Here is a 72,089-nt window from a genome sequence, read left to right on the forward strand (position 1 = left end):
TCCAGATAAAAGTCAATGAGCTCCCTGTCAAGCTCATCGTTCGGATGCGGGACTTCGAAAATGTTGGAGAAGGCGTGGAAGATGAACGCCTTTCGAGTCAGCGGCATATCAAATTGCGAATCGACCGAGTTGATGCAGTCGAATGATATCACCGGCTCGAGCCATAGTATACTTGGAGTCTCTATGGCCTTTTTTATCAGTCGATCCCTGGTCCAGGCAGGGAAGAGCAGCTTTCGGCTCTCAAGGAGATCGTTGGCTTCTTTTTGTTTACGTTCGGCTTCTTCAGCTTCACGTGCCACACGACTGACATCGTCATCAGTATTGCGACTGTTCTTTCTCTTTAACATGTCCGCAATAGTCTCCTTGTCCTCATCTTCATCTTCATCTTCATCTCCTCCCTCTGCAATGTTTTTGCCCTTGTCCTTCACACCCGAACCCGAGGCATGACCAGTTGGGGGTGGTTCGGTTGTGTGAGTTGCTTTTGAGGAAGGAGGTGGTTTCGATCCTTTCTTCTCATCTCCCCCTTGTTTCGGAATGGACACGAAACTGGGTAGGCCTTCAATTTTACTCAATAGAGCCATGGCCGGAGAGAGTTTCTCAGCGAGGGTACGCCTCACCGAGTGGTTCAGAATGGGGTCGTGTGCTTCCAGGATGTTGGATAGAGCGGCGTGGACATCCGAAACACACGTCTTGATGATTTCCCTTTCGGATCGAAGAGCCTCCAATTGTTGTTCGGAGTTGGAAAGTTGGGTGCTCTTGACCTTGAGGGCAGTAGTCTTACTCGCCAGGACGTCCATCAGTTTATTTTCAGCCGCAAGATCCTCTTGTAGCTTTGCCAAGCGGGCTTCAATGGAGGCATGGAGTGCCGAGTTGTCGTCGCTAAGGTTTTGTCTGAGGGTAGCGAACGAGGATAACTCCGTCTTTACAAACTGGGCCAATTGATTAACAAGTGGTTCCAGAGTTGTTTTGGTGGCTTCGGCGCTTTCCTGCATAGAATGCATTAGGATTGTAGCGTCATGGAATAGTTTATCGACTTTTTCGGTCGCTGCCTCACAAGCTCGGGTGGAGGCGTCTATTGCAGCATTAGCAGAGGCTACTGAGTCATGTTGAGCCGTAGAGAAGGCATCAACTATCCTCTGAAGGGCAGCTTCAGATAATGATGACTGCTGATTGGAAGAGGAGGCGAGAAGTTGATCAACCTTCTCGTTCAGTTCGCGGAGATGCTTCTTGGTTACAGGAGCATCATCCTCCTCATCACTTTGAACTTGAAACGGACTATAGTAGACCGAATCAAAGTTCAGATGGTCACCACCGAGGTATTGATCATCGCCATCGGAGGCGTCTTCTGGAGATGGAGGTGGTGGGGAAGTTGGGGGTGTTATTGGTTTGGTTGGTGCAGGTTGAGTGGGTGGGGGGTTAGTTTCGGGTGGTGATTGTGTATGGGTTTCGGTTTGTGGAGGTTCAGTTACAGGTGGGGTTTCGGTTGATGTGGTGAATATGGGTGGTGGTATAGGGAATGAGGTTGGTGGTATAGTAGGGGTTATGGTGGGAATGGAAATAGGAATAGGGGGTGGAGGGGAAGGAACTGGGGATTGGTGAAGTTCCATCTCCGGGGTTGGGGACCGAGGGGGTGTGTTGCCTCTTTGTGGAGATTCGTCTCCTTGTGACCCCTCAGAGTCCGAACTCCTACCTTCGGATTCACTGGAGGTTGAGGAAAGGACGAGCGTCCGTTTCGGTTGGGTCTTTCTCCTTTTCGGTTTTGGAGAGGAAGCAGCCTTCGGTTGTTTGCGTTTCTTGGGAGTGGGTTTTGGAGCTTTTGATGGTTTCTTCCCCTTGTCTGCCTTCTTACCCCTTGCCACCGGTTTGTCAGCATCATGAATTGATCGCAGCATGTCCGGTGTGAGTTCCCTCGGACCAGATGGCCCTAACTCCTTGATCGTCTTGATCATACTGCTGTCTGATGGCACACTACCATACATCGACTCCGGGATAGAGCCAATGAAGGAGAATTTCGCTGCAGCGGATACGATGATCTTCGTGGTGTGGAACGTACCAATCGAAGACATCGGTGCACCGTCAGCAGTTTGGACGTCAAACCTGTCCATGGCCCATCTTGTGATCAAGATCCAGAACCGGGCCAGCGACACTTCAGAGTGTCGAGAAGTGGAAGAAAGGCTCTGAATCAGCTGTTGCCAAAGGACAAATCCGTAGTCCAGATTGATCCCGTTGTACACCGCATACATAATCGACAGGAAAAGACGACTGGCCCCGTCCGATCCTGAGCTTCGTTCTGACAGTCCCTTGAAGAGAACTGTAAATAACCCATTCCATTGGGGCGGTAGGCATGACTTCTTGAATCTGGCAACGGAGGTGAGAACTTCCGTGTAACCCATGTTGTAGAACATGCTGTAGAGCATACCAACCGGAATTGTCTCCGGGTGAACACGCGATGGGTCAGCAGCAAACCCAAGCATAGAGCAGAAGCGGGAACGAGAAATCGACGTCTTGTGTTCCGCCACTTCGAAAAAGATCCTGTCGACGCCCTTGTCGTAGTAGGCCGTCGCATAGACCTGAGATAGAGCCACCATTGGCACCGTTTCAATCCTGGACAATGCCGGAGCAAGTTGGGAGTACTTGAGGCATTCAATAATCGGCGACATGTAGGGATCATAGGCTAGTGGGTTCAGATCAATGACAAGGCATTGTTGAGGACGGATTGGAAGAATCTGAGAAGTAGCATGGACGGAAGAGGATTCAACCATTGTTGCAGGTTGGAGAAGAAGATAACCGGGAGAGAGTTTGGAAGTATTTTTGCTTTGGAAATTATGGGGCAGTAAAGAGGTAAAAGGTGGTCTGGATGGGTTTTTATAGTAGTTGATAGGAGAGAGAAAGATCGATTCAAATCTTTTATGGAAATATGGAAGGGTATTTGAGTGACTGATTGGTGACAGTTGGGACGTGCGATGATCACGTAGGAGAGAGAGTGTCAGATTCCTAGGATTACGCCGCCCAATAAGCGCCGGTTCAGAGAGAAGAACCGTTTCCATTTCCACACGCGCCATTAATGCCAGATGGATGACGCTTCAATACTGCACACGCGTCCAATAGTGTCAGAAAAAGCGCGGCCTCTTCAAATTCACGCGCCCGCCTTTTTACCGTCGTTTGAATTTCTATCCTTTGAACTTCCGCCGCGTCAGCATCTTTTGTCTCTTCCCCTTTTTAACCTGCTGTCTTTTGAATAAAACGCCCACGTGGATTATTGGTAACCACAACTTCATTATGAACCATCCATTAATTATCCAGCCTGTAAAATAATTAGTAACGGAATTTTTGAAAATCTAGGATTTTCGTGCTAAGAGTGTAAAAGATAAGGAAATAAAGCAACTCTTTTTGGAATAATCTGTGATGTCAATTATGACACGAAACTGATGATCCCGGGCACGAATCTCTTCCTTCAAGATCAAGAGAGACCTTAAATTGTTAGTGTGGAATCCCGTTGAATTACGATCAAACATTTATTAATAAATGTTGAAAGGCTTCTTTTAATAAGATAAAATAAGGGTGGTTTCGCTTTGATTCATCAATTCAATTCTTGATATAAGAACGAATGTGAACAAAGTACTTGTGAGACCAGTGTAGTCTGTTGAACAAGTAGGTTGGAGTTGATTTTTAAGTGACTTGGATAAGTATAAAATCTCAGATAAAAATTATAACAGGATCCCATGGGAAGAAATGTTATGGTGTGTAACAATTTCATTGGAATCGAGAAAAAAATTGAGATTTCATGAAGGTACATTCGTCAATTCATTGTTGAAAACTTGATCAAATAAATTTGTCACCGTCAATTCTTTGGTGTTGAATTTTGGGTTTCACTCAGCTCGTAGTGGCACGAAACTAAGATCATAAACACAGATGTTGCGTAACCATAAACCTCAGTGGTAGTTTCTGAGAGTCTCTAGGGTTACAGTGATGAAACGAATGTTATGGAGAAGTGTAATGGGGATGGTGAAAGAAGACATAGTACCTCTGCTGTGAAAGAAAGGACCAAGCAGGAGACTCTTAACTCATGTGAGAAGAGTGTGAGGTAGCTCACGATTAGAATAAATAAGTTAGCCTTATTGGGAAGACAAGGTTTGTGTATACCAAGTCGTGAAGGCAATTATTCAAAATCTTATGAGGCTTGGGACACATACAGCAGCATGCTTCTAGGGACACTTAAGTAATTCAGCAAATATATCCCCATAAGTAAACGAACATAAAAAAAATTAAAAACATATTTTTGTAGTGTTTGAAATTTATATATAAAAAAAATAAAAATAGAATTCAAAAAAAATTGAAAAGATAAAAAAAATAAGACAAGAAAAAAAAAACTTTTGATTAAAAAAAAATTGGAAAACCGAACCCGAACGTTCGGTTGTTTTCGGTTGGAAAAAGTTGAAAAACCGAACCCGAACCTTTGGTTGGTTTCGGTTCAGGAAAATTTTGAAAAACCGAACCCGAACCTTCGGTTGGTTTCGGTTCTTGAAAATTTTGAAAAACCGAACCCGAACCTTCGGTTGGTTTCGGTTCTTGAAAATTTTGAAAAACCGAACCCGAACCTTCGGTTGGTTTCGGTTCTTGAAAATTTTGAATAACCGAACCCGAACCTTCTGGAGGTTTCGGTTTTTGGAAAATTTTAAGAAACCAAGGAGTTTAGATATGCAATAAAAAAAATCTTTTTACATAAAGAAAAACAAATTTTGCACAAGAAATATACAACCTAGAAAAACTACCTTTGAAGTAATGAGCGAGTGAAATGGTTGAACCGAACCCGAACGTTCGGTTGGTTTCGCTTCTTACGTTTGAGATTGAGAGGTAGTGTGAGGTACTGACTCTGATTCCATCATACCTAGTCCTTGCAAAATTTTATTGAATGAGGCTTCTGGAAGAGCTTTGGTGAAGACGTCAGCCAGTTGATCAGTGGTTCTTACGAAGTGAACTTCGACATTTCCATCTTCCACATGATCTTTGATGAAGTGATACCTCAGTGCTATGTGTTTGGTTTTAGAGTGTTGCACCGGGTTATGACAGATCCTAATTGCACTTTCAGAGTCGCAATATAGAGGGATCTTCTTCATATTGAGTCCATAGTCTCGAAGTTGACTCTGGATCCAAATCACTTGTGATGTGCAGGATGCAGCGGCAATGTATTCCGCTTCAGCAGTAGACAGCGACACACATGTTTGTTTCTTGGACTGCCAGCTGACCAACTTCCCATCAAGAAATTGACAGCCACCAGTTGTGCTTTTGCGGTCGAGTCCACATCCTCCAAGGTCTGCATCAGAATAGGCTTGAACGAAGAAGCCAGAGTTGGATGGATACCATAGACCCAAGGAGGCGGTTCGCTTGAGATAGCGTAGGATGTTCTTCACTGCCAGCATGTGAGGTTCGCGTGGGTTAGCCTGAAATCGAGCACAATAACATACAGAAAACATGATATCAGGCCTGCTAGCAGTTAGATACATCAGTGAGCCTATCATTTGACGATAGAGCGTGATGTCGACAGCCGGTTTATCCAGTGAAGGGGTAAGTTTGGTGCCGAATGCCATAGGGACTTTGACTTTTGAGTCTCCCATCATGCCAAACTTTGCTAGGAGAGTCTTTGTGTAAGCTTCCTGATTGATAAAGATGCCTTCGGGTCCCTGTCTTATATTTAAACCAAGGTAAAAATTAATAGGACCCATTGAGCTCATTTCAAACTTAGTCTCCATCAACTTTCTGAATTCAGCTGTTAAGCTGGGATTCGTAGAGCCAAAGATGATGTCATCGACATAAATTTGAACTATCATAAGGTGGTTACCTTCCTTTTTGCGAAAGAAGGTTGGGTCAACCGAACCTTGTTTGAATTTGGACATCTTTAAAAATTTTGTAAGCGTTTCATACCAGGCTCTCGGAGCTTGTTTGAGGCCGTACACAGCTTTATCCAGAATGTAGCAATGATTTGGATATTTTTCATTCACGAACCCAGGAGGTTGCTCCACATACACCGTTTCTTCAAGTTCTCCATTGAGAAATGCGCACTTGACGTCCATTTGGAAGACCTCAAAGTTTTTGTGAGCAGCATAGGCCGGAAATATTCTAACCGATTCTAGCCTAGCTACTGGAGCGAACGTTTCTTCGTAATCTATCCCTTCCTCCTGACAGTATCCCTTGACAACCAGGCGAGCCTTGTTCCTTATGACATTACCTTCCTTGTCCATTTTGTTTCTAAAGACCCATTTAAGACCAACAACCGAAGCATCTGGAGGAGTTGGAATGAGGCGCCAGACTTTGTTCCTTTCAAACTCATTCAGTTCGTCTTGCATCGCTTGAACCCAATCAGAGTGATCGAGGGCAGTGTTCACTGTCTTCGGTTCGACTTTTGATACAAATGAGTTAAACATACAAAACTCAACTTTTGAGAATAAGGATGTCTGTTTTGCCTTCAGTTGAGATCGGGTCAGAACCTTTTCAGATACATCACCAACTACTTGAGAGATAGGATGATCTCTGGTCCATTTTGTAAGAGGAGGGTAATTCGGATCAAAGGATGGATCTAGTTCAGCGTTGATCATCTCTTCAGGCTCGGATTGGCTATCAAAATCAAGAGTCATATCATCATGCTCCCCCTCAATTGATGAGTCTTGACAAACGTGAGGTTCAGGGGTTTCTTGTGGTGCTGGATTTTCAGACATTGAAGGACCTTCGTGAGGAGGTGCATCTTCGGTTGATGAAGGACCTTCGGTTGAAGTAGTAGAGCTTGGCTCCCCCTGGACTTGTGAGCTAGGCTCCCCCTCGACAAGAGAATTTGGCTCCCCCTCGACTGAAGCATTGTTGGTTGGAGATTCATCAGTAGGCGATTCTCCTTCATGCATTCTTCTTGCAGCATCTTCGACAATCTTCTTCATATGATCTATTTTGTTGTCGGCTGCCCCTGCTTCTGAGAGAGAAGCTTTTTCCGGTTCATCAAAGAGATCCAGAAAATTCTCGTACATATTGGCGATTGAGATTGTGACTTGACCAGTTTGAGGGAAGATTTCCCTGGCAGTGTCATCTATGGCCTGTAGCTTCTTGACATAGCTATCGTCGAAGGTCACATAGTATGTTTCTTCAATCCTTCTTGATCGTTTGTTTAGGACCCTGTACGCCTTTGAAGTGAGTGAGTATCCCAGAAAGATTCCCTCGTCGGCTTTGACATCAAACTTGTTGCGGTGTTCTTTAGAGTTAAAGATGAAACACCTTGAGCCAAAAACGTGGAAAAATTTCACATTGGGCTTCCTGTTGTTTAGTATCTCATATGGTGTGAGCGTGAATCGCTTGTTGAGATAGGACCTGTTTTGTGTATAACAAGCAGCAGAAATAGCATCAGCCCAAAAATATAGAGGTAAGGAAGCGAAACTTAACATAGTTCGGGCAGCTTCACACAGAGATCGGTTTCGTCTTTCGACTATTCCATTCTGCTGTGGTGCGTAGGGAGCTGAGAAATTATGGCTAATTCCCTTTTCTGCAAAAACTCTTCAAACTCCCTGTTTTTGAATTCGAGACCATTGTCGCTCCTGATGTTGCGAACGACCTTCTTGAGCTGGACTTCAATTTGCTTGATAAACATTTTCAGCCTTTGAGTCGCTTCAGATTTGAGCTTTAGAAAGAACACCCATGTAAATCTAGAGAAGTCATCAACGACAACAAGAATGTACTTGCTACCACCGATGCTTTCAATAGATGAAGGACCACATAAATCGATATGAAGCAATTCGAGTGGTTCAACAACTTTTGTGTTAACAATGGATGGGTGACTTTGACGACTCTGCTTTCCCATTTCACATGCAGCACATAAATGCTCTCTGTCAAACTTGAGCAATGGAAGACCCCTAACATGACCTCCAGTGACAAGTCGGTTGATATCTTTGAAATTGAGATGAGAGAGTCTTCTGTGCCACAACCAGCTTTCTTCGTATTGAGCTTTTGATAGCAGACAAATTGCTGGGTTTCCTTTGATGGGTTTCATGTTCAGCGGAAACATTTCACCCTTTCGCTCTGACTTCAGAATCACTTTCTTTGTTGTTTTCTCTATGATTTCAGAACCTTCATCATCGAATGAAACTTTGAGACCTGTACCTCCAACAAGCTGAGATACACTGATGAGGTTGTGTTGAAGTCCTTCCACATAAGCCACCTTTCTTATGGTAAATTCACCATTCGTTATCATCCCATATCCCTTTATGGTGCCGTAAGAGTTATTTCCAAACTTAACGTTGCCACCATTTGCAAGAGATCTGTATTCCCTGAGTTCCTCCTTCCTTCCTGTCATGTGACGCGAGCAGCCACTGTCGATGTACCATTCTTCGTCAAACTGCTCGTCACTTATAACCTGCAAAAATTAAGCAGATTTAGGAACCCAAAGTTTCTTGGGTCCATGTGAGGTTTTCATGGGAACAGGAATAGTTAGAGAGATATCAACAAGATATGTTCGTTTAATTAAAGTTGTTTCATCTTTCTTTTTAATGGTGAAAACTTTTATTTTGTTAGGATTGGATTTGTTCGCTTTAGACTCAGGTTTGAATTCACCGACTTTCTGCTTTTCCTTCTGTTCAGCAGATGGACGTGGTTTTTGAGAACCCATGGAATTAGTGTTAGAGCAAGATGGAGATGAACAAGAAGAATTAGGAAGAGAGGATTTGGATTTGGATGGAGGTGTCTTCCTTGCTGATGACTGTAGGTGACCCTTTTGCTTTTGATCGTTGGTGGGTTTAACTTTTGAGTCTTGTTCTCTTCTGACTTCAGAACTGAACCTCTGAGTTCGGTTGGAGTTGTTCTTGGAATCGAACCTTTGGTTTCGGTTGAAATCCTTTTCAGAACCGAAACTTTGCTTTCGGTTAGAATTTTCTTGCGAACCGAACCTTGGCTTTCGGTTGGTATCTTCTTGCGGACCGAACCTTGGCTTTCGGTTGGTATCTTCTTGCGAACCGAACCTTGGCTTTCGGTTGTTGGAATTATCGTGCTTTCTTACGAGATTATTTTCATACTTCAGATTCTTGTCCTTGTGTGAATAGTATGCATTCTGGGAGTGCCAGAATTGTTTCCTTTCAGAAAGGTTTTTCCTGTATCTTAGGTTCCTTTCTATCTTTTTATCCCTCATCTGTTTAGGTTGATGATGAACGTTCGCTTTCGCTTTTGATGTAACCTTTGCTGATTCCTTTTGAACTTTAGGAGTTTTTCTTTGAAACGAGGCGGCAGAGGGAATATCTGAAGAAGATTCAGTTTGTCCTGAGGAAGTGGAAGGAGTATCTGATGAAGTTTCACTTCGAGCTGTTGGCGTTGAAGGAATGTCTTCTTTTACAGAATGATCAACCTCCTGAGGAGTGTCTTTTGTACCACTTGTGCTTGGTTCACTGAAATTATCAGGCTTGTTCAAGGGTTCAGGTATGTATCTCCCTTTCTTCATCCAAGAAGTTCTTTCAGATAGGCCAACGGTTTCGTTTCCATTGTCAATAGGAGCTTCCCAGAAGAACTCATCACAGCCATCAACATTGTCTTCGTTAACAATAGCCGTGAGTTCAGCTGTCTGATGTTCGGTTACTCCAGTCACTTTGTATACCTGATTCGGAGTGGTTCTGACCTTTTGATAGACAACATCCTTTTCTACTAATTTCGGGGACTTTTGTTGGGACAATCTAGCGAATTCCACAGAATTTTCAGAAACAAGATTTTTGTGGTTTTCAGTTTCGCTTTTCACAAATTCTGAGCAGTCAACCGTATCCTCTACAGAAATTTCACTCATGTTTTCGTCCTCGTTAAGCTCAGATGCATTTACAACATCAATTTTATTTTCTGAGCTTACTTTGGCATTTAGAGAGTCAAACTTTTGTATGGTTTCGGTTCTCAGTTTAAGTCTATCATTTTCGTCCAACAGATTTTTGAGCATGTCCTTATGGTCTTTGGATTTAATGAAGGACTCAATTTTGTCCAGTCCAATGTGATAAGTTGGGTTGACATCATCAGACGAAATCACACTCTCACAATTGTAAGCTTCAGCATCGATTTCATCCTCCTTAAATTCTAGGAATGGTAAAATCATACGGTGGATCTTTTTGCCTATCTCACAGTCCAAGTGCAGCTGAGTAATATTGGAATATAAACGTTTAACTATTAAACAAAAAACATTTCGTTGTTTTAACAATTTCAAATTGTCTCTCTGCAAATAAATGTTTTCGTCTTTGACTTTAATTAATTCCGACTCTTTTAACTCAATCCACATACGCCGCTCCTCACTCTTCGACGCCACCCTGCTTAATTGATCAGTCAAGTTAGAATTGGTGACTCTGGTTTGAGTTAAGCTACTGTCTAAATGAGAAATTCTTGTGTTAACGTTTTTTAGTTCTTTCTCATATGAGGATGATGGTACTTTAGATGAAATAAAAACAGATTGTACCTTCTTTATCAGTTCATCAAGCTCATTGAACTGTTGGCTGAGTGGTTTGGCTGTGAAGCACATATCTTCCTGCACTTTCGGTCCATTGCTTCCTCCATCGGTATTGTATCCCCTCATTTGAGATGCGCTTGACACCATGAAGCATTTTCCACCACTGCTTTCCTCCTTAGCCATATAAGCCTTTCCATGAGAAGGCTTCCTCACTTCTTCGTCTTCTGAGTCAGTAGACCAAACTTCGGTGCTACCGAACTCATCGTTATTAACCGAACCCTGCACAATAAGAGCATTAATAGAAGGGTTAGCGGTAGACTTTTTCTTCCTCAACTCATCCAACCTCTTCTGCAGTACGGCTTCCTCATCCTTTCCGTCATCCTTTTCAGCCATCTTTTTAAGAACACAGTCCTTAGCATAGTGGTTCTTGCCACCACAGTAAAAACAGCTTACTCCGGAATCGCCATCTGCCTTCGGTTCCTTCTTGGACTCCTCAGCCTTCGGTTCATTGTTTGCCTTTTCAGAGCTATAACTCCCCTGCCAGTTTCGGTTTTTGTTGCTGGGGAATCTCTTCTTTATGAACCTCTTAGGATTGGATACCATCATGGCATAATCCTCAGTTGTGAGGTCATATTCTTCCAAGTTGAGCTCTTCATCCTCCATCACGGCTTTACTTTTAGATAGGAGGGCCAACGAACCAAGACTAGACACAACGTTCTTCTCTTGAACAACAATCTTCTCTTGGGACTTTAGAATACCCACCAGTTTCGCCAAAGAGTATGATTTAAACTGTTCATGGGCTTTGACTGTGGAAACTACTGCTCTCCATTCCGATCTCAGTCTGTTCAAGAAAGTAACCTTTTGTTCGATGAGCTTCCTTTCAATGTCGTGTTTGATCATCTTGCTGAGAAGATGATTGAAGCGATCAAACGTCTGGGTCACGGTTTCTTCGGCCCCTTGCCTGAATTCTCCAAACTCAGATAGAAGCAAGGTTTGGATGGAGTGTTCAAGATCTTCGTCTGTTGAATACAGTTCGCGAAGTCTATCCCACACTTCCTTCGCCGTAGTGCATGAGCTGACTAGTCTGAATGTGTCGGACTGAAGGGCGAATCTGATCAACCTTAGTGCCTTAATATTGCACTGGAATTTATCTTTCTCATCCTGGGCAATATTCGTCACGTCCTTGAGCAAATCGTTGTATTCTTTTTGCGTCTTAATAACTCTGGATGTCGCGGAATGAGAAAATGGTCCATTGATAATGGCTTCCCATATGAGAAAACCATTGTCCTCCGATCCAATCACGTAATCTTCAAAATGATGTGCCCATACTTCATAGTCATGGGTGTATAAGATTGGAATCTTTGTCGTCGAACCAATGCTGTTGGAAATATTAATAGGGTTTGATTGCGTTGCGTCCATAATGATCGTAATAACCTGTTCAAAGATCAGACTTGTAATAAAGCAGATTAGGGCAAAACAATAAATACTAAGATACGTCAATTAAGATGACGGCTCAATAAATATCGATGATTGCGGAAAACCCTAATGGAAATCTTTTTCACAGAAAAGAAGTGTATCGATTACACAGCCTCCTGCTCTGATACCAATTGATGCGATTAAAACAATAACTTTTAATCTATAAAGATCGATTAGATCGTAAACAAGTATATGAATATGAAACAGCAAGAACACAATATAAATAACAATGCAGAACGAAATAATAAGAACAAACAGCTTGAATCAAACGTGTCGAATGATTAAACAAAATCCTTAGAAGAGCTCGATTAAGAACATCAACTGTAAAGGATTGGAAGATTACAAGAGAGCAATATCGTAAACTCTGGAACGCTCAAACAGAAATCTTGAATCTTAACCTAATATGCATGCAAGCGATAACTTATATACAATACATAAAAGGCTCACGGTAGGACAGGCCCAAACCGGAGAATACAAGGCTAATCTACGAGCCCAAAAGACGCAATACAAAACAGAACTTCAGCCCAACAATGCCGTAATCATAATCGAATTTTAGAACGCAAATAATGGACTCATATACAGAATTTCCTTATGTTGAGCCATTCCAACATGAAATTCATATATATCCTTGACTAAGTGATTAAAACCTCACGATCTAAGCTTATAGATTTGAGATGAAGTATAATTTCCTCTCCCTTAATTATAGCAAAACAACTTTTTCAACCCCTGCAACCTCACGAATTGAAACTTTTGTTTTCTATAATTAACATTGCTAACTTGCAATAGTCATCATAATTATCATGCTCCCACTAACATGATGATTATTAGCATAACACTTATGCTCCCACTAGCTTTGACATGTACTCAGAAATCAGTTGGACTTCTAGAAATCAATACTTCATTGACTTTCTTACCAAAGTTCAGATTTCTGATACTAGATTGTTTTGATAAAATTTTATCAAAAAATCATACACCTTCCCTTAGATAGCACACTTGTGTGTCTAAACAATTATGAAGAGGTATGTCGTAATCATAATGGTTAGACCTTTTTGCCACTTCTCACAAGTCCAGGTTAGTGTGCCGGTAAACCACACATGCTCCACTAACGACTTTGAGAATGCAAATATCACAATTGCTATCTAGCTAAAATCTACTTAGTGAAAGTGTTTCCTCACCATCATTTTCATGAATCGGAGAGAAACCTTATGACACTTAGATTTAATGGTGTATGTGTTCTTATCCATGTGAATTGTCAAAACCTTAGTCACAGAACACGGGTAATGACAAATCTAATCTCATATGGACTGAACTCAATCTTAACTTCTTGCCACCTGGCAGCTCAAGGGCCTGCCATTGCTTCCAAGTTGTTGTGCAACACAATTGAGAACTCTAAGAACTCATATGCAAAACCAACTTTAACTGGAATGGGCACAGAATATGTCAACACGATAGGTTATAAACCTCAAGTCGTGTGCTAGAGAAGAACTTCAGGTTTTATTCTTGATTAGTTCTTGAGACTTTCAAGACCTTTAAGACTCCCACTGTCCTCTTGACCTATGAGACTCCCTTGTCAAATATCCAAGAGATAGTGTGGATTCTAATCAAGACAAACACTTCACACAATTGGCCTTAGTTGGTCTTTGTTTTATCCAAAACATCACAACTTACCAATTTCAAATGTACAAGAGTAGGAAACTTTTACTCTTCCATTTGACAAGTGTTTTAAACCTTCTTTAACACATGTCACTCAAGTTACAATCTTGGAGTATGACTCTAAGGCTTGTAGTATGACTCATCTTCTTGATTTAACCATTTCAACAATTCAAGATCCCTCTTCTTAGTCATAAGAATGCACTAAGACTTCCTTAGAGAACTAATTGTGCTATGGTTTCTTAATCATTAAGATGATCACAAAACTGATACTAAAGTACTCTCCCATCTTTTCAGATTTGAGAAACTTTTATCCTTCTGCCTAATTTGATTCTTCTTATTCGCTCTGCCTTACATTGGAACCTTTTTCCAATGTCTCAGAGTTATACTTAAGCATGTAAGTATAATCATATTTACTGAGCTTTAGTAAACTATGACGAATAGTCTTATCAGACTTTTGTGGTGGACTTAATCAGTGCACAAGAATGTGTACTCGATCCCTTAGTCCTTCACTTGACTCACATATCCATGTGAACAAGTAATTAGTCTTAATTTTTCCAATGCTTGAAAGTTCTCATTCATCATGCTATACAACTTGCATGATTCCAAGTTCTGGTCCAATTGAAACTTGGGTGATGAGAATCTTTCCTTATTTGGTAAATCTAGACATTACTACAAATGAAAGAATCAATTTCATATTTCCACTCTTGCTCTTAATGGAATCATATAAGCAACAATTTTTCCTCAAATGCCATTGTAAGGATATTTTAAAATAAATAAAATAAAAAATTTTCCTTTATTTTAAAACTTTGCGGAAAACCTATCCTTACAATCCATATGAAAACTTGTTGTTATCTATTCCTAAGCAATATCTCATAACTCCTAAGAAGTAGCTCAAGAATCCGACCTTCTACGCGATAGAAATCCATCTACGCGATCAGATTCAGCATATTCTTTCTTTAAGTTTCTTCACTTTTCTTTGATTCTTAAAACATCACCATGTGACCCAGTCACATCATGTATCAAGAATCTTAGAATAGAAACTTAACAGAGTTAGATAGTGAACTTTACCTAAAGTAGAGTCAAACTTATTGACTTTAACATCCTTAGGTAAATTTGGCAGCTTCGCAACCAATGCCCCTTCCTTTGGCAATATAAACATATGGACCCTTTGATAATGGTACACAGGACTATCACAGACTTAGCTTTTCTCTTTACCATTTGGTCAACCGAGTTGACAATGGCCGATCCCTTTCCATTGGGAAGAGAATGCTTTACTAGATATCCAATGTCATCATTGTCAATGTCCATAAAGTTTTAGGAAGTTGATCTTAGCAAATAGATAAGATCATTAAGGGTCTTGTCATAGTCTGTTTCATAGGTGTTCCAAAAGAACTCACTATGTGACTTAGAAAGTAGTTGAACCACCAACTTTCTCAAGACTTTGACACCCAACTCTCCCGGCTTGTCAATATGTGACTACATCTCCAAGATGTGATCACACCTAGACCTTGCCTTGCCAATAGGGCTTGAGTGACCTTAAACTTTTCAAGAACTTGTGGGTTAGGGAGAATAATTGGAGGAGGTGAAAGAAGTATGATTTCCTTGGGACATCATCTTCATTAGGAAAGCTTGTTTCAAGAGATTTGGGAAGATCATAAATGTCTAAACCAGACATCTTATGGGAGATATTCAAGATAGTTGATTTAAAGTCCTTAATATGACACCCAATATGAAATATTAAGGCTAGGACCCAACAAACTATTTTATAACTTAGAAGAGGTATGCCGTAATCCAAGCTATAAAATATTTGAAGGTAGGTGAATGACGATTCACCAATTTCCACCAAGATAAACGAAATGTATTATTAGGTTTTAATTGGTTTTGAAACTCCTAGATCTTTGAGATTCATTGAACTGTTCAATGGCATGTTTCAATCTCGAGTGTGCCCTTCAGGTTTTGTGACTGGGATGCCGAGGATCACAAAACCAAGGTGTGAAGTAACCATGCAAATCACTTGGTACCCTTAATAATTTACCCCTTAATCGATGTGCCGGTTAACCACACACGTTCCATCGATACTATGATAAATATTAAGTCACCCTTTACCTACCTTGTTAAGTCCAAGTTAGTGTGCCGGTTAACCATACACGCTCCACTAACGACTTTGACAAAGTGTAAAGTGTAATTTCATGGATTAGCACCTTATTCACATTTTTCCTAAGTAACTAAGATTGGGAATTATTAAGAGTTTAGTTACTTAGTATTTATCATTAATACTTTTAATGAAGGAGAATTATAGTCCTGTCAAACTCGTTCGGCTAACGACCCTCCACCAGTCAATAGAGATGCACAAAACCCGAATTCGATCCGATCCGATCCGGATCCGAATCCGATCCGGTTTCGCTTACGTCATCAAAAATCCGATCCGGTCAAAATCCGATCCGAATCCGGTCAAAATCCGATCCGGTTCTAACCAAAATCCGAATCCGATTCTAATCCGATTTGAAACCGGTTTAAACCGATTTTAGTGGGTTTTAATCGGATTTTGGGGCGGATTTGGATCCAGTTTTTAGCGAATCCGGTTTACGATCCGGTATCAAATCCGATTTGGAATATAGGATTAGGATCCGATTGAAAATCCGGTTTTAAATCCGATCCGATCCGGTTTGGTCAAAACCGGTTTTGACCCAATCCGGTTTCGGATTGGATCCGGTTTTGAATAGTGAATCCGGTTTTTGTGTGCATCTCTACCAGTCAAGCAAGCGGTGGGTTAGAGTGGACACCCATTAAGTTGCCATTTTATAGGCAACAACCTTATACCCACCTTATAGACCGGCTTCGTGAATGAGGCGTACTAGCGGTAAGACTGACTTCACTCTTATACATATATATATTATTAACTTATAATATTATAAAGTATAAGGGTTGAATTTTAACTCTTTAAAATTCTAAGGGCTAACTTGGAATTAAAGTATTCATAAGTGAAAACTTTTTCAAATTCCAAAACTTGAGGGCAAGTTTTGAAACTATTCAAAACTAATTAATTTCATAACTTATGTGTTTAAAGTAGTTTTAATCCAAAAACTCTTCAAGTTCCATAACTTGAGGACAAGTTATGGAAGACTTTAAACTAATAAAAGAATTAACTTTTCTTTATTTTATAACTTATGGATTTAATTATGGTTACATATTTTATTACTTAATGAAGTGACTCTTGAACCTCCATAACTTAAGGACAAGACTCTTCATCTTTTGTAACCATTGCCAACTTTTATGAGTTTTATGAAACTTAAATGTGACTTTTCAAATAACTTGAGGACAAGTTACAAAAACACATTTTAGAATCAACTCTTAGATTAATTTGGATTGAAAACAACTATTTCACTCAACATTTCTATTAATCTAAGCAACTCATAAGAACAAGATAATTCAAATCAAACTTTTTCATGTAATTAGTCTAAACCTTAAACTAATACAAAACATGAATCTATTGACAATTATCTTTGAAAATGGATTAGCATGAACATTACCACATCAAAAACAAGTTTATAAGTTCAAAAACAACTTAGGGTAATGTTCCTAGTCCATTTCTAGCCAAAAACCTCGAAAATATGCTGTCTGGGGGTCCAACTCGTCGAGTGCATGAACCAACTCAGCGAGTTGGATCGAATTGATCACTTTTTAGGCATGGACTCGCTGAGTCTCCTGATGGACTCGCCGAGTCTGATGATAACACAGCAACTATTTCGATTTTTTAAGCAGGTTTGCAAGTATAACAAGAAAACAAGCCTAGGCTCTGATACCACTATTGGGTTTTGAGCATTCTAACACTCCTAAGTGTACATGCAACCCCAAATACCTTGGATCTATGTTTTCTCTATAATACATGCAAATAAGAACATCCAAGGTATTATCCTAATCTAGCATACAAAACAATGACTATAGCAAGATAGAATACATACCTTTTTGGTGTAGCTTGATGTCTTCAAGCTTTAAGAGCTTAGCCCCAATAGTGTGGAAGCCTCAAGTGGAATCAAAAATCACCAAGACACCTTGGAAGACTTTAGAGAATATGATTACTTGGTTCTCTCTAGTGAAATTGGCTAGCCCTTCATAGTGTATCCACACTAGTGCCAATTTCACCAACCAAGGACATCTTTATATAGTGTGGAGGATTAGGGTTAAACCCTAATACCTATGACCTTTCATTTCTTAGGATCCATGGGTTAAACACTCCATGGACTATCCATGAAAGCTTAGCCCAACCCAAATGAACTTGGCCCATTCCATATATATAAGAGTCCATATTTAATTAGTTCCTATTGATCACTTAATTAATTCTAAATTAATTCTTGATCAATACTAATTAAATAATATGATTCCATAATAATATATTAGAACTTATAATATATTAATATTCATCATAACCATACTATTCTCAAAAGATTATCCATATAAATTGTGTCGGTGAAGTGCAACCCAAATGGACCATGTCGGGTCGGGTCAAGTACATACCAAATATAGTTATGGACTTAGACATTAATCCAACAATAGTGAGCCCCGCCCGTCATTGGCCCCGCCCGACATCGAGCTGAGATCGGCAAAACAGGCCTTGCCCAACATACAATAACATATATCAACATAAGCACATACATATGCAATAATCACAGAGAGATATATAGCATACAGATATCCATTGGGCCCCGCCCGACATCAGGCCTGGACCCGGAAAACATATAAACACAGCACATGCAAGAGTCACGGAGATAACTAGCATGCTAACAACATAATATAAACATGGGTCGGCCTTGGTGCCTTCAACCCGGTAAGGAAACTCACCTCGAATGCTGAAAGATAACTAGATAAATCCTCGGCCCCGAAAATCAGCTCTACTCAACCCCTAAATAGAAACAATCCCCTTAGATATTGGTCAATGTTTCCAAAACCCTTTAATGGTCAAAATTGGTAAAGTCAAAGTCAAAGTCAACGCTCCGAGTTGACTTGACTCGCCGAGTTGTTCTTCAACTCGCCGAGTTCCTCATTAATCAATAAAATCATGAAAAGTCGGTCCAACTCGCCGAGTTTCCCCTTTAGCCATTAGAATAGGGAAAAGTCGATCCAACTTGCCGAGTTCTCCAATGAACTCGCCGAGTTCTTCACGAGACATAGCCCTTAATCCATTAAGTCACCATACTCGAAACTAAAAGGTCCCCTACTCAGATCTGGGCTAGAATGTCGACTAGATGGGTAAAGTTTCCAACTTTACTCTGAAGAACCATCCTAATGGGTAAAGAACCCAAACCCTTAGCTTAGAAGGTTAAGGCTTAACCAATAAGCACTTATTCTCGAAGATTGCAACACGTTATTATGAATTTCACATGATAAAAATTTATTCGTTTCGGGTACGAACCCTTCAAGCAGGATGACGACGTCGTCCGGATCATACATGCAAATCGCTCGACCTTGATCTTCAATGATCATATTATGCATTATAATACATGTTAGGACTATTTTTTTAATTTTTTTCCTTATCCCAAAGTCGTGTAGCGTATTTCACTACATGCCACGTCTACTTGAGGACTCCAAATGCCCTCTCGATATCCTTCATCGTTGATTCCTGTCTCTTTGTGAACAACTTTGCCTTTTCACTTCGAGGAACCGAATATGCCTTCATAAGTGTAGAATAATCTGGGTATATCCCATCACAAAGGTAGTTACTGTATTTGTACGAATGTCCGTTTACCATGAACGTCATATCAGGTGCTTTGTCGGTCCAAATATCGTTGAAAAGTGGAGACTGCCAAGAACGTTAATGTCATTGTTAGAACCCGCGACTCCAAAAAAAGAATGTCATATCCATAAATCCTGAGATGTGACAACTTCTAGGATTATACATAGTTCATCTATATCTCCTCGAGTGAATTGACCACGCCGTACATTTGGATATTTTTCCCAAGCCACATGCGTAGTATCTAGATTACCAAGCATACCCAGAAATTCATGGCTCTCTTCATGAGCCAAGTATAATCTCTCAATATCACGTGGAGTAGGTTTACGCAAATATTCATGATGAAAAACCTCTTACACACACGTGCAAAACCAATCTACACGATCAATTGCGGTCCTCTCGGATACTTTGAAGTATTCCTCAGATGCATCAAATATTATACCGTATCCCAAATACCTAAGCGCAGCCACACACTTTTGTATACTACTAAAATCCATTCTTCCTCTAACATCGGGGTTTTGTTTGAAAAAATCATAATAGGCTTCTAAAGCGTTACTAATACGTAAAAATATAGCCTTATTTAGTCGGAAACGATTTTTGAACGAGTCATCATTGTAAAGACAATTATCGGCGAAGTAATCACTTATCACTAAGTCGTGTGCGGCTTGACGATCACGATTGACGACAGCCCTTATACGAGCAACAAAGACTTTCTTCATCGTGAATGTGTTGCACAATATTGAAGAAGGTTGAGATGAATTCCCCGTCATCATCCAAGTCAAAAAAATTTAACAATTCCAAATCTTCCATGTGTTTTTTGGTTTATAAAATGAGAGTAAAATGTGATGAAAGGTGAAACTTTTATTAGATTTATATAGATATTGAGTTTTTCAAAAAAAACTTTAAAACTTAAAAAATTGACCGTTGAACGATCAAGAAGGAGGAAACATTTTCATTGGCCGTTTACATTTGTCGTCTACAACACGAAGGAACACGATCACGATCGACCACGACCGGTCGGGATGGTGTGCACGATTGTGGTCGTGGTCTAGCTCAACCACAAATCGTCTCATGTAATGTATGTAATGTATACCAGATGGTCTTTAGGAAAAAAGAAATGCATGATAATTATTTATCCTTAATTTATGGAATAAAGCATAATTTTTGGCTATTTAAATTTAGAATGTTTAATTAGATAGGAATGAATTTGAATTCTAATTTTGGTATACGATTTATATCAAACGGTGAATTGATTTCGGAATATCAAACAAAGAATTCAAAATTCAAATTAGGATTATATTTTTTTTTTCAAATCTTGAAGGTTAATTAAAATTGTACCAAAAATTATTGGATGCAACTAATAAGAACGAGAAGATTAAAAACAAAAAAAAAAAAATCTTAGAAGAGTGGCACATGGCACATAAAAATGCTACAAAAATGTTATGCGGCAAATTTATATGATTTATTTATTAGAAGAGGTAGATTATATTTATTAGTTTGGAAACTAAACTATATAAATAAATTCAAAAATAGTTAATTTGTTTAAAATGTAAAATCAGTGCTAAATTGGTAAATTAAACAAAACCTAGTGTTTGGTTAAAAGTTAACCCGTCTAACCTTGTGAGGACCATTTTGTAAGAAACCTTAGTTGGAAGGTTAGTTTGAAAGTTTTAGAAGAGACTTCCTAGCTATGAGAGTGCCTAAGCGCGGGTAGAGGAATCCGACGGCATCGGCGTCGGCGGACGGAGTGTCTGAGCGGGGGAAGAGGAGGCTGAGGAATGCGATGTGGATGGTCTCGTTTCAACGGCCGATTGAGGAATAAGGATGGAATGTAAATGCTATATGGGTACTGAAGGGCAATGTTGCCTAAATTCCCAATTTTCTCTCCTTACTTTCTTTTCTCTTCTTTTCTTTTCTCTGTGCTACAATTCGAGAAGACGAGAACTAGGCGTTAGTTAGTCGTAAAATGTTGAAAAGCTAGTCATAACACCTTCTCGTCTATACCCATTTGAATGGAAAACGAATTTGAAGAAAGGGAAAGGAAGAAGAGGGCGATTTCAATGCTTGAGGTTGGATCTAGAATTGCACATGGAAGTATTATTGCTAGGAATTGATTACAGCTTAAGAAAGGTATAATCTCCCTTCATCTTATTTAAAATTTCGATCTAGGTTTTAGTGACCACAAATCTAGAAATCACCCCATTAAGAATGTTTAGATGATACTTCTAATGAGTTTTAGTTAGTAGATCACTAGTATACTCTCATTCTTCTCATTCATGGCTATTTTTTTTATTGTTTTTTGGAAGCGCTTCGAAGCTATAACAATTGTGGATTCCATCTAAGCTATAACAATTTTGGAACTTGATTCACTTTTTTGATGTTCAAATGATTGGATCATCATACTCTAGTCACAAATGCGCATGTAATTATGTTTTGAAATGATTTGCAAACTAAATTAGAATGTCATTTGATTCAATAAAAGCCATTTCAAAACAATGTGGATGATCTATTGTAGCTTAACTTGGACTTCAGATTATCCGGTAACAATGGCATCAGGATCATTGCCAAATAAATGATAAAAACCTGACACCTGCAATAAGAAAAAGGGAGTGGTGAATAAAAATTAAAAGGTACATAGCTATTTCTTGCATTTATCTCTAACGGTTTAACATTTTTGCATATCAGGATTATACACATAATTTAACACTGACAGTGCACGAAAATGAAATTTCACCCGTTGGGTCTGTGAAGTCTGGCCAGTTTTTCAAATCGGATAAGGCTCCAATCTTAACACAAACGATGAATGGATAGTCAATGAAACCATGTTTAGAACTATATCAAGGATTCTTCTCGTATGTATATAAATATAATTTGTTTATTTTTAGCTTATGATTTACTTATTGTCAGATCAATGTCCATTGAAATCAAAGTAAGATGCACGACCACTAGAAAACAGAGAAAGTACCTGTTACAATAGTTCTTTGTGAACTGCCTTTTCCAGGTCTTTTGAGCTTCTCAAAATCATCCCACCACTACGTAACACGATGTTTCGTGTTCTTGGATTCGTATCTCTGATGTAAAACCAGATGACCGAAGAAGCTCTCTCGACCCAATAATACGGAGACCTTTCAACAAAAGAATACTCTGTGGAAGATGGCTTATGATTGTACCTTCTATATCTAACTCTTTTAAGCAATCTAAACTTCCAAGTTCCTCAGGCAATTTCTCAATCCCAATACAATAGCGGAGATGGAAATCTTTTAGACATTTCATCCTACAGATGCTTATCGGGATATTCTGTAATAACTTACAGTTTATTATGATTAGCTTCTCTAAACATTCTAATCGGCCAAGATCCTCAGGTAACTTCTCAAGCAACGAACAATTATGAAGGTCGATATGTTTCATCTGTTGCAACATACAAATGCTATCTGGAAGATGTGTAATCTTTGCATGCGACAACTCTAGCTTTTCCAGCAGTTTTAATCGGCCAAACTCCTCAGGTAACTTCTCAAGCAATGAACAAGAGAACAGTTCGAGAGATTTCAGATGTTTCAACATACAAATGCTATCTGGAAGATCTTTAATCAATGTACAAAACAAAGTCAGCTCCTCTAGACGTTCTAATCCGCCAAGATCCTCGGGTAACTTCTCAAGAAACCAACAGGATATAAGTTTCAGAGATTTAAGATGTTTCAGCTTACACATGCTCTCCGGAAGATGATTAATCTTTGTAGACAAGAAAATCAGCTCCTCAAGACATTCTAACTGGCCGAGGTCCTTGGGCGCCTCTTGAATACTGCCTTCTAGTTTAAGCTTCCTTAAACGTTGTAACCCACAAATGCTTCCTGAAAATGTCTCAAGGTTTGTGCAAGCACACATACCTATAGAAATAAGCATCTCAAGATTTCTAGTCAATGAGTGGTGATCTTCCTTATAAAAATAACTAAAGCGGAAGTTTGGCAAGTCGTTGTCGGGGTGAAGTGGGCATTGATCTAGGGACTTTGCAACAACATGTAACTCAGCTAAAGGAACAACCTCAAGTGATTCCTCCACACTACAAGAAGCATCACACTTTAGGTTAAACAAAAAATCTCTAAACCTCAAGCAACCACTTACGTCTAAGTAGATAAGCTTTTGTAGACATCTAATGGGAGTGTGAAGTTCTACCAAATTAGAACATGTATTAAGATCTAACCTCTCCAGATTTGGAGTCAACCCAAGGTCAAGGGTTCTCAACTTTGAATGACTAATTTCAAGATAGGTGAGATTTTCACATACATTAGCCATGTGAAGTTCTTCCAAATAATAACAATTATTAAGATCCAAATACTTGAGATTCGGAGTCAGCTTGATGTCAAGGGTTCTTAACTTTGACCTAGAGAGTAGTAGTACTTCGAGATTTGAACAACTCGGCATGTGAAGATCTATCAAATCGAAGCATTTGTCAAGTAATAACTTCTTGAGATTCCGAGCAAACCTAAGGTCAAGGGTCCTCAACCTTGACATACTGATGTTAATAGACATGAGCTTTAAACATCCAATGGGAATATGAAGATCCTCCAAGTTGGAACATCCTCCAAGATTCAATGTCTCGAGATTTGGAGTAAGTCCAAGGTCAAGGGTCCTCAACATGGAACGACTGAGGTCAAGGTATTTGAGCTTGTTAAGAACCTAGCATAAGCAAAAACAATATGAATATTCGTTTAATACCAAAGAAATAGATGTATAACATATTTAATGAATCATGCAATAGAATGAATCAACTATATGTCTACCTTTCTTTCTCCCACTTCCCAAAGTTGTATGATTTTGCTGTCAACCATCTCAAGTGCGACAAGATTATTTGCTTGAAATGTTTCCGGTAAAGAACTAAAGGGGTAATGCTTCAAATCCAGATATCGTAAAGCATTTGGGAAGTCTGGGCTGACAATATCAAATTCCCAACACTGCAAACGATATCCCAGATCCATTGAAAGAAATCTTAGTTCCTTCATCTTTCTAAGACCTTTTATAATAATGTGCGGATTGAGCTTCCAATTGTGGAATTTTATATATCTTGTTGCTTTGGTACCCTATAATCCAAATGAAGTCACTATGAAACTTATGTCTTAACAAAAAAAATTTGTGATAGCTTTTTCTAACTTACAAATAAACTTGATCCTTACCAAATCGTTAGCCAATATATCTTCAATTTCATCACTAATCCACAATCGGCTATGTTTATAAGGCTTATCTGGATGGGCACGACGGACAATATTCCTGCCCATTTCTTCAATATGGTCGTGCATGCCCACACACAAATTATTATCAGAAATAGTTATGAGAGATTTTTGCTCAAGAACTCTTAAACCATTTCTAGCATGAAATCCACAGCTTTCAAGCGCTTTGATTGTAATCTCCTTCGGCCAACCTTTCAAAATGCATGCAACATCTAGGAATATTTCCTTGTAATCCTCCTCTAGACCAATATAGCTTAATTCTAATTTTTTCAAAGTTTCTGATAATGGAATCGTTTTAAGTCTTTCTAGGGCATCTATCCATTCAAGCTCAATTTTACCACAAAGAAACGAACCCAAAACTCTTAGCGTTAAGGGGAGACCAGCTGCATAACGTATAACTTCTCTAGATAGCTTCTCATACCCTTGAATTGGACTATCTCTACCAAATGCATACCTACTGAAGAGGCAAACTGCTTCTTTATCTGATAACAGATTGATGTCACGTATAAACTGCACACGGTGTGAAACTAGCACTTGTTCATCTCTTGTTGTGATGATAATTCTACTGCCCGGCTTAAACCAATTAGTTTCACCTGCCAATGCCTCAAGTTGGTCGATATTATCCACATCATCTAGAACAACAAGAACCTTTCTATCATGCATCATCCTCTTGATAACGTGTTTCCCATCATACACACTACTTACACTGATGCATTTATCATTTAAGACATCCCGAAGGATTTGTTTTTGCAAAGACTTCAAACCGGACAGAGAAGCATTTGAAACTTCCCTCACATTCTCCACGAAGCTTTTACCTTCAAACTGAAAGGATATTTGATCAAAAACAGCTCTTGCCAAAGTCGTCTTCCCACCACCTCCCATCCCCTTGATCCCAATCATGCGAACATCATCGATACCACTTCCTAAGGATGATACAACATCTTTGATTCGAGTCTCCATTCCTACTAATTTTTCATCAACTGTCAAACTAATGGATCGTAACTCTAGTGAAAGCTCTTCAACTATTTTTTGGATGAATTTTGCTTCATGCCTGTATATCAAAGCAGATTCAATTAGCATACTCAAAATCCAACATGCCCAACTAGTTTCAGATCTAAAAAAAATGTATTTGAAGTAATAACAGAGTCCTATAATCATATAAAATTGATATTTATTCATTCCAAATAACTGAGAATTGTAGTTTAAATTTGACAATCCAACATAACATCCTATGGACGAGCTTCTTAAATTCAGTGTAAAAGTAGATCAGAAAGAAACGAAATTACAAGAATATTACATAGATCTGATGAAAGAATTACCCATCAGTAGTGTTCTTTAACTCCCACCCAGCAAGATCAGCAGCTTCTTTAAGAGCCTCCCTCCATTTCCCAGAAGCCTCTTCCATTTTGTGCTTGGAAAAGGCTTCTTCAACTGTCCCACTTTGTCTGCGTACTTCAGATGGCTCAACATCATAGAAGACAGGATAAGCAGTATGCTCTGTAGTCCCGTGACATTCCATTATCTTCACAAGCTCATCTAAACACCAAGAAGAAGAGGCATAGTTCTTGGAGAAAATAATGATGTAAAATCTAGACTCTTCAATCGATCTGATGAGCTCATCACTGATCCTTTTCCCTTTCTTAATTCCCTCATCGTCCTTGTATGTGTGAATGTTTTTCTGCTGAAGAGCGTAATAAAGGTGATCCACGAAATTGGAACGAGTGTCTTCACCTCTAAAACTCAAAAACACATCATACTTAAAGCTCTTGCGAATGGATGAAGTTGAAGAATATGCCATTGAGGTATGCTTGAAGGATTCTATAAAAATCAAATCTTTGGAGAGAGTTTATGGAATATGGTTGCAAATAGACTTGGATGAGAATATGAGATGAGTTGACTTACTATCAAGAGCAGAAAGAATCTAGAAAAGGTGTGTGAACGTGATGTGTTTGTTTGGAGAACCTTTGGAATATAGTGGAGAAAACAAAGATGCTTTTTGGTTAAAAGAGAAAGGGCCATTATTACTTATTTAAACCATTTAAAAAACTAAAGAACCTTTCATCTTTCATCCACTATTTATTTTCCTTTGAAGTTTGGAGAGGACTATTATGCTTTATATGCAATTTTTTTTATGTAATTCTTTTATTCCAAAAATGATTGTTCTATATATTTCGTATACATTTCTTAATAATTAAAAAAAAAAAATAAAAAAAGTGATGCTGTCTTATTCTCCTAAAAATTGACACTGTTTTTTTCATCAATATTGTAAGTAATTTGCATTCCAAAAATATGATAGATTTCTATTATCATTAAATCCAGAATAAATATCTTATTACTTACACATATAAATATCTAATTGTTTTTAAAAGGATTAAAAAAGGTTATATTATTCTATTTTGTAGATACCTTTTAAAATTATATTTAAACAATTTGAAGTTGATATGTGAAGTTATATTAATTATTTTAATATGCATTATACTGTTTCGCAATTGTAGTTGTAGGCTTTAGCTAGCCTGCTGCAGTTCGATATATACTATCCAATGTCCCATCAACCAATAAACATTAGTCCCTTCTCAATTCTCTTTTATTTTCTTTTTTGATTGTGAGTTACTTATGTTAACTACATAAGTCTTGCCATTTACTCACCAAAAAAAGGTCTAGGAAAAGCAAATCTGTTAAATATTACATTAGATTACTTTGAAGTTTTCAACTTCACTTAAAACACACGTATACAACTCATCTAATTAATATATTTTTCTTGAGGATATTTAAATAAAGTTTTAGATGTCAAATATTACACAAAATCCCTAAAAAGACTAAATATATATTTAGACATGGAAAATCCAAAGATAGGCCCAATTTCCAAAGGGGAGATAATAGATAAGCGGGTCAAAATATTGATCAATATCTAGGATCCTATCATCCCAATTTCCAACAATTTATCATCAAATCAAGCAGATACCATATAACCAATTCTTAGGTATTGATTAATATCTTGACCTATCCTATCACCCCAATTTCCCAACAATTTATCATCACATAATATACCATATAACCAAGTACGCTACAAAATATTAGATTCCTCATTACCATACTGATGTTACCAAGTATTAACAGCACAGTTTTCCAAAGTGATTTTCAAAAAAAAAATGATAACCGATTACAAACTTTTCTGTAGGGTAAAAGCTCTTTTTTTTTTTCTTTCTAATTTTGTAAATTTGAGAGAACCAACAATCTGAAAAATGTACTATAACTTTTTCCCATAATATCGCAACTTTAACATGAAACCTATCAAAATTGTATGCACAATACATCTAAGGTTGCGATCAACAAACACACAACACATGAGATGATTCTTAACTTTTCAAACTACAATATTATTGTTAATCAGGATCCAGTTTGGGTTGATCCATGAAAAAATAGGGCAAGAGCAATAAGCTAAAATTCTATTTCAAAATACAAAGCATTAAGCTCTAAGTCTAAAAACGAAGTTACAAAGAAGACCTACAATGACTTTGCAAAGACAACTTATGTGCAGGCTTTTAGGGTTGTACATTAAATGATGAATGCAAACAACAATTTATTTTGCAGTTCAAAAAACTCTTGATAATGAGAAAGTCTCGACCTCATCATCAAAGGTATTCATGCATATTTTAAGGTGAACACATAGATTATATTGTGGATGATAAAAGATCAACCACTTCCAAATTGTAATATAATGTGGAAAATCATGCTGATACATACATACATACATTTATACAAATATACATAAATATCAAACAAATCTTAGATATAGCAATGTACTTTCATTTATTTATGTAGTATAGCATCCTACATTCAGTTCTTTCGATTGCAACAATGTTCCTGTTTTTTCTTATTAAAGCATTGTACTTTGAAAAAAAAAATTCTTATTAGAACATTATACTTTGAGAGCTGTACCCAAATATAGCATTGTACTTCTAGTTTTTTTTCTTATTAAAACATTATGTTTTGAAAAATCTACCTAACTATAGCATTGTACTTTCAACCTTTTTCTTATTAGAACATTATATTTTCCAGTTATAGCAGTGTACATTTTATTTTATTTTTTCTTATTAAAACATTACACTTTGAAAAATCTACCCAATTATATCATTTTACTTTCAATTTTTTTTCCTTATTATAACATTATACTTGGATAATCTATCCAACTATAATAGATTATCCATGCATATAACCTGGTACATACATGTCACATCACATGTTATAAGAGAGACGGGATATAAAGAAATTACCAGAGTATGTGTTTAAATCATTTCTCAGCATTTCTTTACTCCAAAACTAATTAATTTAATTTAACTTTTTTTATGGGAAAACAATTGAGGATGAACCAGGTTATAACAGTATTTTTCAAATTATCTCTGACTAAAATGAAGAAAAATACACAGAACTTCAGTAATGAGGCACTCAGCTCTCCATATATACATACTAATTGGTGAAACTGTAGAAGCTCAAGATCCTGAAACAATTATGACCACCAATTATTAACAGAAATCCATGGGAATGATGAGATATAGTTTAGTTATACCTCAAGAGGAAGATCTGTACCAAATTATCAGTAGAGGATGCTGAGAACAAAGTAACATGGGTTGAGATAATAAGTAGATCCCCTACATAGATACCAGATTAATCTCAATCAACAAAACATTCACCCCAGATATCACGATGGTTGATAAAGAACAGAATCGATGCAGCTGCCTGATAGAAATCAGATATATGATCAAATCAGTTTTTTGACATGTACAAACAACAATATAAGAGCACAAAATAAAACTAGCTTTTAAAATAGTTCTGTTTGATTTGTATCTTTTTAGTTATAATCTTGATTTTGGCTAAAAAATTAATTATCATCATAATAATTTCAATATTGAAATCATGTAACATGGTGAATAAAAAAAAACACAGAAAGTACCTTTTACAATAGTTCTATTTGACTTGTTTTTTCTTAGCCACCAGAAGTTCTCAAAATCATCCCTGGAGCACGGTAGACGAGACTCGTCGTGCGGGTGTAAACCAAATAATATGCAGACCTTTCAACAAAATAATGCTATGAGGAAGATGACTTATGCTTGTACCTTTTATATCCAACTCTTCTAAACATTCCAAACGTTCAAGTTCCTCAGGCAATTTCTCAACTCGAATACAATCGCGGAGATGGAGACATGTTAGACATTTCATCTCACAGATGCTATTTGGGATATTTTTTAACAATTCACACTTCCCTAGGCTTAGCACCTCTAAACGTTCTAATTGGCCAAGATTCTGTGGTAACTTCTCAAGCAGCGAACAATGATAAAGTTTAAGATATTTCAGGCGTTTCAACATGCAAATGCTATCCGGAAGATGTTTGATATTTGTAAATGACAAATCTAGCTCCTCTAAACATCCTAATCGCCCAAGATCCTCTGGTAACTTCTCATGCAACGAGCAATCATAAATTTTGAGATATTTCAGACTTTTCAACATACAAATGCTGCCCGGAAGATGTTTAATCTCTGCTTTTGACAAATGTAGCTCCTCTAAATGTTCTAATCGGCCAAGATCGTGTGGTAGCTTTTCAAGCAGCGAACAATGATAAAGTTCAAGATATTTCAGGTGTTTCAACATGCAAATGCTATCCGGAAGATGTTTAACATTTGTACATGACAAAGCTAGCTCCTCTAAATGTTTTAATAGGCCAAGATTCTCAGGTAACTTCTCAAGAAGCAAACACAATCTAAGTTTCAGGGATTTCAGATGTTTAAACATATAAATGCTATCAGGGAGGTGTTTAATATTTGTAATCAACAAACTAAGCTCCTCCAGACATTCTAAATGGCCAATATCCTCAGGTAACCTCTCAAGAAGCCGTAAATCATTAAGTTTAAGAGATTTCAGATGTTTCAACTTAAAAATGCTATCTGGAAGATGGTTTATATTTGTTGACAACAATATTAGCTCCTCAAGAGATTCTAACTGGTCAAGGTCCTTGATCGCCTCTACAAAACTGCCTTTGAGTTCAAGCTTTCTTAAACGTTGTAAACCACAAATGCTTTGTGAAAACATCTCAAGGTTTGTGCAAGCACACATACCTACAGAAAAAAGTATCTCAAGATTTCTAGTCAATGAGGGTCGATCTTCTTTATAATCACAGTCAAACCGAAACTTTGGCAAGTTGTTGTCAGGGTGAAGTAGGCATCTTTCTATAGACTCTACAAACAGATGTAACTCTGCTAAAGGACCAACCTCAAGTGACTCATCCACACTACAAGAAGTATTATCCTCTATGTTAAACCTAAAAGATCCAAACCTCAAACAACCACTTAAGTCTCCCTGGACAAGCTTTTTTAGACATCCAATGGGAGTGTGAAGTTTTTCCAATTTACGACACTCTTTGAGATGTAACTTCTTGAGATTTGGAGTCATCCCAAGGTCAAGGGTCCTCAAATTTAAATGACTAATAATGAGTTCGGTGACCTTTTGACATTCACTGCCCATGTGAAGTTCTTCCAAACAGTAAGACTTTTTAAGATCTAACTTTTCAAGATTCGGAGTCAGTCCAATGTCAAGGGTTCTCAAACTTGAACCGGGAAGTATTAAGCATCTTAGATTTAAACATCTTCCAGGCAAGTGAAGTTTTTCCAAATATGTGCATTCAACAAGAATCAACTCTTCAAGATTTGGTGCCAACCCAAGGTCAAGGGTCCTCAACATTGAACAACTGAGGTCAAGGAATTTGAGCTTGTTAAGGACCTAAAATAAGCAGAAAGAAAAATGCATATTGGTATAATAAGAAAACGATGTATGTATAGCATTATAATGAATTATGCAAAACAATCAACCAACCATAATTTTAAGATTACTTGCTTGAAATGCTGTGGGTAAAGATCTAAAAGGGTAACTGGTCCAATGTAGATATCGTAAAGCATTTGGGAAGTCTGGACCGAGTATACCAAACTCGTAATCACTGGAACAATCTCCACTAACCGAAAGAAATCTAAGCTCCTTCATCTTTCTTAGACCTTTTATAAAAATATGCGGATTGAATTTCTTAGAGTGGAATCGTATACATCTTGTCGCTTTAGTACCCTGCAAGCAAAAAGAAGTCACCATGAAACTTGTGTCATAATAACTATAAATGTGTTGATTTTTCCCAACATACAAGTAAACTTTATCCTTACCAAATCATTAGCCAGTATATCTTTAATTTCATCGATTTTCCACAATCGGCTATGTTTATGAGGCTTATTGGGGAGCCAACGCCGAACAATATTCCTACCCATTTCTACAATATGGTCATGCATGCCTAGGTAATCATAATTAATAGTTATAAGAGATTTTTGTTGAAGAACTCTTAAACCATTTCTAGCATGAAATCCACAGCTTTTGAGCGCTTTGATAGCATCATCTTTCTGCCAACCTTTCATGATGCATGCAACATCTAGGAATATTTCCTTGTAATCCTCCTCTAGACATGTATAGCTTAATTCCAGTTTTTTCAAAGTTTCTGTTTCCGGAATCGTTTTTAGTCTTTCTAGGGCATCTATCCATTCAAGCTCATCTTTTCCACATAGAAACGAACCCAGAACCGTAATCGTCAATGGAAGACCAGCCGCATAAAGTACAACTTTTCTTGATAGCTCTTCATACCCTTGAATGGGAATATCTCTCCCAAATGCAAACCTATTGAAGAGGCAAATTGCCTCCTTATCTGATAGCAGATTGACATCATGAATGAACTTCACTCCGTGCGCTACCAGCACTTGCTCATCTCTTGTTGTAATGATAATTACACTTCCTGCCTTAAACCAGTTAGGCTCGCCTGCTAACACCTCAAATTGGTTTATATGATCAACATCATCAAGAACAACAAGAACCTTTTTATCACGCAGCCTCCTCTTCATCATGTGTTTCCCATCAGAAACACTACTTACTCTTAAGTCTTCATTGAAGACATCTGCGATGACTTGCTTTTGTAACGACTTCAAACTGGACAAAGAAGCATTTTCCCTAACATTTTCAACAAAGCTTTTACCTTCAAACCGAAAGGATATGTGATCAAAAACAGCTCTTGCCAAAGTTGTTTTTCCACCACCTCCATCCCCTTGATACCGATCATTCGGACATCATCACAACCAATTCCTAAAGATGGAGCAAGATTTTTGATCCGGGTCTCCATTCCTACCAACTTTTCATCAATGTTGAAACTGATTGAACGTAACTCTAGTGATATCTCTTCAACTATTCTGTTGATAAATTTAGCTTCATGCCTGTATTTTAAATAAAATTCAATTAGCTTACTCAAAATTCCATATGACCAGTCACTTTCAGATCTATAACATACAGCCCCACATGAAAAATAGCATAGTTACATAATCATATTCCATGGTTATTCTTTGGACAAGACTTAAAATTTGACAATTTAAGATGCCATGTACGAGATTTTATATCCAGGTTATATGCTAAATCAAAAAGATTCAAACAATAATATTGCAGGGAATGATCAAAGAATTACCCATCAGCAGTCTTCTTCAACTCCCATCCAGAGAGATCCGCCGATTCTTTCAGAGCCTCTCTCCATTTCCCAGCAGCTTCTTCCTTTTCATGTTTTGCAAACGCTTCCACCACTGGCCCGCTTTGTTTGCGGACTTCTGAAGGTTCCACGTCATAGAAGACAGGGTAAGCAGTATGCTCGTTTGTCCTCTGGCACTCCATTATCTTCACAAGTTCATCCAAGCACCAGGATGAAGAGGCGTAGTTCTTGGAGAAAACAATGATGTAAAATTTGGAGTCTTCAATGGATCCGATGAGCTCATCACTGATGTTTTTCCCTTTTTTGATTTTCTCATCGTCCTTATAAGTATGGATGCTTTTGTTCTGAAGAGCATGATAAAGATGATCAATGAAGTTCGTACGAGTATCTTCGCCCCTAAAACTCAAAAATACATCGTATTTAAAGCTCTTGTCAACGGATGAAGTTGAAGAAGACGCCATTTGAAGGTATGATTGAAGGATCCTAATAACAATCAAATCTTTGTTGGTGAAGTTTATGCAAAATGACACTTGGATGCGATGAATCGAGTAAAGAAACTTGGTTTCGATAAATTACTTCTAACTTGTAAGGGAATGTGAACGGAATATGTGTGTTTGGAAAAGCTGGAATTGAGTGGAAATGAAAAGGTACTTGTTTGGTCAAGAAAACGTCAGTAGCTTTATTTGAAAAGACAATTTCTTTTGAAAAAGATTGTATTATATGACTATGTGCTCCATACTTTTACTTATTTTATTCTATTTGTTTATGAACACATATCCAGTACTTAAATGTAATTAATTTAATTACTGTAATCGGTAGAGCTCCTGATTCCCTTTATACCCTTTATATAGATCGTTTGCTTGAAAATGTTTTGTTATGGTTTTGATTTTCAAAAGGGTGTTTGGGATTCTTTTGAAATTTGTTTATTGTTTTATTGATTTTTCAAAAGTCAGTAAGCTTTAAAAAAATGTTTGGAAAATGAGAAATTTAATTATTGTAATTGGTAGAGCTCCTGATTCCCTTTATATAGATGGTTTGCTTGAAAATGTTTTGTTATGGTTTTGATTTTTAAAAGGGTGTTTGGGATTGTTTTTGAAATTTGTTTATTTTTATTGATTTTTCAAAAGTCAGTAAGCTTTAACAAATGTTTGGAAAATGAGAAATAAAATAATATCATATATTTTCTTCGTATCTATATTAAATAATGATAAGTATTACATTTAACAAATATGATATTTGTATCATTTAAACCGCGTGTCATTATTTATCATAAATAGAAAGATAAGTACATAGAAAATATAGTGTATTTAATTTTTCTTGGAAAATATATAAGTGGAAATGACTCATGATGGTAATGAACTATTGTTTTTGTTCACGCTTAGTTTTTTTTTGTACACTATATATCTTGTTCACACATTACCTTTTGCGACCGGGTAGTGTAGGTAACAAGAGTAATATGTTAACATTTTCAACAAGTCCGATGATATATGGTGTACAAAAAATAAGGGATTAATCGAAAGTGTTTTTTCTTTCAGAAAAAGAGAGAAAAAAATGTTCCTTCTAGACGACTTATGAGGATATTTTAGGTTTTTTTTTTTTTTTTTTTTTTGAAAAATATTGTGTAGAAAAAACTTGATCTCATTAGGTTTGTGGTTTCTTATTTGTATTTGATTATGATTATTTTTGTTTGGTGTTGATTTCTTATTTTTTTTTCTTTTTCATTTTCATTGTAACATAAACGTAAAAAGGGTAAAAGCGGCAATGGATTTTCATGGGTTGGATGGAGATTAGATCCATATTTTCTTATTTATTTATTTTATATAGAAAAATACTTCAGATGAAAGACTTTTGGAGAGAAAATAACTTAATATGGTAATATACTTTTTATTTTGTACACACTTAATCATTGAAAAAAATTATCTACGTTTGATCATTTAACTTGTTTTTTGTACACATTCAGTCCTTATAGCTGGCTACTGCCGGTTAAGCTGGGAAAAATAACTTAATAGGATAATATAATTTTCAATTTATACATATTTATCCCTCCTTGATCTTTTTGTACACATTGAGTCCTTATGACAAGTTTCTTCAGGTCTTTCTCACGACATTCTATGTGAGACAGTTATTAATGAAGTGTTTTCATACATAACTCTTCGCTCACTTATATCGGTAACATAATTCACGAATCGGTCAAGTAATGTTGTGTTGGATTAAGGTGTCTAAGCTCATAAATAAATTGGTATACTCTTGTGATTAAAAACAAAGTCTTTTTTGGGGTTGCCCTCATAACTAGAACTTGATTAGAATGATATTTTTAGAGAGATAATGATTTAGTAGATTATTATATGATTAAAAAAATAATTGGAAATTATGAAGAAATGACTTGTTAATATATTATGATTAATATATTAATTAGAAATATATACTTGGTTTGTTAATTTATTATGTGATTAATAACTTAATATGAGATCAATTGTTAAATAATTGATTTGTTAATTTATATGATTAATAAATTAATGATAAATCAATTAGAATTAGTTAATTATTTATCAGAATTAATCTTGAATTAATTTGGGATAAATTAGAATTAAACAAAGGTACAAGAGGTGAATTGTAATTGTTCATAGTTGAGCAAAGAAAGGCAATTCTAGAGGGTTCTATAGGGTGGACGGTTGGGGGGGAGGGGAGGGGGCTTTTAGGGTTTCTGGAAGCCTCCTGAAGCTGATAAGGATAATTGCTTTGAATAGGTAAAATCTAAATATTTTATTATTAAAATCAAGGTTTATCCTTGTGAACCCTGGCTATAAATAAGACCCCATATGTCCTTAATTTCATGGATACACTTCCCTTAAAAATGGTGAACAAAAATATACCTTTCCTCTGCTTTCTTCTCAATTGTCTTCTAGTTCTAGGGTTTGAGTGTGATCCATTAGAGACATCATCCTTTTAGTGCTAGCTTTCCAAGCTCTTCAAAGGAAGGGTTGAAGTGATTTGTTTGCTACAACAAATTAAAGGTATGTAAACCCTTAATCTTGATTTCATAATTTCAAAATTGTTAGGGTTTATGTTAGATTTTGTTATTGAAAGTATGTTGCCTTTAAAGCATAAGACATAGATCCTTTTAGGTTGCATGTGCCCTTTTTAACTGTTAAGTGTTTGAAAAACTAAGGATGCCATGTATGAGCCTTTTATATCCAGGTTATACCTAGATCAGAAAAACTCCAGAGATATGATGAAAGAATTACCCATCAACAATATTTTTCAACTCCCACCCAGCCAGACCGGTTGCTTCTTTCAAAGCCTGTCTCCATTTCCCAGCAGCCTCTCCTTTTTCATGTTTCCTAAAAGGCTTCTTCCACTACCCAAATTTGTTTGCGAACTTGAGAGGGTTCCATTTCATAGAAGATGGGGAAAGAAATATGCTCCTTCGTCCTGTGGCACCAATCCATTATCATCACAAGTTCATCCAAGCACCAAGAGGAAGAGGCATAGTTCTTGGAGGAAACAATGATGTGTGAATCTTGAGTCTTCAAAGGATCCAATGAGCTCATCACTAATTCTTTTCCCTTTTCTGATTCTCTCATCGTCCTTGTAAGTATGAATGCTTTTTTGATCTAAAGAGATTGATAAAGATGATCAATGAAGTTCGTATGAGTATCTTTTCCCCTTAAACTCACTACTAGAAAAACAGCCTTTTACGACACGCAAACCACGACACTCATTGATTTATGTTACGCAAAAGCGTGTGACATTAAAAAAGTGTCATCTCTTCAAAAATTTAAGGATTTAGGTCACGCATTATTGTGTGCCTTTAAATTAGTGTCCAAAAAAAACACGGAGGGCACCTGTAATAAAATGTGTGTCGTCTAAAGATGTCACTTTATAAATTTTAATGGAACACGCATTTTCCAACCTTTAATAGCTAAGCGGTAAACGAAATCCCAAAAATTAGAAAACCCCGCCTTGTTCTCATCTTCCTTCGTTTCTACTTTTCTCTTTTCCATGGTTTGGCTTAAAGAAGCTCTGTGAATTCCATGAGTTATCGCTATGAAGTATGGAATGCAAAGCTTGATTCTCCTTCTTAGTAGGTAGCGGGAGGTCTTTTATTTTCTTTTAAAATCCTGATTCTCTTATTTTTCTATCGACTTAGTACGTGCTAGGGTTTTTGGTGGTGATGACTCAGGCGTTCTTCACACCCCAAATCGAAAAAAACCCTAAATATGGTTTTACCCTTATCTTTACTTCTCTTCCAGTTTTCTGATGCCTATCAACCCTTTCCCGAAAACACACCGCATCAATCTCCCTATTGTCTTCCTTCTCTCATACTCCTCTTAGAAACAGAAACTGATTCCAAAAGCGATTCATATCTCTTGCAGGTTTATTGAACTAGATGAAGGCAAGCTTATTGAGATTTTCGGTCCAGAATACCAAAGAGATATTAAGAATAGAGAAGCATGTCTTTTCCCAAAATAAAGATCTCCAGGATCGATCTGGAATGGGCTTCATGGTGGTGTTACTTCTAATTAGAAACATACATCCTTCAATGTTCATTAAATTCTGGTTACTCGATCTCTTTCTCTCCTTTCAATTTGTGATTGGAGGTGTGTTGTCAGAGACTAGATTTTGGACTACAAGAAAGGTTAGTGGTTGCTTGCTTGCGGAAACCTGTATGATTTGGTTTATATGTAATAAAAAATTTATGTTTACCAATGAAGCGTACAAGTTGCTAGATGTGAATAATACAAGTAGCAACATAAAAGCAAAACAAAGGGTGGTGTTGAAAAGTGACATAATTTTCAATGTGAAACCTTTATCTAATGGTCAGGTATGTATCTCTCCATATAATACATTCAACTCATGTGTCCACTTTTTGAATATTTTGAAAGAAATTTAGGTTTTGGAGCCAATTAAACTTGTTTTTGTTTCAGTCAAACAACGTTACATTTAACTTGACACTAGTGATGATTCACCGGGTATCTTCATGTTCATCTTAATTTGATGATGCTTTTTTTCTTCTCTATTATTAATACATGAAAATGTTTCCAATATTTTTGCTGAAAAACCAACAGTGAGACGGACATGTCTTCTGATTCACCTATCAAGAAAGAAACATTCTTATTTTTCATGTTAAATTATCACTAATATGCATTGATGGTTTGTATTGTACAACTCACAAAACAAAAATTAAACTTACCTCCATGATGTATTTGAAACAACATTATTTTCCCTCAATTTGCTTTTGGTCTATGATTTCATTAATATAATCTGAACAATACATAAGTAGAACCAGAAAGAAGAGCAACTTGTGTAGAGGGATTGACTGGGTAGAGGTCACTGGAGCTGTCACACCTAAGCAGAAGCTGGCGAGTTTTGAGATCCTTCACAGAAAAAACACACGAATCAAATTCAATAGAAACAAGATTATCAGTTGTAAAACGACGAACAGATATGAGGTTTTTGATAATATTAGGTGTGACTAATACATTACGAAGATGCAAGGGACGATGCAAGGAGTTTAATTGGGTATGGTCAGATTGATGAATATGTATGGAAGAACCATTGCCAACAAGAACGTGATTTATATGTCAGTTTTTGCCAAAAGTAGTGACTTTACCTGTGTCCAAGGGAAGATGAGTGGTAGCTCCTGTGTCCATGTACCACTGAGTATCTAAGCCATCATTTATGTGCATCGAGTTCAAGGCTTGTGTGATATCTGTAGGCTCATCCGGGGTTAGCGGGGGAAACCATTGAGCTGGAGGAACAAGATTTTGATGTGGAGGGGCAGCAAAGAAAGCTGCTTCAGGGGGGCGTTGAGTTGGTAAACCCGAGTTGGGAGCAGTACCGAGGACTCCAGGCTGCTGGTTTCTCATCGGTTGGTAACTAGTAGAAGTCGGTCGAGTGAGCTGTTGCCAGGAAGGATATAACAAGGTGTAGGGATTCCACGGGATCGGGTATGGAGGCCATGGGAAACCCGATGGCAGCGATGGTATTGTGGTGGTGGTTCCGGATGGGCGACGATTATCAGTTGAGTGGGAGCCACCGCGACGTGGCTCTGAAGAGCGACGACCACCCCGGTTGTTTTGAGAGAAGGCCCTATTGCGTGAGTTTGAGGGGCTGGGATTTCCAGCATGAAGAGCTTGAGGTGACGATCCATGATCCATATGGAGAGGTTGGGTAGGTCGATTTCGACTCATGGTTCACTCCTCCAAGGTAAGAATCGAACTGCATTTTAGAAAAGATGGAAGCAGGTCTTGATGGCGCAAGACGGTGGCAATGTTGTCAAACTTTGGTGACAATCCATTAATGAGATATGTAACCAATGTTTGTTCAGACACCGGTGATCCTATGTTTGTGAGTAAATCTGATATCACCTTCATTCTTTCACAATAATTAGAGATGGAGAGATCGCCTAGAGTTAGGGTTCGAAGTTCTTGATCAAGCTCAATTGCTCTAGTTTGTTTGTTGTCTCTAAAAAGCGTTTCAAGATCAGTCCAGACCGTATGAGCAGTAGCACCTGGTTTGAGGATCATGTTGAGAAGACTTTGAGTGACAGTTCCATAGATACACACCTTGACGAGATCGTCAAGATTGGACCAGCAACATCGTTGGCATCTACGGGTTTCGAAGTGCCTGTGAGATGACCTTTAACTCCAAAACTGTTGGAGTGGGTCTGGAAGAGTTCTTTCCAAGCATCATAATTCAGCTTGTGAAGATCCAGAATCAGTGGAATGTAGACTTTAATGTTGGTTACACCAAAAGATTTGGTGTTCTCGGATGATTCAGACATTCTGGAGGTAGATTAGAGAGGAGCGATTGAAAGAGGGGAGAAGCAGAGCACAGAATTGCCGAGAGCAAGAAAAGGCGGCAATAGGTTTAGAGAAAAAACCGGGATACCATGAAACAACGTTATTTTCCCTCAATTTGCTTTTGGTCTATGATTTCATTAATATAATCTGAATAATACATAGTGGGCTACAATACAATGGACTAGGTTAAAATACAAATACAATGCTTGGGCCTAAGGTAATATACATACATACATGCTACGCTAATAGTATTAAGGCAGCAGGAATATCGAGCACCCTAAATTTCGGGCAACACTGATTATGTAAGTCGCATTCAACTTCTTTTCCTCATCTATATATGAACACCAGATTAAAAAAAAAAAGATGACAATTTTCTAATCTTAAAAAAAATAGAAATTATATCTATAAATTCCAATTACTTTTTAGGAGGTTGGAGGTAACCATGCTCAGAGTGTTGGGTTTTCTAATGATGGATTTACCACCACAGCCACTTTGAGGAAATTGCATCTCATATGGGTTTTCTGCAAATGCATATTGAAGTATACAGATACCCTGCTTGGTAAATCTATCACCAAACTCTTTTATCATAACTTTCACCTTATTATTATTTATTTTCTTTCTTTTTTAGTTTTATTTATGTTGTGTGTGTTAGTCAATGGTTGACCAAGTATTCAGAAGGGTAAAAGCACATGGGTGACTGGAACGTTGGAATAGGGACGTTGCTAATTTTTCTCTTTTTCTGTTAAGTAGCTTTATTTATTAGTTTTGATTCAGCAAGTCATTAATCAGTCGAAAATTCTGTACAACAACTCAATCATTAGGTTGCTATTAATCATTCAATAAAGGTTAATCATTCGGCTGCATATTCTTCCTGTTTTGCCCATGTTTTGTATTTTTTTGTTGTTTCATTGGCTTGATCACCAACATTTGGTATCAAAGCTTTACAGATCCTGATCAATTGTATGCCCAAGTACCCTCGATTTAACAAGATGACAGCCCCATCATCATCCAATCAGTCCAAGGACAGCCCCTTCACCCTACAGTGCCCAATGTTAACCTCACTAAATTACAACACCTGGTCAATTAAGATGGAAGCCATCATGGATGCCCATGGGTTATGGGATGCCATAGAGCCACCAACCGGAGTGGTTGTGGATGAGAAGAAGAGCAAGCAGGATCGAGCTTTCATCTTCCAATCTATACCAGAGGAGATTCTTGCACAGGCAGCCAAGAAGAAGACAGCCAAGGAGGTTTGGGACTCTCTAAAGTCACGGTATGTGGGTGCAGAGAGGGTCCAAAAGGCAAGGTTGCGGGTACTAAAGAGTGAATTCGAAGCACTCCAAATAAAGGAAACAGAAACCATAGATGAGTATGCAGGAAAAATCTCAGCTATGATTTCTAAATTTGGGAGTGCAGGGGCAATATTGGAAGATGAAGAGTTGGTAAGAAAGTTGTTTGATACCGTCCCAGAAAAGTTTATAAACCTGGTGGCATCAATTGAGCAAAGTTGTGACATGGAATCAATGCCATTTGAAGAAGCAATTGGGAATTTGAAGGCTTATGAAGACCGACTCCGGCTCCGGAAGGCAAGCACACAGGCAGATAATGCCCTGCTACTTGCCAAGGCAGAAGACACATCAACCCACTGGAGTCCAAGCAAGCCAAACACACCAGGTGGTCGAGGGAGGGGTGGAAACAATAATCGGGGAGGAAGAGGCAGCTCACGAGGGCGAGGTTCGACTCGTGGTAGAGGTGGGCGCTGGGGTGGCGACTCATGACAAGAAGCTAACAACTCTAATAAGAAGTCTCGTGAAAAGAGTAACATAAGGTGCTTTGAGTGCCAAGAACTTGGCCACTTTGCATTTGAATGCAAGGCAAAGAAGTAGCAGGACCAGGAGGTGAATCTGGTTGCAGATGAAGAAGGTCCTGCCCTTCTACTAACTGTGTGTGGGGAAGAAACATCAAGCATGGTGCTCCTGAATGAAGAAAAAGTGTACCCAAGTCAGCTAAGAGAAAGTGAAGATGAGAACATGTGGTATTTGGATAATGGAGCTAGTAATCACATGACTGGCTCCAAATCCTTATTTGCAGAACTCAATGAAAATGTAATGGGACAAGTCCGGTTCGGAGATGGGTCCAAGGTCCAAATCAAAGGAAAGGGCACGCTGCTGTTTGACTGTAAGAATGGTGATCAATTCATAATTCCTGAGGTTTACTACATACCAGCTCTTCACAGCAACATCATAAGCTTGGGTCAGATGACAGAGGAAGGTTATGACATAGGAATGAAAAGGGAGTTCTTGCGTATGTATGATGAAGAAGGTTGTTTGATTATGAAAGTACAGAGATCGAAAAACAGACTTTATAAGATAAAGCTAACACCTGGAAGACCCGTATGCTTAAGCATGAGCATAGATGATGACTCATGGCGGTGGCATGCACGTATGGGCCACATGAATTTCATAACCCTTGAAGAAATGGCACATAAAGAAATGGTGATAGGTATGCCTCGGGTTGCTCACCCATCCCAAGTATGCGAGGGATGTGTTATATCCAAGCAATCAAGACAAAGTTTTCCATAGGAGACCCTGTGGAGAGCCAAGGACCCACTTCAGTTGCTACATGCGGACTTGTGCGGTCCAATTTCACCAGCGACCAAGGGAGGGAACCAATACATCTTCTTAATCATGGATGATTACTCACGATACATGTGGATGTACCTGATCAATACCAAAGATGAAGCATTGGGTATGTTCCAGAAGTTCAAATTACAAGTCGAGAAGGAAAACAACCATAAAGTCAAAATGTTAAGAACTGACCATGGAGGTGAATTCAATTCGAACAAATTCCAGGCTTTTTGTGTGTAGACAGGAATCAGGTGCCAATTGACAACACCACACACCCCACAACAAAATGGGGTTGTGGAACATCGAAATAGAACGATTCTAGATATGACAAGAGCGCTACTCAAGGCTATGTATTTACTAGATCAATTTTGGGGTGAAGCGGTGAGGCATTTTGTGTACTTGTTAAACAGAACGAGCACAAAAGGACTCAAGAATATAACACCATACGAAGCTTGGAAGAAATCAAAGCCCTCAATCACACATTTGAAGATCTTTGGACGTGTAGGATATGTGAAAAAGTTGCGAGGTTTGAGTAAATTGATTGATCAAAGTAAAGCGATGGTTTATCTTGGAACAGAAGAAGGGACGAAGGGATATCGAATGTATGACCCCACTGATCAACGTGTTGTAATTACCAGGGATGTGGTATTCGACGAGACAAGAAAATGGGCTTGGAAGAAAGAACTTATGGGAGAGCCTCTTACCACGCCGTTTTGGACCAATGTTGTTGTCAATATGACAGCCCAACCACAGCAGGCACAAAACCTTGAGTCAACAGGTGAAGAAACGGAACAACACTTCACACCGTCAAACAACAAGTACTATGGAGACAATGCAAGATACAACTCGCAAACAGAAGGGTCGCCCTGGTTGCATACACCTGGAGTCGGCTCTCAATCAAACTCCCCAACTCAATCTTCAAGAAACCAAGATGGAGATCAGTCAGTGGCTTCCTTCGATGACACTCCAGCAAGGGGATTTCGATCCCTAAATGATGTCTATGAGAACACAAGAAGGTTAGATGAAGTTGAGATACAAGAATTGTATGAAGAAAATCAAGAACTATTGTTGGTTGATGATGAACCCACATCTTATGAAAAGGCATCGGCTGAAAGGAATTGGAAGCAAGCCATGGAATCAGAATTGCAATCAATTGAAAGAAATAACACTTGGACTTTGACCAAATTGCCCCTAAATCATAAGGCAATAGGGATAAAATGGGTGTTCAAGCTAAAGAGGGACGCAGCCGGTAACGTGGTCAAACACAAGGCGCGACTGGTTGCTAAAGGTTACGTCCAAGAAAAGGGCATTGACTTTAAAGAAGCTTTTTCACCAATGGCCCGCTTGGAGACCATAAGACTGATTTTGGCGCTAGCAACGGGAGAGAACTGGCTTGTGCATCACCTGGATGTTAAGTCCGTGTTCCTACATGGAGACCTAAAAGAAGAAGTCTATGTATATCAACCAACTAGATTCTTAGTCAAAGGGAAAGAAACCTTGGTGTATCGTCTCCACAAGGCACTCTACGGGCTACGACAGGCACCAAGAGCTTGGAACGTGAAATTAAACCAATCACTTAAAAGGCTTGGTTTCACCAGATGTGCTCAAGAACAAGCTGTCTACAAGGTACACAAACCTAACTTGTCCCTCATCGTGGGTGTCTATGTAGATGACCTTATAGTCACTGGATCAAGTGAGAAAGTAATTCTGGAGTTCAAAAGGAGAATGAAACAGATGTTTGACATGAGTGATCTGGGATTATTATCTTATTACCTGGGAATAAAAGTGACTCAGAGTAAAGAAGGAATAATGCTCTCACAAAAGGGCTATGCAGAAAAAATATTGAAGGTGGCAGGTATGGAAGAATGCAACAGCTCACAGTACCTGATCGAACCCAAACTTTAATTGACCAAAGATGAAAAAGGAGAACCTGTAAATGCAACAAATTATAGGAGACTGGTTGGAGCTTAAGGTACTTGGTTCACACAAGACCTAACATAAGCTACATCATTGGGGTTGTGAGCAGGTATATGCAAGATCCCAAGCAAAGCCACTATGCAGCTGTAAAACACATCCTCAGATATGTGAAGGGACAACTGAACATGGGCTAATGTATCGAAAGGGCGGTGATGGCAAGCTCATTGGCTATAGTGACAATAGCTATAACAATGATCGCGAGGATGGAAGAGGAACCACAAGAGTGGCCTACTATTACTCAGGGAATTTAATCACATGGACCTCACAAAAATAGAAAACTGTGGCCTTAAGTTCGTGTGAGGCAGAGTATATGGCTGCAACCGCAGTTGCTTGTCAAGGTCTTTGGCTAAGAAACTTGTTCAGCGACCTGGTTGGAAGGAAATATCAAAAGGTGAAGTTGTTCATCGATAATCAATCCACTATTGCCCTCATAAAAAACCCAGTCTTCCATGGGAGGAGTAAGCATATAGATACTAAGTATCACTTCATCCGGATGTGTGTTGAAAGAGAGCATATCCATGTGGAGCATGTAAGTGGTGATCAACAAAAGGCTGATGTGTTGACCAAGGCAATGCCTCGAGTAAAATTTGCTGAGATGAAAGCACTCATTGGTGTGGAAGGCCTGAAGCTCAAGAAAGTCAACATTGAGGGGGAGAAATGTTAGTCAATGGTTGACCAAGTATTCAGGAGGGTAAAAGCATGTGGGTGACTGGAACGTTGGAGTAGGGACGTTGCTAATTTTTCTCTTTTTCTGTTAAGTAGATTTATTTATTAGTTTTGATTCAGCAAGTCATTAATCAGTCGAAAATTCTGTACAACAACTCAATCATTAGGTTGCTATTAATCATTCAATAAAGGTTAATCATTCGGCTGCATATTCTTCCTGTTTTGCCCCTGTTTTACATTTTTTTTGTTGTTTCATTGGCTTGATCACCAACAGTATGGTATGATATTTAACAAGAGTGATGTGATTGAAATTGAGACTTGGGTTCAAGGTGATGGAAGAATGGGGCTAGACGCGATTGGATTCTCAAAGTCTATTCCAATGGTGAGATCATTGCAAGGGCTACAAGGTGTGTGTCTGTGTGTATTAAATTTCTTTCTTCGCTACCTCCTATTTTTGTTTCTTTATTAGCTAAATGATTAACATCTGTAGCAAATAGGTGATGATGAATGAGGATAGTAGAAGAATGCATAAAATTGGTGATGATGTCAAAGGATAATACTTAGTTTTTTGCCCCAGGACACTCGAGTATCAAAGCCTTCATTTTTGTGATTATTTAAGTTAAAATATATAAAATTGTTGTTACAGTTTTGACTTTTTGGATTCCACTCCAGATTAAAATTTCATGAAGAGAATAATAACAGTCTGAAGAAAATAGCAAAACTTGAAGATCTTGCTGAGTATTCAAGACTAGGACTTGTTGTAATTTATAAGCTCTATTCTTGTGGTGACTATACATACACTATTTTATATTTGAACATTAGATCCAATATTGATATGAACAAACATGCTAGAAATGTTACCTACATTGATTGGATGGGCTCTTGAGGTTAGTAATTTCGTATCAACTTGAAACAATATTTGCAATTTGTTCATAGGGACATAAAAGCCCTTAAGTTTTCACAAAAATGTCGGTTTTACCCTTGGACGTGTTTTATGTCCAGTAAAGCCCGAAGTTTTGTTTAATTTGTTCATCTTTACCCTTGTAGCCGGTTTCCAGGTAACCTACCAGTTACCTAATGCCATTAAAGCCCTTGGATTTTCAAAAATGTTCGGATTTACCCTTAAGTTTTTTTCAAAAATGTTCGGATTTACCCTTACATTGATTGATTGATTGATTGATTGATGTTGTTATTATTATTATTATTATTATTATTATTATTATTATTATTATTATTATTATTATTATTACATTTTTAATTGTATAAAAATATTTTATACATACATTTTTAAATGTATAAAAATAATTTATACACACATTTTTAAATGTATAAAAATATTTTTACTAATATAAATATATTTTTAAAAATATATGTACTTGTATTTAGTATTTATATACATTTGAAAACCCTAAATCTTCATCTATAATTGTTGAATTGAACAGAAAATGCTTGATAAAGTAAAAAAAACAGTCAATGACTGATTTTGCAAAAACAAATGCTTCAGATCAATATAAAAATTGATGCATTTCGTGATCTTTTTGTGAACTTACAACAATCATAAATGAAGTTTACACTCATATTTGACATTTCGTTATCAATTTTTGAGATAAAAACAGTTAATAAATGATTTTAAGTTGATAATACTTAATTTTTACAATGATCAAGTGTTTTTGTTGAGGTTTTTTCAAATTATATTATGTATATTTTCCATTTACGAGTGTTATTTGTTGTCATTTATTCTTATCTACTCACTATTAACCTAATATAGTTGAATAATTGAGGTTTTTTCAAATTTTATACTAAATCTTATCTGTAATCGAGTGATTTTATTGAGGTTTTCTAAATACGAGCGTTTTATAATTGTTACGTTATGTTTTTAGTTAATGAATATTTATTTTACTTATCTATTTAGAATGATGTTTGATAATAAATACATATTTATACTTGGTAATATGTACAAATACATATAATTATATCTTTTATATAATCTAAACCATATAAATACATATTTTTATATTTATATGTATATAATATATTTTCATATGAAATAAATATATATATATATATATATATATATATATATATATATATATACTTATACCTACAAAATACAAATAAATACATTTTTAATATATAAATACATTTCTATAGGAATACATGGGCTTTCAAATGTATATATAAATATTAAATACAAGTATATATATTTTTAAAAATATATTTATATTAGTAAAAATATTTTTATACATTTAAAAATGTGTGTATAAAATACTTTTATACATTTAAAAATGTATTTAAAATAATAATAATAATAATAATATAATAATAATAATAATAATAATAATAATAATAATGTATTAAAAACGTATGAAATATTTTTATACATTTAAAAATGTATGTATAAAATATTTTTTATACAATTAAAAATGTATTAATAATAATAATAATAATAATAATAATAATAATAATAATAATAATAATAATAATAATCAAAATAACAATCAAGGTAAGGGTAAATTTGAACATTTTTGAAAAACTTAAGGGTAAATCCGAACATTTTTGAAAATTCAAGGGCTTTACTGGCATTAGGTAACCTAGGTAACCGGTAGGTTACCTGGAAACCGACTACAAAGGGTAAAAATGAACAAATTAAACAAAACTTCGGGCTTTATTAGACATAAAACACGTCCAAGGGTAAAACTGATAATTTTGTGAAAACTTAAGGGCTTTTATGTCATTTTCCCTTTGTTCATATTTTGGTGAATCTTGATGCGTTCTTTTTCTTTTTCTTGCAAAAGAGCATTCCACCAGAAATCATTGACACCCATGAACTGGAATGACATAGTTGATTCGCTTTATATTTTTGTTTCCTCATTAATGCAATTGATGCCTCATTAACAATGTAATTTTGTTGATTTTCTTGGTTTGTTTAATGTTGCTGGAGTACTGATTAATATTGTGGAAAAGAGGATTGGAATATAGTACAGTTAATAATGTGTATTATATGTGGAATAAAATGTGTATTATATGTTGAAGTATTGTACAGATAGAGTACGGTTGTTTAACCGTACTCTATGATGGCCCTAATCTAATACACCCCCATATAATACGGGATGCTATCCGGTACTCTATTTTAGTAAACAACTGTATTCTATTTATGTTTTTTCTTGTAGTTATATATATAATACTCAAATTTGTCACTGGAGGAGAGCTTTTTGATAGAACTGTAAGCTCTACTTTTTTTTTATAAAAGTACTATTTGATACATAAAATACCTAAACTACCCTCGTGGCCATTCCATTGATTGACATGTTCACAAACGAAAGCTCCCAGAGAAGGAAGCCAGGGGATACTTTCAACAGCTTATTGATGCAGTTCCCATTGTCATTCCAAGGGTGTACATCATAGGGATTTAAAGGTAAGAGACACAAAGTTGCAAGAACAATCAGATCATTTATGGTGTAATGATTTATATATTAAATGTTTTATTTCCTACTAACAGTGCTCTTGTAATATACATATAGCCTGAAAATCACCTTCTTGATTCCAAAGAAAGGCTAAAAGTTTCAGATTTTGGACTCAGTGCACTCCCACAAGAAGTAAGCATATAATTATTTTCCAAATTTTTTTCACAGTATTTATATTTCTTCTCTAGCATAAAACTATTTTCCAGGGTGTTTAACTTTTATATACCACTTGTGGAACCCCAAATTACATTGCACCAGAGGTTCGCCAAAACAATATCAAATTTTAATTAGCAATTTTCTTCTAATTCATATGCTTTAGCCATGGTTGACTTTTAGGTTTTAAGAAAACGTGGATACGATGGTGGAGCTGCTGATATCTGGTCATGTGGAGTCATCCTGTATGTCCTTTTGATCGGATATCTTCCATTTGAGGAGTCAGATCTTCCAACTTTGTGTCCTGTTGACCGGATATCTTCCATTTGAGGAGTCAGATCTTCCAACTTTGTATAAAAACATTAAATATCAAAAACTTTTATTAACATGATTATTTTATAAAATGGTTTTATATTCAGTTTTTAAGATCTTCAACTACTCACACACATATCAGTGCTGCTGAATTTTCATACCCTTTCTAGTTCCCGAATCATTGAAGGAAACCATCCCCTGCCCTCTTGGTCTGATGAAGGAAAAATTGAACTCATAGATTTGAAGGTATTTTTATAGTTATTGATGTGCTAAATAAATAGAAAATTTGATTTTTTTACCTTTATATGTTTTTAAGGTTAATTTTATATTTTTTTTATGTTCGTTACACATATAAAGGAGGGAATTGAGATTGCAGCCAAAGATGATGATGCTTTGTTGCTGTTTAGTGGTGGAGAGAGTCGTAAAGATGCAAGACCACGAAGTGAGGCACAAAGTTATTGGATAGTTGTTGACTCAAAAGGATGGTTTGATGAGCTTTTATAGTTTTTTTTGTTTTTTTATTGCATTGTCTATTATTATAGTTGTTGACTCAAAAGGATTCATCAATTTGTTTTTGTTTTTATTGCACAAATGTATTGGATAGTTGCTGACACAAACAAAAATTATAAGAAAATTCAGTTGTTTGTGTAAATCATGTGAATAGGTTGGTGATGTTGTACTCTTTAAGGATGAAACAGTGACGGACAATGAGTTTCAAATGGTTGGATCCGATATCTTTACGATTCTACCCCTGATAAGTTGCTTTTCCTTAGGTAGGATATAATGTTGTGACACCACATCGGCGGGAAATCGGAAAGGTAAGCATATTATCTGAAGGATCATCATTAGTTCTTTATTTCATTTTTTTACAATATAAACAATTCTTTATAAATTATAATACTAATACTTTAAATTTCATGTATTTAGGTGTGAGGCTATACATTTAACATAAATTCGGTGGTGGTCTGATCAAATTAGTTAGTCAACTTGTTATATTTGCTACGCTTTTGGACCAAATTAGCATTTTTCATAGCTAGTCAACTTGTTATATCTTATGTTGATCTAATCAAATTAGTTAATAACAAATTTATATAACAACTCTATCAGGTAGCTAAACTTGATTGTGTGATTAATAAAAGTTTTTTTTTTGTTTCAGCTAATGTTCAATTCATTACTTGCCATCCACGCCCGGTGGACAACAATCCAGTAAACCAGGTGGCAAACCAATGATATGGAGGACTTTTTTTTGACATGGTATCTGAAACAAGAAGGTGCCCCTTAATATCAATGTAGTATTAGGTTATATAGTTAGGGCAAACCTCTTGATAACAATGTACAATCAGATATCCTTAATACCAATGAATTACAATTTTTGACATGATGTTATTAGATGAAATTTATTGTTTTGGTATATATTTGTTTCCATATTTTTTATTATGCGTAAATGAGTATCGTAAAGACGCGTCGTAAATGTATATCGTAAATGGTTGTTGAAGTTTATGACACACAAATGTGTGTCATCTTCATTTATGATAGGGGCTTTAATGATATGCAATGCGTGTCCTAAACGCTTGTCATAAAGTTATGACACGCAAATGTGTGTCATCTTCCTTTATGACAGGGCCTTCCTTGACACGCAATGCGTGTCGTAAATGCATTTCGTAAATGCGAGTCATAAATGTGCGTCGTAAATGCGCGTCGTCTGTAGACGACGCACAAAAGCGTGTCGTCTCTCGTTATGACAGGGTTTGACACACATTTGCATGTCGTCTGAGCGATTTACAACACACATTGCGCATTGTAAAAGGCTGTTTTTCTAGTAGTGACTCAAAAACACATCATATTAAAGCTCTTGTGAATGGATGAAGTTGAAGAAGACGCCATTGAAATGAAGGATCTTTCCTATAAAATAAAATCTTTGTTGGGAAAAGTTTGTGCCAAATGATTGTGAAGAAATTTGGATGAGATGAATGGGGATGATCATTGTAAGAGTGTATATTAAGAAGATAACGGATAATATGAGAAGGTGATGGATGTAGTTGGAAAACTTTTGAAATTAGGTGGAGAAAGTCAAACCACTTTTTTACTCAATGAGCTCAAGAATTTACTTATCTGAATAATTTAGAAATCAGTGAACATTTCTGTTAGAATAATGTCCAAGGTCATTAACTATTGGTAATATTTCTAATAATAGCAGGATCCTTTTGGGTTGCCTTCACGACCCAAATTGAGTAGAATAAATAAAGAAGAAATTAGTGTATTAATTATTATGGTTAATAATTAATTAGAAACTAATTGGAAATATATTTTGGGAATTAATTAACAGTTTAATTAATTAAAGGGTTGAATGTTCATTAATCGATAGTTGGTTAATCAGGAATGTTCCAGAACCTTTATGGGATTAGGGTTGGATGAAAATCACTCCATCCCACATGGGAAATGAGTGAAATTTTGTGGTTAGGCCTCCATCCCACATGGGAGTACTAAACCCTAGGAGGCATCCAAGGCTATAAATAGGGCCTTAGGGATTCATTCCTCCTTGCAACTTGGCTTGAAGTTTCGCCAACCCTTCTTCCTCCCCCTCTTAGGGACAATTTCTAACCCCTTTGGGGTTGTGAAATTGACCCTTCTCCTAGTTATTTTATTCCATTCTTTGGTGTCATTGGGTGTGATACCATCAGAGAGATTCTGGTTTGGATCCTTTCATCCAAGCAACTTCATGGAGGTTCAAGATCTCAAGCATGGAGATCAAGGGCTGCATAAGAGGTATGTTTTCTTACTTATGTTTTAGTTTTCTAGGGTTGATGTAATTAGCATGAAGCCATATATCCATAGGATGCATGTACACTTAGGTATATTGTTGTTTCAATTTTTCCACTGCCTAGTTTTAGAGTGTATTTGATGCGTAGAAAACCCACGGTGGTATCAGAGCCATTGGTTCATGGTTACTTTCAACCTAGATCCATGTTTTCTGTAAAAACTTGTTTGAAACTGAATGGAAGAAAAATAATTGAAAATTTCGTAATGTGTTAAAACCTTAGTCGCAGCTCACGACGTGAACTAGGAGTTCATGACGTGAGCTCGGCAGAAATTAGGGTTTCAGGTTTTTTTTTTGCCATTTTTTGAATATGAAGCTTTATTAAATATGGATAAATACCAAATTTAAAATGTTTTAAATCTGGAAAATTGATAAATATTATTTAAATATGTTTATTTGAATTTAAATATTTATTTGACAATGGATAAATGTTATTTAAATATGTTTATTTGAATTTGAATATTTATTTGATAATTGATATATATTATTTAAATGTGTTTATTTGAATTTCAATATTTATATGTTATCTGAATAGTAAATTTAAATATTTAATATTTTATAATAGAGATTTATAAATTTGAATATTACACCCTTATGATTTATTAATTGTTACATTGCGTCCTCGTAATTAATTAGAATTAATAATAGACAACTAAATTTAAAGAGTTTTAAATTTACCCCTTGTATTGATATATGTTTGATTTGTGTCTACTATATGTATAAGAAAGTTACAACATGCGCCCTCGCGTGTTTAAACATTGACATTGTCAGTCTTACCTCGACTAGGTTCACCCGTCCTAATGTAAGGGCTTAAGGAGGTCTCTTTGATTCCTAATGAGGTCGGTTTTTAATATGCTTCGCGCTTACCACCCTCACCGCCCTATTGCATTTTGAGAATGGAGTTACCTAAAGGGTTTGATAGTGATAATGGTCAATCTAAAAGTATTCTACATACAAATATAAATCAAAACCCCATTTTATTAATAGAATGTGAGTTTATATTATCCATGAAAATTGCACATTCTCTTTATATTCTATTGGTGGAGCTCGTGTGGTTAACCGGCACATCAATCTAGAATATAGTTGAGAATGATATGGAACTCGCGAATCTTAAGCGTTACTTGAGCCGGGGACCATGCGATTATGCAAGTTTAATTCTCAATCTATTTAATGTGAATCTTATGTTATCCATAAAAGTTGCACATTCTCTTTATGAATTGTTGATAGAGATCGCATGGTTAACCGACACGTCAATTTGAGAGTATAGGTAGATAATGATGTGTAACTCACGAATCTCAAGCGTAACTTGAGTCGGGGACCATGCGATTTTGTATGGTCGATTCACCATCTGTTCAGTGATCTGCGGCGCACCCATCATTGAATTTGAGATGAACATAATCCGAGATTAACATGCCATTGATAGTCAATGAATGTCAAAGATCTAGGAATTTCGTTGTGATCGAAATTGGCAAAGGGATTTGCCTACCTAAATAACTTTATGGTGTGTTTACGACATCCCTTTACGCTCATGGAGCCAAATATGGATCCTAGCCTTCTAAAATAGTTTAGGGTGATTATTTTCTAAGGATATGTAAAACAAACTATAATGGAATTTTATTGAATGATGTCGAAAACCTTATCCACTAAAATCTACTGCTATAAAACCTTTGAAAGGATTAGCTATAAGGATGATCGATCTTGTCAATTTCGTAGTTTGGGAATAGTTCTCATAAACGAAAGCAAAGATCAAACATTTGTTAAAGCTCTTCCTAGGTTACTTCAAACATTGCAATCTAAATTGTTAGAAAGAGAAATTATCAAATGTACGCTGTAAATTGACATATTGAAGTAAAATGGAATTTCCTTGAGTTAGGAGTTGACTATGGTTAGTCGACTAGATGACATGTATATATGATCAGTTCATTCTGATTTTCATATGAGCAAATTGGAATATCCATTAAGGAGTTGTGTAACATGTTAAGGTCTCCTTTTGGAACTAACATGGCCAATCATAGAAACTCATACTTCAAAACACTCCCATATTTTACTATCATGAATAGAAGTGTCAAGAAGAAGAAAGCCAATTGCCCATGGTTTAAAAGGCGATTAGTATACCTAATCTAGGCCTTAATACCTAGGAAAGAGGAAGGCTTATTCTAAGACATGTTATAATCACTACTTGTTTCCATAACAAGAAAAGGACTAAGAAATCAAACTTGCCCAAATGTATATTTGAGGTGAAAGGACTGGAACTTGAAGAAGTTAAATTTGATCATGGATCACAAGCCCGTGCTACTTTCCATAGGATCAAAAGATAACTAGTTCTCCCATGTTTGGTGTTCAATCAAATATATGGATTTATAATACCATCAAAACATTACTTCTAAACCTTGAGTATTTTGCTAAGGATTAGTGCTTACATTTGCAAGAATGTGCAGTCACTAAAATGAAGTAAGAGGACTAAAACATGGAGAAGATAATTTGATCATGAATGCCAAGACCTTGCTACATTCATAGGATCAAAATACAACTCTTTTCAAAATGTTTAGTCTATGGTATTATAACTGAAATTGTTTATACTATGATTCATGAGATAGTTCTGACTTATTTAAATGTGGAGCATTCTAACATGTTAAAAGAAAGTCATGAAATCTATGAAGCTAGTATAGTAGAAATAGTTCAAAATTGATTCGAACATTTGAATAAGGTGTATTATTGTGAATATTTGTTGATGTTAGTTCAACTAACGGATCACTCAGATTGACCATAATAAGTACTTATTCAAATACATCCAAATGTTTGGGTGAAATGTATTTTTGGAATCATAGTATTGGATACATAAATGAGAAATGCATTACCAAGTGTCCAGTTGGATCCGATTTTGGATATCATTTGACCTCGAGTCTTATGATAAATGCAAATCTTGTTTATCAAGATAGATGATGAATGCGTCACTGGGTGATGTGAGTATCTGTTGGAATTAGTTCACACTAATGGACCATTCAGATTAACCACGATACATAGTGAGACCAACTTCGTATGAATGTGAGTCTGGAACCTCTCAGGTGTTCAGAGCTCTCATATAACGAAGTTAAGAATCAATTAGGCAATAGGATGAGACACTCATAGTGAGAATCTCAGTCCAAACATTATCGATAATCTAAGTGATCGTGAAAGAGTTTCATGATCTATCTCCGCCCAAAACACTACCCCTAGGAAGTGTTAGATGGATAGAGAAACAAATTGTTCATTGATTTTGTACTAGATGAGTCGCACTGTGTTTGCTAACAATTCATAGATTGTACCATGAATAGTGTTACAAGAAGTCCTTTGGTCTTGTGCCAACTAAGTAGGTTTCTGAAACACTATATGATATGTGAAGTGGGATTCTATCCTCACTGCCATATATGTAAATCTAAGATTGTGAGGCTTACGCTTGTCATGAATTGCTCGACAATCTAAGACTTTGATTAAAGATGTGTTATCTCGATGGAGAGCCCATCAAGAATTTTAGATAATTGTTTAACAACCTTCTGAGAACAAAGTGTATGTTGCTCAAAGTGCAGTCTTCCAAGAGAGGGAGCTGATTTCCAAAAGGGCTAATGGGAGCCACATTGATCTTCATAAGATTCAAGAGTCAACTAACGAAGAGCCTAAAGTTGGACATAGCATTGAATTTGGAATTAAAAGAGCTATTAAGGAAACTGACATATTTCCATTTTTTCTTATATATCTGATAGAAGACATCATGGACCTAGTTATATAAGAGTTTATATTGCTAAGGTATTTGAGTCACTGGTAGATAGCAATCAGAGTGTACCAGCTATTGGAAGCTATGGTAGGCCCTAAAGGCAATAACATAGAAAGAGGATTTGGAAAGTGAGATTAAATCCATGTATGTTGTTATTTGGTAGACCTAACACTTGTCCTTAACCCTTAGCTGCAAGTAGATCTTCAAGTAGAGACAATCATGGATAGGAACAAACACATAATTAAACCAATATAGGTTTTGAAGGATGTGTAAGCTTAATAAGTTCATTTATGGACCGAAATAAGCATATCGCAAGTGGGATGATTATTTCAATGAGAAAGTTCAAGGAGTTTGAATTTCGAGAAATAAAGATAAGCCATATATATGTCAAAGCTAGTGGGAGTAATTGGAATCTTTGTTTTAATGAGAAAAGTTCAAGGAGTTTGAATTTCGAGAAACATAGATAAGCCAAAGCCATATATATGTCAGTTCTAGTGGGAGCAATGTAGTCACCCTTGTATTGTACATAGACAATGTACGATTTATAGGATACTATATTCTAACTTAGCAAGTGTAAAAGCTTGGCTATATATGCGAATTGCTTCGCTATGGTATACATGGGAGATACAACACACGTACATAATAAGGATCTATAGAGATTGATCTAAGTGATTCGTTGGATTGAGCCAAAGTACATGATATGTCGACGAAAGTTGACATGTAGAACTTGGAAAGGTTTGTGCTTAATATGGCATGACATTGAACAATGCTAATGTCTTGGTTCTACTATTGAGCTAAAGCAAATTGTAAGGTCCTGAGAACAGATCTTACCAGAGATCAATAGTAAACATAATCTCACAAAACAAGAATAGAGACGAAAAGAAAATAAACCAAGCTTGCACACGTTTTATAGATATAAACGTCTGGTACAACTCGATAGAAAGTTGTGAACAATAAGGCATCAACAACCAAAATAGTCAGACTAACCCTCTATTTATAGGGACCACGGCCGAGAGTAGTTTACGGCCGTAAAATCGTTACAACCGTAAACATGCTATAATACCTACTAACATACTCCAACTAGACCAAACTACTATTACATTGCAAAGCCTAGACCAAACCACTAATTTGGGCCCTTCACAAATGATTCGTGTCCCACATGCTTCTGCTATGGGATCAATCATACATGCCATGACATGCACCATATCTAATGACTTGTATGCCTCGTGCAACACAAGTTGGATTAGTTCAATTTCGACAAGAATCAATGAATTAAGATCAAGAACATTCTTAAGTGTCCTTGAAGGACAGAAGATATTATCTTGATAGTATGCAAGAGATCATTGTAAGAGTTACATTGATGCTAAGTTCCATACTAATAAAGACGTTTCCGTTTGCAGTCGGATTTCATGCTTCTCTGAATGGTGAAGTTTTATCTTGGAAGAGTACCAAGTATTACACCATAGTGGATTTTGCAAACTTAGAGTATGTTGCGGTTGGTTAAATTGCAAAGAAGACAATTTGGCTAAAAGAGATTCATTAGTGACATCTTTGTTGAAATTCAATCATTGATGGTCCTTATGAAGTCTCTTTGTGACTTTAAGGGTGAAGTTACCTCGTGTATGGATCCCAAGTCACACAAGCTCACATTACACATACTCAGTAAGTACCAACGCATTTGATAGTGAGTTAAATGTAAAGACATCATAGTCAATGATTCATATCAAAAGATAATCTTGTCAATCCATCCTAAGCCAATGTCACTGACCAAGTCTGACAGTCAGAAAAAGTCTAGAGGCATTAGATTTGCAAATGAATTGGATTAAACACTCTTAGTTTGGTTTCTTTTAAAACCCGAGAACTTTAAGCAGTATAAGTTTTAATTTGATTTGGTGATTATTAAGTGGTGATCTTAATATATGATGGATTTCGGTCATTTCAATTAGCCTATCACTGCGTTCTCACTTTTGCATGTTTGGAACCCACTTCCCGAGTATTAATTTACTCAAACGTCCACAGTCGGTCATATGCTTGGAAGTAAGTAATGATTCAAGACTGTCATGAGTATTAGTGGATTGACCATATTGATTGTACATAGCAAAGAGATTGCGCTAACACTCATGAGTGCTTAATAGAGATTTAAGTATTGGACCAACCCACGCTTAGAGATTATTTCATGGATTCAGTCACGAGTAATTCTAAGACGATAATATCGTCTATTCTTCAAACCTAGATACATGCGGGGTTTTGCTCTATGATTCTGTTATGCATTGGAGTACTCCAACGCTAATCGTAACTGGTAGTTATAAAGGGTATGTCCATGTGTGACATGATGAAATAGACAAAAACTATGTAGTCAAAGTTTATTCGTTCCTTCTGCCTTAATAGGAGAAGCAATATCTATAGGCCCCTCGATGATTTGGTGCTGACATCTAAAGTGCTTGGCCGAGCCCTGACTGGAATTGATGTGTTCAATTTAGTAGTCAAATGCAGTCGTTGCAAATCTATATTAGGAAAGATAATCTTCAATTTTTTAGATTGACCATTATCCATGTCTCGAATTCATATAGATATCATAGAACGAAGGGATAGTGGATCACTTATCTAAGGGTTGAATCTTGATTAGATCAAGAGTTCGATGGTTGCATTGGATGACTAACTCCCTGTTGAATATCATAAAAATATTAGTCCTCATATAGTTGATTACTTTTCCAAGTATGAGACTGTTGGAATAGTGTCCAAGGTCATTAACTATTGGTAATATTTCTAATAATAGCAGGGTCCTTTTGGGTTGCCCTCAAGACCCAAATTGAGTAGAATAAATAAAGGAGAAATTAGTTTATTAATTATTATGGTTAATAATTAATTAGAAACTAATTGGAAATATATTTTGGGAATTAATTAACAGTTTAATTAATTAAAGGGTTGAATGTTCATTAATCGATAGTTGGTTAATCAGGAATGTTCCAGAACCTTTATGGCATTAGAGTTGGATGAAAATCACTCCATCCTACATGGGAAAGGAGTGAAATTTCTTGGTTAGGCCTCCATCCCACATGGGAAGGAGTACTAAACCCTATGAGGCATCCAAGGCTATAAATAGGGCCTTAGGGATTCATTCCTCCTTGCACCTCGGCTTGAAGTTTCGCCAACCCTTCTTCCTCCCCCTCTTAGGGACGATTTCTAAGCTCTTTGGGTTTGTGAAATTGACCCTTCTCCTAGTTATTTTATTCCACTCTTTGGTGTCATTGGGTGTGATACCATTAGAGGGATTCTGGTTTGGATCATTTCATCCAAGCAACTTCATGGAGGTTCAAGATCTTAAGCATGGAGATCAAGGGATACATTAGAGGTATGTTTTCTTACTTATGTTTTAGTTTTCTAGGGTTGATGTAATTAGCATGAAGCTATAGATCCATAGGATGCATGTACACTTAGGTATATCATTGTTTCAATTTTTCCGCTACCTAGTTTTAGAGTGTATTTGATGCGTAGAAAACCTAACAATTTCTACTTACATGAGTCTTTCACTTATTTGAACAGTTTATTTGGGTTATATATTAAGGAATAATAGTTGCGAAAAATATTTACCATATATACCATTTCTTTTGGAAAAACAAAGAGAAGTGTAGAAGAAGATGAGTTTCAAGAATATTATTTCAGTGGATTCCAAGTGTATTTATTTTGCTACATATGAATTCTCAGGTGTGTTTGGATGTGCGATTTCAAATAGAAGATTAAAATTGTTTTTTTAGTATCTTGATTATGTTGACATTATTGGCATTGTTCCATCATCCATGTGTTTGGGGTGTTTCTAAGAACCTTACTGCCATGAGGTACAAGAGCTTGAGAGCTTGACAGGCCAGCCTAGGTGATGGCGCATGAACTTTGGCCCATAAAGGGCCCGGAAATGATAATGTTGTATGATTATGTGGTTACTTCTTAAGAAATGGATAAACAGTCGTCTACAACACTGGGCATGGATAGAGAGGGAAGAATCGTTTCAGGAATCAATTTTTGCTTCATTGAAACTCAATGAAAATCAAAAAGCGGCAGCGGTCCATTAGGATTTATGTCGTCCAAATCGAAGGTCTCAACCTTTAGAAATCAGTGACTTCTGTATTAGAAAGGTTGCATCATGCCCAAAAATTTTACATCACTATCACAATCAGGCATAAGTATGAATTCAATTTTTTGATTTGATTTATTTTTCATCTCTATTTGTTATATAGATTATCTAGTTTATTGTAATTTATATTCCATCTTCAGACTATTAAGTATACTTCATTCCAAATTTGGAATCTGTGTGATTTTGTCTTGGAAGTATGAGTTCTTCAGGAAAAAGGAAATACTGGGAATAAAATCTTACCATAAACAAGGCGTTACATGTTGACTTAGTACAAATGATATGCGACATCTTCTATAAGATTGAAACACGTTTCACTGTTATGAATTTCACATGATATAAATTCATTCGTTTCGGGTATGAACCCTTCAAGCGGGATGACGACGTCTTCCGGATCATACGTGCAAATCGCTCGACCTTGATCTTCAATGATCATATTATGCATTATAATACATGTTAGGACTATTTTTTTTCCTTATCCCAAAGTCATGTAGCGTATTTCACTACATGTCATGTCTGCTTGAGGACTCCAAATACCCTCTCGATGCCTTCATTGCTGATTCCTGTCTCTTTGTGAACAACTTTGCCTTTTTACTTCGAGGAACCGAATATGCCTTCATAAGTCTAGAATAATTCGGGTATATCCCATCACAAAGGTATTTACTATATTTGTACGAATGTTCGCTTACCATGAACGTCATATCAGCTGCTTTGCTGGTCCAAAGATCGTTGAAAAATGGAGACTGCCAAGAATGTTAATGTCAGTGTTAGAACCCGCGACTCCCAAAAAAGAATGTCATATCCATAAATCCTGAGATGCGACAACTTCTAGGATTATACTTAGTTCATCTATATTTGCTCGAGTAAATTGACCATGCCATGCATTTGGATATTTTTCCCAAGCCACATGTGTAGAATCTCGATTACCAAGCATACCCAGAAATTCATGGCTCTCTTCATGTAACGACCCAATTTTACAAAGAGTTTTTTTTTTCATTTTTAAATTAATCAAAACCCATCTCATAACCCATAGATTTCCAAAACATATGTTTTCAAGATATCATTCATTACATCATTGTTTTCCTTTTTAAAACATTAGAGGGTCCCAAATACGTTAAAAAGAGAGATAGAGTGTGCGCCACGTCATCACGCCTTGCCCTTTCCCTTAGGCTCAGAAGTACCTGAAACAAATGAACAACCTGTAAGCGAAATACTTAGTGAGCTTCCCAAAGCATACCACACATATTCACATACACATATCTTGTTAGCTAATAAGCTATAAACATGCCACATAAACCATGCAATATGATTCAGCAAAAATGTCATGGGCTACCCCACATGGTCCTTACCTAGGACTGCCATGGGCTACCCTACATGGCCTTATGTCCAATGCAATGGGCTACCCCTCATGGTCTTTACCTAGGAATTCCATGGGCTACCCCACATGGTCTTATATCCAATGCCATGGGCTCCCCCCGGGGTCTTCCATGAAAGTATCACAAAGACAACTAGCATAACACATATCATATAATCACTAGCATACCACTTAGCATAAAGCTAACTATCATACCACATATCCATACTACAGCTAGTGTAACACATAACATAAAATCACTAGCATACCACTTAGCGTAAAGCTAACTATCATACCACATATCCATACCACAACTAGTATAACACATAACATAAAAGCACTAGCATACCACTTAACATAAAGCTAACTATCAAACAACATATTCATACTACAGCTAGTATAACACATAACATAAGATGGGCCGGCCTTGGTGCCTTAGACCCATCGGTATGGTGAGAAGACTCACCTCCGTCCGATGAATACGAATATTGTCCTCCTAATTCGCAACCTCCCAAGATGAATAATAACAATAATAATATAATCAATAATAAGTCCTCACATTAATCCAGGAAAGTCCCAACCTTCCAATTCTACCCCCAAGGCCCAATTACACTTTCCTTTGCAAATGGGCCCCAAGTCCAAGTCCAACATCCTTAATAGGCCCCCTTGGCCCAATAATGCCCAACCGTTAAATCCACGGCCCAAACAGATGAAAAGGCCTCTAACTCACAGAATCTAATCAAGCCCAACAACCAACTGAGGCCTAAAGGCTCAAAGGCCCAAAACAGCTAGGGCCCAACTGAGTTGCGTACGCCCAACGTACCAGCCTGGTACGTACAACGTAATGAAGGCTTAGGGACTATGCGTCACGTACAACCAGTTATGTCCATCGTACAACCATTTTAAGCACTTTTTCCATTAAGTGCTTAATGCTCGAATCTTTCTCGTCCAAAAGCTAGATGTGAGTCTAACAAGATGTTCTAAGGCATAAAGTTGGCAACTTTATGCCCTTGCATGTCTCATACATACCCAACTACTCCATTAAGACCTTTCTAAGGTCTTTTACCCATGCATGAGGTCAAAACTCTCATCAAGCTTCGATTTTTATACTTCTAAATGACTAGGGGACCTCAGATCTGCCTATCATATCGAATGGGGAGGCTTAGCTCAACAAAAGACGTCCAAAGTTCACCAAAGGGACTAACCACCAAAACCCTAGCTAGATCTAAAGATTAGAAATGAAAGATGCAAGATTTTTACCTCCAGAAGCTTTGCAAGATGATTTTGGTGCAGGATCTTGAAGCACCCACTTGATCCAAGCTTGCTTGACCACCCCTTCTTCTTGAAATACACTAAAAAGGCCACAAATGCACTATTTAAGGCTCAAGAATGATCTCACAAGGTTTACAGGAGTATAAGGACATTCTTTAGCTGGGGAGGCTCTCTAGGGTTTAGTCCAAGGAACTTAAAGATGTTTAAATAGGCCTCAAGTCCGGGATTTAGGGTTTTGTGTCCCTGGCACGTACGCCCCGCGTAACTCAAGGTACGTCTAGCGTACCCTGATTCCTCTGCGACCACAACCATGCAGTACGCTAAGCGTACACTTATGTACGCCCAACGTACTTAAAGGACGAATTATGCAAAAATTGTCATTCCTTAGGGTTTCAAGACATAACAGAATTTTAGATGTTACAACTCTACCCCACTTGAACTAGACTTCGCCCTCGAAGTTCGTGGCTGAAAACAGCTCGGGGTAATTCTCTCGCATCTCCTCCTCCGGTTCCCAAGTCAATTCGGAGCCCCTTCGGTGCTGCCATTGCACCTTCACCAACTTTACTTCCTTGTTCTGAAGTCCCTTCATCTGCCTGTCTAGTATGGCAACCGGCCTCTCGACATAATTCAGACCCCCATCCACCTGAATGTCATCCAAGGATATAACCGCAGCCTCGTCAGCAAGACACTTTCGAAGCTGAGAAATGTGGAAGGTGTTGTGAATCTGAATGAGCTCCTCTGGAAACTCTAAACGATAGGCTACCTTTCCCACTCGGGCTATGATCCTGAACAAGCCTATAAACCGAGGCCCCAAGTTGCCTCTTTTACGAAACCTAATAATCCCCTTCCAGGGTGGCACTTTCAGCAAAACGAAATCCCCCACCTGAAACTCAAGGTCCGAACGTCGTCGATCAACATAACTCTTCTGACGGATCTGCGCGACCTGCAACCGATCGCGCACCTGCTGGATCAACCTGGTGGTCTTGAGTACCACCTTCGTGTTCCCCATCACCCAATGCCCGACCTCGTCCCAGCATACTGGGGTTCTACACCTTCGACCATATAACATCTCAAAAGGAGCTCGATCGATACTAGCATGGTAACTGTTGTTGTATGAGAACTCTGCCAGTGGGAGGTATGTATCCCAACTTCCTCCAAAATCCAGCACGCACGCTCGCAACATGTCCTCCAATGTCTGGATCGTCCTCTCACTCTGACCGTCCGTTTGAGGGTGATATGATGTAATGAAGTGTATCTGTGTAACCAATTCCTCGTGGAACTTTCCCCAAAACATGGATGTAAACCGAACATCCCTATCCGAAACCACTGACATCGGCACCCCGTGCCTAGCCACCACTTCTCGAACATAAATGTCCGCCAACTTTTCTGCGGATATACTCTCAGAGATCTGAATGAAATGGGCACTCTTCGTCAGTCTGTGCACGATAACCCATATGGCATCCACTCCTCTCGCCGTCCTTGGTAGCTTCGTAATGAAGTCCATAGTGATCTCTTCCCACTTACACATGGGAATGTGCAACGGCTGAACCTTGCCATGAGGCCGCTGATGCTCAGCCTTGACCTTCCTGTAGGTCAAGCACTGCTCCACAAACCAGGCGATTTCCCGCTTCATGCAGGGCCACCAATAACTTAGTCTCAAGTCCCTATACATTTTTGTTGCACTTGGATGTATAGAAAACTTGGACTCATCCGCCTCCTCTAAGAGTCTCTGCCTCACTCCCCCTGCTAATGGTACGCACACTCGGCCACACTGAGTTAAAAGGCCGCGGCTATCCTTGACAAACAAAGGATACTAACCCCGAATTTTCTCTGTTTTCCAGTTCTCCTTCTTCAACCCCTCAACTTGAGCCTCCTTGATCATATCCAACAAAGATGAAATCACCGTCATCCTCATACAAATGTCCCTAATCGGGGACCCCGTCGCCTTGCGACTCGAAGCGTCGGCCACCATGTTGGCCTTCCCTTGATGGTATAGGATCTCGCAATCATAATCCTTCAGTACATCCAACCATCTCCTCTGTCACATATTAAGGTTCTGCTGATCCATCAAATACTTTAGAGTCTTGTGATCGGTATAAATAATGAACCGCACCCCATACAAATAATGCTTCCAAATCTTGATGGCAAACACCACCGCCCCCAACTCCAGATCATGCGTGGGGTAATTTGCCTTGTTAGGCTTCAACTGCCTCGAGGCATAAGCAATCACATGCCCCCTCTTCATCAATACTGCACCCAACCCTGAAATCGATGCATCACAATATACCACTAAATCATCCAACCCTTTAGGCAGTACTAGGACTAGAGCCTCACATAACTTCTGCCTCAGAGTCTCAAAAGCCCTCTGTTGATCCTCATCCCACCGAAAAGTCACATTCTTCTTGGTCAACCGAGTCAATGGCATAGAAATCTTGGTGAAATCCTAGATAAATCTCCGATAGTAACCCACTAAACCCAGAAGCTACGAATCTACGAGGCGTTCCTCGGAACCTCCCATCGCATCACAACCTCCACCTTAGCTGGGTCAACCGAAATACCCTCTTGATTGATGACATGCCCCAAAAACTACACTTCCCGCAGCCAGAAATCACATTTGGAGAACTTTGGATAAAACTTCTCTGCCCTAAAGGTCTCCAACACCTCTCTCAAATGATGCTCTCTGGTTTTGGAGTAAACCAGAATATCATCAATAAAAATGATCACTGACCGATCTAACATCGGTCTGCACACCCGGTTCATGAGATCCATGAACGCTGTTGGGGCATTGGTGAACCCAAATGGCATCACCACAAACTCATAATGCCCATAACGAGTCCTGAAAGCTGTCTTCGATATATCCTCATCCCTAATCCTCATCTGATGATACCCGGACCGAAGATCAATATTGGAGAACCAAGATGCACCTTGAATTAGTACACATCCTCTTCGATCCATATTTCTTTTTCACAAAAAGAATCGGTGCACCCCACGGGGAACTACTCAGACGTATGAACCCCCGATCTAGCAGCTCCTGAAGCTACGTAGATAACTCCTGCAACTCGGGTGGTGCCAACCGATATGGTGCCTTTGCGATCGGGGCGGCACCAGGTACCAAGTCAATACGAAACTCTACTTGCCTTTCTGGAGGCACTCCTGGCAATTCTTCAGGAAATACGTCCCGAAATTCCTGCACCACTGGCACACTGTCCATATCCATTACCGACTCTACTTGCACATCCAAAACATAGGCCAAAAATCCCGTGCAGCCCTGCTGCAAAAATCTCCTAGCCATCACGGCTGAACAGAGGGTCGGGCCCTGCAAGGCCCTCTCGCCCTGAATAATCAGCTCTCCCCCCTTGGAGTTCGAACCCGGACCAACTGTCGCTCACAATCGATCTTGGCCCCATTGGCCCCCAGCCAGTCCATCCCAATGATTACCTTTAATCCTCGCAATGGTATAGGAACTAAATCCACACGAAACATCTCGCCATGCACATTCAAGACACAACCCTGAAATACCCTCGTAGCACTCACAGTGCAATTATCCGCAATCTCCACCTCAAGCAAGGTATCCAGAGTCCCCAACGCGTCTCGGAACTTCTTGCTAAGCGCAAGAGACACACACGATCGAGTAGCACCCGAATCAAACAAAAGATGAGCTAACATAGCATTGACCAAAAAGGTCCGTATGCAAAACATAATACATACATATAAGCAATTATCAAGCACAATATGGAGAAGAATAAACATATATCAGCCACGACGTCTGGTGCGACCCGAGCCTCCTCGGTAGTCAGCTGGAAAGCACGGCTTTTCACCGTTGTAGCTTCTGCCTTGACAGGGCGGCTGTCAGCAATCCTCATAGTGGCGGGCATGGATTTCGCCACTGATCTTCCTCCTCCTCCCTACAACCTCGGACAATCGGCCTTTTTATGGTCTGTCTGATTGCAGTATCAAGCCCTTCTTGGGGTAATCCTTACTCATGTGGCCCTGCTGACCATAGGAGTAACATCTTGATATCTCGGCTGTCCAACAAGCCCCACTATGAAACCTCCCGCACTTGGCACACCAGCCTCGAACCTGCTGGGCCTTACCCGAAGATTCAGAAGTCTTAGGCTTCTTATCCTGAGCCCCTACTGCCTGTGCCTGCTCATTCTTCCGATCCGTGCGAGACTCCAACTCCATCTCCCTCTCACGGGCCTTCTCTGCCATCTCGTTCAGGGTTTTGCACCCTATAAAGCTCACAAACTCCTGAATATCATCCCTCAGCATAGCATGATATCGGGTCCGCCTCATTTCCTCATCCGCAGCATACTGAGGAATCAACCAAGCTCGCACTCGAAACTTGGCGGTGATCTCCGCCATAGTCTCGGTAGTCTGCTGCAACCCATGAAACTCCCTCACTAACTGTTGCCCCTCAATAGGTGGTGCAAACTCCTCATCGAAACGTCGAACAAACTCAGCCCACGACATCTCAGCCACACCGACTTCTCCCACCTGGCTAGTAACCTCGCCCCACCAATCTCGGGCCCTGTCCCTCAGCATATAGGAAGCAAATCCAACATTTGCCTCATCCGGGCAAGAACTCATGCACTGGGCTTTCTTAATGTCCGCTACCCATCATCTGATCACAATGGGGTCCCTGACCTCGAAGAACTATGGAGCTCCACATGCCTTGAACTCCCAAACCGATGGAGCTCGGGCTCCACCCTGACCCGCAGCAACATCAACCCTGAATGCCCTAAGTCTCTCCTCCATGATCTCCATCATACCTTCCTTGACCGTCCCAAAGATGACTGGGGTAGCATCAAGGATGCCCCTTGTTACCTCGGCCACAATCAACTCACGCAACCTCTCATCAATACCATCAGTAGTGCCGCCTGACCCAGCCCCGAATCCAGATCCCGATCCTGATCCCCCTGCTCCTAACCGTGTCATCACCATGCTGAACCGAAATATCATAATTCAAAATGATCAGGATTTCCATATAATGGTTCTTCCCACACTGGTCCTCCTCGAGGTCGTCAGATCTAGTAATGCTTCGGTTACAGGTCCTGTGCTTCCAGTAGTATGGGCCCAATACTACCTTCCACACCTACCTGTGCCTTTCCCCACGGCTCTACCTGATAACTTCAATTTGTCCCACAACCCAAACATAACCTACAATTACCAAATACATTAGCCTCAGGCTGTCCTAAGAATCGTTCTACTCATAACAACTAAACCTGTCATACTAAACCAATCATGACAGGCTGCTTTTATGCATGCAAATTATACACAGAAAGGATCAAATAGACTTTCTAATAAGAGATTCTACCCTAAGACCATATCCAAATGAGGAAAAGAGAATAAGGCCAAACCAATCATTCTGAGGCTATAAGCTCCTAAACATATACAATTTTAAAAACATACACTTAGCAAGTTCCATATAATCAACAAAGCTCAATATCAGTATCTCATGGTTATTCAAAATAGGAAACTATATACTTGGCTCGGCTGATCACGTGCGTCGCACTCTCATCTTTTGGGTTTCTTTTAAATTCCTTTATGTTTACCTTTGAAAACATTTTATTGCCTCCTTAGTTGGAGTCCTGACATACCCGAGGATGTGTCCGAATCCCTCAAACCAAGGCTCTGATACCAACTTGGAACGACCCAATTTTACAAAAAAAAAATTTCTTTTTTGAATTAATCAAAACCAATCTCATAACCCATAGATTTCCAAAACATATGTTTTCAAGATATCATTCATTACATCATTGTTTTCCTTTTTAAAACATCAGAGGGTCCCAAATACATTAAAAAGAGAGATAGAGTGCGTGCCACGTCATAACGCCTTGCTCTTGCCCTTGCATGTCTCATACACACCCAAGTACTCCATTAAGACCTTTCCAAGGTCTTTTTACCCATGCATGAGGTTAAAAATCTCATCAAGCTTCCATTTTTATACTTCTAAATGACTAGGGGACCTCAGATCTGCCTCTCATATCGAATGGGGAGGCTTAGCTCAACAAAAGAAGTCCAAAGTTCACCAAAGGGACTAACCACCAAAACCCTAGCTAGATCTAAAGATTAGAAATGAAAGATGCAAGCCTTTTACCTCCAGAAGCTTTACAAGATGATTTTGGTGTAGGATCTTGAAGCACCCACTTGATCTAAGCTTGCTTGACCACCCCTTCTTCTTGAAATACACTCTAAAAGGGCCATCAATGCACTCTTTAAGGCTCAAGAATGATCTCACAAGGTTTCCAGGAGTATATGGACATTCTTTACCTGGGGAGGCTCTCCAGGGTTTAGTCCAAGGAACTTAAAGATGTTTAAATAGGCCTCAAGTCTAGGATTTAGGGTTTTGCGTCCCTAGCGCGTACGCCCCACATAACTCAAGGTAAAATTTTGGATGTTACACTTCATCAACCAAATATAATCTCTAAATATCATGTGGAGTAGGTTTATGCAGATATTCATCTTGAAAAACCTCATACACATACGTGCAAAACCAATCTACACGATCAATTGCGGTCCTCTCAGATACTTTAAAGTATTCATCGGATGCATCAAATGCTTATACTGTATCGCAAATACCTAAGCGCAGCCACACACTTTTGTATGCTACTAAAATCCACTCTTCCTCTAACATCGGGGTTTTGTTTGAAAAAAATCATCATGGGACTTCTAAAGTGTAACATACACGTTTTGAAATCGTGTTTTATGTAAATAATATTATGAAATATTATGTGAATTTGAATGTTGAGTTCTAACAGATATTTTTTACTAGAATTGAAATAAAACTATGCTTAGAATCATTCAGAAAGTATTGGAAGTCTTATGAGATTCCAATCAAATGTCAAATAGTGAAATTTAATGAAAATATAAAATTTGGAATAAGTAAAATTTTATTATTGAAAGTTATAGATAATTTTGTTAGAAACATGTAGGCGAAAACCTCATCGAAATCCGAGTTATAACGAAGAAGTTATGACCAATCGAAGATCCACGACAAAACCGACACGGCGACGAATGATGTAAAAAGTGAGTTTTTGATAAACTACTTTTTAGCCTTAGTAATCTAAATGAAAGTCGTAGTATTCGTTAGACCGATAAGTTCGATAAAAAGAACGCAAAAATCTGACTTCGTATGAGGAAGTTATGATTTTTCGAAGTTTCAGCTTAGCAGTAGACAACTAAAAACTCGAAATTTAGATCGAGTGATTTTTATCCGACACAACCTAATCAAGAATTGAAGGTCTCGTCATTGGTAGTACAACGGTAAAACGTCTGACGAAAACAGAGGTCTAATGAAGAAGTTATGAATTTTTAACGGATTTTCCTGTCCGGGTCTGTTAAAAATAAAAATATAAAAATTAAAGTCAAAATTAGCCGACGAAGTCTAAACGAAAGTTGTAGAGCGTAATTTTACCTACGCGTGCATATAAAGAACGTCAAAGACAGAGCCCGTATGTGAAAGTTAAGAATTTTAGAATATTTTGGCACAATTTTCGAGGAAATTCGCATGGATTGAAGTTGGTCACGTGATCCTCGCATGCCTGCCTCGTGCCCGACTCGCGTGTCGCATGCTGATACGACCGAGGGTACGGTCCAATGGCTATCCAACGCGCATCTCATCAGACTCCACCCCGCATCCGAGCCGAAGACCCAACCGATGACGCGCCTGTAGCCGATGACTCCTCGCATCCCAGCCTCGCCGAAGCTGCCATCTGGTCCGAGCCTCGCAGCCACCTTCCCTCTTCCCCTCGCTTCGGATCCGAACCACGACCCTATATAAGGGGTGCGAGACCTCCCGGGTAAATGTTAGAAATTTTCCACTTTTTACCCCTAAACTTATATTTCTTCTACCTCCACTTCTACCGAAGCCCCGATACTGATTCCAAAGCCCGAAACACGCCTTGAGACTCCCGAGAAGCCCAAAAAATTTATCTTTTCGGTTTTGCAGCTCTACCTTCGCAGAGCCCGGTTTTCAACGACAAAAGTCATATTTAGAGCCGAAGTGCTGCCCCAATTAATATTTTAGCCCCCGGTTATTTCACGGTGAGTTTAATATATAGAAATAATTGTATGGTATGTGTTATATGTGCTACATGCTTTTCAGCGTTATTATTCCGGGTTATTTTCCAGTGTTATTTTTTTATTCGCTATATTTAATAGCAAAGCAATACCTTTGACCATGTGATCAGTCAAAGGACTTAGATTCACGTTGGTACTGGTATGTAGCCTCTGGCCATGTAGAACATGTCTCCATAAGAGAATGATTTCTATTCTATGGTATTGGCAGAAGGTTAGACAGGGCTATAAGCCTGAAATTTACCAAAATTTTAAATCCGAAGTTGTATGTTTTTGTGCCATTTGGGCCAAAGCTTTATTGATGTATATCAAGCATGGAAATTGTTATGTCACATTGATTGTATATCTTTAAATCAAATCAATGATTGATATGGAATGTTTGTCACATGATTCATATATGCCCTTGTTATTCGTTGTTCCTCTTTGCTTCTGTCATATTAAAGTATATATATGGCATAACGTTATATTGTATCTATTATTGAACCCACTAAGCGTCACCGCTTACCCTCTCAATGTTTAACAAATTGCAGGAGATAAGCATCCAGTATAGTTATATACTGGTAGAAGATTTTTGAATAGTTTGAAACTATTGTATCAATAGAAGCTTATGAATAGTTTGAAACTATTGTATTTTGCACTCCCATATGTATAAAACAATAGAATCCTGGGAAGTTATGTAATATATAACACTTTAAAATAGTCGGTTTGTATCCAGTAGTTTGTGACCTCTTTATCAATGTAAAATATTGTTTTTATGAATATGCAAGTAGCATGTTTTGGAGTAACTATATTGTCGAGTATGAAAGTTTGGGTCTTTCATAAATACAAAAGTTAGGGTCTTTCAATCATGGTATCAGAGGAGTAGTTTAAGTGAACTAAATTCCACAGATTGGTATTTAGACTTAAACTATTTGAAGTTCAATATATGAACTTAATCATTGTAAGTATAGGGATACAAACCATAGGAAATATATAAGTAAAAGTATTAGGTAATAATAAACCCTAATATTCTAAAATACAATGTTACTCTGTATTGTAGAGCAATGGTTGAACATGTTAGTAGCCATACCCCTGAGGTTGGTGGAGGTCCTCAACCCGAGGAAGTGAATACTCCAGTATCTCCTCGTGAGGAGTGACTCTTGGGTAAACTTACCGGTGTTATTCTACGTACTCTCGAAGAATACAAAAATAATGGTGATAAGGGAAAAGAGAAAGCCACTGGAGATTCTTCAAAAGGAGAGGTGAGGCGTCCCTCGTTCAAAGATTTCAAGAGTAGTGGTGCTATAGAGTTTTTCGGTGTTCTCAATCCCATTATTGTTCTTACTTGGATCCAGAACACATAGAAAGTGTTTCGTATTTCTCATGTGGATAATGAAGACAAGGCTAATTATGCTTCCGCAATGCTCATCGGAGAAGCCTTGGTCTGGTGGGAAGCAACATATGAAGCTCTCAACGGGTTTGACCAGGAGAATTTAGCCTGGGAAATGTTTAAAACTCGTTTGCTAGAGAAGTATTGTCCTCTAGACATGAGGAGGAGATTGGAGAAGGAATTCCTCGAGCTTAAACAAGGAGGAATGACTGTGAATGAGTATGAAACTCAGTTTAATCAAAGA

At 37.8% G+C, this 72,089-nt stretch overlaps 5 protein-coding genes and 1 long non-coding RNA gene across 8 annotated transcripts; 2 read left to right on the forward strand and 4 right to left on the reverse strand.

Moving 5' to 3' along the window:
- Positions 1–20,951: 20,951 nt before the first annotated feature.
- On the forward strand, positions 20,952–24,069 carry LOC122197415 (uncharacterized). The gene is made up of 2 exons (XR_006190980.2): positions 20,952–21,428; positions 21,984–24,069. It is a non-coding gene; the product is annotated as an uncharacterized LOC122197415 (long non-coding RNA).
- LOC111901876 (disease resistance protein RPV1) lies at positions 21,608–26,475 on the reverse strand. 3 transcript variants are annotated; one of them, XR_006190977.2, is made up of 6 exons: positions 25,840–26,475; positions 24,467–25,571; positions 24,077–24,373; positions 22,264–23,972; positions 22,033–22,084; positions 21,608–21,888 (listed from the first exon to the last, which is right to left on the reverse strand). XR_006190977.2 is itself a non-coding variant. In XM_042901449.2 (4 exons), exons 1-4 carry the CDS (start codon positions 26,316–26,318, stop codon positions 22,320–22,322), a joined length of 3,534 nt encoding a protein of 1,177 aa, XP_042757383.1. In that variant the 5' UTR covers positions 26,319–26,475; the 3' UTR covers positions 21,608–22,319. The 3 variants fall into 3 exon arrangements, 1 of the variants encoding a protein (XP_042757383.1); XR_006190978.2 differs by lacking the exon at positions 22,033–22,084; XM_042901449.2 differs by having other exon boundaries at positions 21,608–23,972.
- A 2,212-nt stretch (positions 26,476–28,687) lies between these two features.
- LOC111901906 (disease resistance protein RPV1) lies at positions 28,688–33,532 on the reverse strand. Its single transcript, XM_023897763.3, has 7 exons — positions 33,054–33,532; positions 32,724–32,808; positions 31,720–32,664; positions 31,385–31,627; positions 29,472–31,291; positions 29,088–29,257; positions 28,688–29,018 (listed from the first exon to the last, which is right to left on the reverse strand). The coding sequence occupies exons 1-5, from the start codon at positions 33,530–33,532 to the stop codon at positions 29,528–29,530; spliced, it is 3,516 nt and encodes a 1,171-aa protein (XP_023753531.2). The 3' UTR covers positions 28,688–29,018; positions 29,088–29,257; positions 29,472–29,527.
- Positions 33,533–38,656: 5,124 nt separating this feature from the next.
- Positions 38,657–39,265, reverse strand: LOC128133686 (uncharacterized). Its single transcript, XM_052771204.1, has one exon. It carries the CDS (start codon positions 39,263–39,265, stop codon positions 38,657–38,659), a length of 609 nt encoding a protein of 202 aa, XP_052627164.1.
- Positions 39,266–39,268: 3 nt separating this feature from the next.
- Positions 39,269–39,858, reverse strand: LOC111901905 (uncharacterized). Its single transcript, XM_023897762.1, has 2 exons — positions 39,641–39,858; positions 39,269–39,539 (listed from the first exon to the last, which is right to left on the reverse strand). Exons 1-2 carry the CDS (start codon positions 39,856–39,858, stop codon positions 39,269–39,271), a joined length of 489 nt encoding a protein of 162 aa, XP_023753530.1.
- A 1,008-nt stretch (positions 39,859–40,866) lies between these two features.
- On the forward strand, positions 40,867–41,655 carry LOC111901904 (uncharacterized). The gene has a single exon (XM_023897761.1). It carries the CDS (start codon positions 40,867–40,869, stop codon positions 41,653–41,655), a length of 789 nt encoding a protein of 262 aa, XP_023753529.1.
- Positions 41,656–72,089: the final 30,434 nt, after the last annotated feature.

Source organism: Lactuca sativa, chromosome 4, assembly GCF_002870075.4.
Source record: "Lactuca sativa cultivar Salinas chromosome 4, Lsat_Salinas_v11, whole genome shotgun sequence".
NCBI lineage: Eukaryota > Viridiplantae > Streptophyta > Magnoliopsida > Asterales > Asteraceae > Lactuca > Lactuca sativa.

Bases quoted from the DNA above. Each gene is read 5' to 3' on its own strand.
- LOC111901906 (XM_023897763.3), bottom strand. From the start codon at position 33,532: ATGGCGTCTTCTTCAACTTCATCCGTTGACAAGAGCTTTAAATACGAT. The intron at 32,809-33,053 runs GTAATTCTTTGA...TTTAAAATACAG, and splicing joins TTGAAGAAGACTGCTGATGG to GCATGAAGCTAAATTTATCA. The intron at 32,665-32,723 runs GTAGGAATGGAG...TGGTTGTGATGA, and splicing joins TCAACATTGATGAAAAGTTG to TGTCCGAATGATCGGTATCA.
- LOC111901904 (XM_023897761.1), top strand. From the start codon at position 40,867: ATGACAGCCCCATCATCATCCAATCAGTCCAAGGACAGCCCCTTCACC.
- LOC128133686 (XM_052771204.1), bottom strand. From the start codon at position 39,265: ATGAGTCGAAATCGACCTACCCAACCTCTCCATATGGATCATGGATCG.
- LOC111901905 (XM_023897762.1), bottom strand. From the start codon at position 39,858: ATGTCTGAATCATCCGAGAACACCAAATCTTTTGGTGTAACCAACATT. The intron at 39,540-39,640 runs GTGTGTATCTAT...AACGCTTTTTAG, and splicing joins ATCTTGACGATCTCGTCAAG to AGACAACAAACAAACTAGAG.
- LOC111901876 (XM_042901449.2), bottom strand. From the start codon at position 26,318: ATGGCATATTCTTCAACTTCATCCATTCGCAAGAGCTTTAAGTATGAT. The intron at 24,374-24,466 runs GTAAGGATCAAG...TTTGGATTATAG, and splicing joins ATATATTGGCTAACGATTTG to GGTACCAAAGCAACAAGATA. The intron at 23,973-24,076 runs GTAGACATATAG...TGCTTATGCTAG, and splicing joins GGGAAGTGGGAGAAAGAAAG to GTTCTTAACAAGCTCAAATA.